Source organism: Sapajus apella, unplaced genomic scaffold (genome assembly GCF_009761245.1).
Source record: "Sapajus apella isolate SASKATOON/1434 unplaced genomic scaffold, GSC_monkey_1.0 scaffold1, whole genome shotgun sequence".
In the NCBI taxonomy this organism is placed as follows: Eukaryota; Metazoa; Chordata; class Mammalia; order Primates; family Cebidae; genus Sapajus; species Sapajus apella.
This window is the reverse complement of record NW_022436941.1, coordinates 13,077,620-13,137,591: the sequence shown is the minus strand read 5'-3', so window position 1 is coordinate 13,137,591 and position 59,972 is coordinate 13,077,620. Positions and strand designations below refer to the sequence as shown.

At 36.8% G+C, this 59,972-nt stretch overlaps 1 protein-coding gene and 1 non-coding gene across 3 annotated transcripts in view; both read left to right on the top strand.

Annotated features, from left to right (window-relative positions):
* Positions 1-17,202: 17,202 nt before the first annotated feature.
* Positions 17,203-17,306, top strand: LOC116554482. Its single transcript, XR_004270211.1, has one exon. It is a non-coding gene; the product is annotated as a small nucleolar RNA U13 (small nucleolar RNA).
* A 29,235-nt stretch (positions 17,307-46,541) lies between these two features.
* The window catches only part of PRRC1 (proline rich coiled-coil 1), a 32,462-nt gene continuing 19,031 nt past the window's right edge, over positions 46,542-59,972 (top strand). The window contains exons 1-5 of one of the 2 annotated variants that reach the window (XM_032263316.1): positions 46,542-46,675; positions 52,132-52,254; positions 53,210-53,593; positions 55,277-55,437; positions 58,614-58,716. In XM_032263316.1, the coding sequence (XP_032119207.1) occupies positions 52,152-52,254; positions 53,210-53,593; positions 55,277-55,437; positions 58,614-58,716 (751 nt within the window). In that variant the 5' untranslated portion in view covers positions 46,542-46,675; positions 52,132-52,151. Of the gene's footprint in view, positions 46,676-52,131; positions 52,255-53,206; positions 53,594-55,276; positions 55,438-58,613; positions 58,717-59,972 lie in introns of both variants that reach the window. The other variant, XM_032263253.1, reaches the window with a different exon arrangement.

Below are 59,972 nucleotides of genomic sequence, written 5' to 3'. Positions count from 1 at the left end.
TCAAATCTCTTATCCCAACTAGTTTAGACCAGACAGAGACAGTGCCAACAGGAAGAGGAGAAGAAACCTGCATGATGGACTGGCACAGGATAAGAATCTAGAGACACAGATGCTCCTGTTTATCAGGATTCATTGAATTGCTATCAAGGAACCAACAACAACAAAAAAATTTTCAAGCTGAAAGTTATTGGAAGCCATGCATGGCTCTTGGCTTATGGCATGTTGTACTTCCTTTTATGCTGATAACCTGTCCTTCGTATGCTGAAGATGAAGCAATAGAAAAATCCAAATATGCCATACAGTGGCCAATCTGCCAAGGTATATTTGATAATTGAAATATAATGGTGAGGTTTATGAAACAAGTAATCTTTAAATACCTAAGACCAGAACTTGAAGTCCATTGATTTCTTGTAACCTCTGCTGAATACTCCACAAAATGGAGAATATACTGCTAAATTAACATTTGAGGTTTTTCCATTTTCTAGGCTTCTAACTAGCTGTACAGACTAGCTATGCTTTAGCTGCATCTTGGATGTTAGGGAAAATTAAAGAATGAACAGAAACAGTCTTCTCTGGAGGTCCAATCATGATCAGCAGTTCGAGACGTTCCTTCCCAAGCGTTTGGAAGGGAAATGCAGATTCCATGCATACTGAAATTAAGGTGAAGAATTGAGAGACTGTATGGTAAGGCCAAAGTTTTATCACATGCACTTCTGGATGCTCAACACTGGTTTCAATGTTTGAATTCTATCCATCATGTCACAAAGGATTACTAATGACAGAGCTAGCATTTGTTATAATATTCCAATGTTTAGAGTCATGTTGTAGGATTGATTTTATAGTTAATGGAAAGGAGATCAACTTCCTTCTTACTTAGTTTGTATGGATGGTTGGTAAGCCTGGCTTGATGATAAGACTGAGTATAATAATTTAATTAGTATATCAACATATGAATGTAGAGGCAAGCCAAAATACTTATTTTTGCTTCAAATTAAATATCTAAATATTAGATAGTTATTTAATGTTCTGTGTAACAATAAAGAAGAGAGTTTTAGTTTTTCTGGTCCCAACATTTTCTATATTAACAAATTTTCCAAAACTGAATAGAATTTAACAATTCCAGAAATAATGCTTAAGTTTTACACATCTAAAGGTATAAGAACTGTTTTATTTTTTATACTTATATACTTTGAGGGGAAAATATTAAAAAAAAAACTATTGTTTTTAAAGAAAAAAGTAAAACTTGAAAATTCCCATGGTCTTGCTTACACATGTGTAAGGTTCTAGTTATTACCATTTAAAATTTTTTTTTGTCATTGCCAAAAATATTAGGGGGATTCTTTTTAACAAATGCTTTTGGAACTAAGAAACTTGTACAGGCTATCCTGTTTCAATGTGTGTATCTATAATATCTACTAGCTTTTGAGCAGGCAGTAAATAGAGAACGGGGTCAATATAAAGTGGAGGCTGTGTTAGGTGGCATGCAGCTTTTCTTAGCAAAGGAAACCAGAATAGTGAGAGCCAAATTATAGTCTTCAACAGGAAAGAGGAATGCTCTAATGTTGCCTGCTGCTCAGTCATCACTTCTGGAGGAAAGCCTTTCTTGATCACCTGTGTGGTACAGGACTATCATTCTGTATCCTATTACCCTGCTTGAACGACTTCATGAGGCTTAGTATCTGAAGATGTATTATTATTTTGTGTATTCATTTATTGTTTGCCTTTCTAACTAGAAGGTAAGCTCCATGAGGGTAAGATCTTTTCTGTATGGTTTACTGCTGTTTGGCACAAGGCAGAGGCTTAATAAATATAGATTGATTGAATAAATGAGTAATGACTTTTTGCTTTTTCAATGCCAAATTTGGCTTTGTTCTTCCTCTGCATTCATCTTACGTGACTGGGAAATGTTGCTCCTTCTTCCATATCCAACAATTACAATAATTCAGGATGAGAGCTGCAAGTTGAGGAAGCTGGTAACCTCAAGGGATATAGGATAAAAAGAGCTGTCTGTTTAGCAAAATATTTTCTTTTATTTCAAAGCTCAAGTCAGGTCTTTGATACTTATCCATAAAGCTGAGAGCCCCAGCTTTAGAGGTTTTGAGGGTCAAGAGCATTTTCATTATAGGTTTCAATAGGCGACACTAAGCAATGCATTTTAATGAGAAATGTTACATTCAATATTTCCCTTCTTTACCTCTATGAGTCCTCCATTACAGCCAAGTTGGACCGTTTGCTTGTCTTCATTCTCCCTCCAGCCCCCACCATCTTCCCTGCACTTCTCTCATCTCTTCCTTTGCCCTGTTGCTGCCTACACCACATTTGCACTGAGACTACACTTTGAACAGGCTGCTCTCAGGCAATGATCGAGCACAGGGGTAAATTAAGGAAGCCCTATTTTTGTGGGGTGCAGGACTCCTTTGATGGGTGACGTTAGCTAAAAGACTCTACATTGGCCTGACCTAAACTGCCTTAGAACTGTTTTTTTTTGAATCTAAGATTCTGCTTATTCAACTCTCCTTCCTTCCTCCTTATAGGACCAAACTTGCATCAGGCTAAAGAATATATGAGCCCGCATACCCAGGCAAAAATATTTCATGTGGAATTCGCCCCATAGAGACACCTGTGTAGTCTGCTTTATGGTGGGACTATGATTCCCTTATTTAAATCCACTGCTCCCTCTCCTTGGTCTCAGCCTCGTGACCTCAGTGGTATGCTAGTAAATGTTTAACAACCAGCTCTTTAAAAAAATTAAAAGAAGCCAGATGCAGTGGCTCATGCCTATAATCCGAGCACTCCAGGAGGCCAAGGCGGGTGGATCACTTGAAGTCAGGAGTTCAAGACGAGTCAGGCCAACATGGTGAAACCCCATCTCTACTACAAAAGAAAAAATTAACTGGGTGTGGTGGCACATGCCTGTAATCCCAGCTATGCGGGAGGCTGATGCAGGAGGATCACTTGAATCTGGGAGGTGGAGGCTGCAGTGAGCTGAGACGGCACCACTGCACTCCAGCCTGGGCGACAGAGCAGGCTGTCTTATTTTGAAGACTCCGTCTCAAAAATAAAATGAAATAAAATTATAAGGCACTGATATGTAGCACCTGATTGTTGCTATGATGTAAATCTTCCCACCGTGGGCAATTTCAAGCTTCCAACATGACATGACTAAATGCAGAGTAAGGAAGAGATGCTCAGTAGCTCACCATTATACAGCATTTTCACACTACAAATATAACAGACACAACTAACCTCAAGGACACAGCTAATAGTAAAAGGTAGCAAATAATTAAAATGGAAGAATTTTGAATATTTATTTTCTTTTGAGATAATATATTGTTATATACTTTAATTTTTTTTCTTTTCTTTTTTTTTTTTTTTTGAGACAGGTTCTCACTTTGTCACAAGGCTGGAGTGCAGTGGTGTCATCACAGCTCACTGTGAGCTGAACATCCTGGGCTCCAGCAATCCTCTGTATAGCTGGGATTATAGGTGTGCATCACCAAGCCTGGCTAATTTTTCTATTTTTTGTAGAGACAAAATTTCACCGTGTTGCCCAAGCTGGTCTTGAACTCCTGGGCTCAAGTTACTCACCAGCCTCAGCCTCCCAAAGTGCTAGGATTATAGGTGTAAGCCACCATGCCTAGCTATAATAATTTTAATAATGGCTGTGTTTAACAACTGGCTCATGAAATTCTGGAAAAGTTAACAGTCAGCACTCAGAAATCTGTGTGAGCTGCCTCAGCACATTACTAGGTTACCACCATCCTGATTTCTGATTGTCCAAGCAGGGGGAGCATGGTCTCTACCCAAGCCACTGATATTGACTTATAAAATGAAAGAGCTGGAAGGGAGCTAAGAGCACATTTTCTCCTACTTGTTTATTTTATGTCCAAGAAAATTGATGTCCACAAAATTTATCCATTCAAGTAAGGAAATTAGCATGAACTGGATCTCAAATGTATATATTTCTGATATACCAGGAACAGCTGATAGAAATTGGATTCCCTCTTTTGCGAATAGATTCTCCAACAAATTTTTTGGCCCTGGAGGATTTCTGCTCTCTAATGGATTTCCTGTGAAACACTGAGTTGGAGGATGACTTTACTAAAAGGTCCCAGACTCCCTTTAATATATAAATTCTTTATATGAGGAATTATTTATAAATTGCCATTCAGGAAAATAAATGCATGCATGCACAAAGCTATTTAATCACATCGTTGTTTATAAGTATACACAGACAGTGTTCCTTAACTTTATTAGAGCCCACTGGAGACTTTTCCCAGGATGCATGCCTAATTAATAAAGGACATTAAAAATAGATGACTATGTTATAAGAGCTCAGTTAACTGTTGTTTTCTTCATATTAGACCAGTTTTTAAAACATTTACTTTCATCTTTTTACTCATGAATTAGCTGGGCATTGATAAACAGCAATGTTTGGCCTTTATCCTTGTATAAAGAATTGTAGCTGCAAATTAAGTAACAATAAAGTATACTGAATATTTTATTTGTACTGCAGTAGATTTTATTTCTAGCAGAAAACAAACCAGAGTTACATCATTCAAAAACGATTATCTTGGGAGTACTGGCAAGATGGCCAAATAGGAACAGCTCTGGTGCACAGCTCCCAGTGAGATCAACACAGGTGAGTGATCTCTGTGTTTCCAACTGAGGTACCTGATTCGTCTCATTGGGACTGGTTGGATAGTGGGTGTAGCCCAAGAAGGGTAAGCTGAAGAAGTGTGGAGCATCATCTTACCTGGGAAGTGTGAGTGGCCAGGGAACTCCCTCTTCTAGCCAAGGGAAGCCATTAGGGACTGTCCCCTGCTCTCTGGCCCAAATACTGCACTTTTCCCATGATCTTCACAACCCACAGACCTGGAGATTCCCTCTGGTGCCTGCAAAACCAGGGCCCTCGGTTTCCAGCACAAAACTGGGTGGCCATTTGGGAAGACACTGAACTAGCTGTGGCAGTTTTATATATATATATATATACACCAGTGGTGCCTAGAGCGCCAGTGAGACAGAATGGTTCAGTCTCCTGGAAAGAGGGAAAGAGGGTTGAAACCAGGGAGCCAAGTGAGCTGACTCAGCAGGTCACACCCCCACAGAGACCAGCAAGCTAAGACCCACTGGCTTGAAATTCTCACAGCCAGCACAGTAGTCTGAGCTTGACCTGGACGGTCAAGCTTGGTGAAGGGAGGGGTGTCCACCATTACTGAGGCTTGAGTAGGTGATTTTAACATTACAATGTAAGCAAAAAAAATTGCCAGGAAGTTTAAACTGAGTGGAGCCCACGGCAGCTCAGCAAGGCCTCTGCAGGCAGACTGTGTCCCTAGGCTCCCTCTTCTCTGGGCAGAGCACCTCTGAAAAAAGTCAGCAGCCTGTCAGGGACTTATAAACAAAGACCCAACATTCTGGGGCAGAGCACCTGGGAAAAGGGGTGGTTGTAGGGACAGCCTCAGCTGATTTAAACATCCCTGCTGGCAGCTCTGAAGAGAGCAGCGGATCTCCCAGCACAGCATTTGAGCTCTGATAAGGAACAGACTGCCTCCTCAAGTGGCTCCCTGACACCCGTGTATCCTGACTGGGAGACACCTCCCATTAGGGGCTGACAGACACCTCATAAGGGAGAGCTCTGGCTGGCATCTGACAGCCACCCTTCTGGGGCAAATCTACTAAAGAAAGGAACAGGCAGCGATCTTTGCCATTCTGCAGCCTTTGCTGATGATTTTCAGGCATGCAGGGTCTGGGGTAGACCTCCAGCAAACTCCAGCAGACCTGCAGCAAAGGGGCCTGACTGTTAGAAGGAAAACTAATAGAAAGAAATAGTTTCAACATCAACAGAAAGGACGTCCACTCAGAGATCCCATCCAAAGGTCACCGACTTCAGAAACCAAATGTAGATAAGCCCATGAAGATGGGAAGAAACCAGTGCAAAAAGGCTGAAAATTCCAAAAACCAGAATGCCTCTTCTCCTCCAAGGGATTACAACTTCTCGCCAGCAAGGGAACAAAACTGGATAGGGAATGAGTTCGACAAATTGACAGAAGCAGGCTTCAGAAGGTGGGTAATAACAAACTTCTCTGAGCTAAAGGAACGTGTTCTAACCCACTGCAGGAAGCTAAGAACCTTGAAAAAATGTTAGACAAAATGCTAATTAGAATAACCAGTTTCAAGGAAGACAAATGACCTGATGAAGTTGTGAAACACAGCACAATAACTTCATGAAGCATACACAAGTTCCATAGCCAAATCTATCAAGCAGGAGAAAGGATATCAGAGATTGAAGAACAATCCAATGAAATGAAGCAAGAAGACAAGATTAGAGAAAAAAGAGTAAAAAGAAATGAATAAAGCCTCCAAGAAATATGGGGCTACATGAAAAGACCAAATCTACGTTTGATTGGTGTACCTGAAAGTGACAGGGAAAATGAAGCCAAGTTGGAAAACACTCTTCAAGATATTATCCAGGAGAACTTATCCAACCTAGCAAGGCAGGCCAACATTCAAATTCAGGAAATACAGGGAACACTACAAAGATACTCCTTGAGATAGCAACCCCAAGACACATAATCATCGAAGTCACCAGGGTTGAAATGAATGAAAAAATGCTAAGGGCAGCTAGAAAGAAAGGTCAGGTTACCCACAAAGGGAAGCCTATCAGACTAACAGCAGGTCTCTCAGCAGAAACAATATAAGCCAGAAGAGAGTAGGGGCCAATATTCAACATTTTTAAAGAATCTCACAGGAATACCTACTACTATCAGAGAATATTATAAACATCTCTGTGCAAATAAACCAGAAAATCTAGAAGAAATGAATAAATTTCTGGACACTTACGCCTTCCCAAGACTCAACCAGGAAGAAGTTGAATTTGTGAAGGACAAATAACAAGGTCTGAAATTGAGGCAGCAATTAATAGTATACATATCAGATAGGTTCCCACTGAATGTTTTTGATGGAGTGAACAAATATGAAAGCATTATGTACTTAATTAAATGCAAAAATCAGTATTAAATATCATAAATTTTAAGAAGCCACATTGCCATTAAATGAAAGTTTAAAAACTAAGCACAATCTATTAAAACACAGTCATGCAACTTTACATACAGGCATAAATCTCTATATATTGCAGTTTCCAGACCACTGCAATAAAGATACTATCACAATAAAGTGAGTCACACACATGTTTTGGTTTTCCAGTGTATATTAAAGTTATGTTTACACAATACTATAGTCTATTAAGCATGCATTGTGTGCATTATAGCATTATATCTAAAAATAAACATATCTTAATTAAAAATACTTTATTGCTAAAAAATGCTGAGCCTTTGACAAGTCATAATCTTTTTGCTAGTGGAAGATCTTGCCTTAATATTGATGGTAGCAGACAGATCAGGGTGGTCATTGCCAAAAATTGAAGTGGCTGTGGAGATTTCTAAATATAAGACAACAATGAAGTTTGTTGCATTGATTGACTCTTCCTTTCATGAAAGATTTTTCTGTAGCATGTGATACTGCTTGATAGCATTTTACCCATAGTAGAACTTCTTTCAAAAATTGAAGTCAATCCTCTCAAACTCTGCCATTGCTTTATGAGTAAGTTTATATAATATTCTAAACCCTTTATTGTCATTTCAACAATGTTCACAGCATCTTTATGAGTAGATTTCATCTCAAGAAATCACTTCTTTGCTCATTCATGAAAAGTAACTCCTATATTATTAGATTGCAGAAATTCAGTCACATCTCCAGTTCTAATTCTCGTTCTCTTGGTATATCTATCACATCTGTAGTTACTTCCTTCACTGAAGTCTTAAACCTCTCAGAGTCATCCCTGAGGATTGAAATCAACTTCATCTAAACTCCTATTAATGTTAGTATTTTGACCTCATCCTGTGAATCACGAATGTTCTTAATGGCATCTAGAATGATGAATCTGTTCCAGGCAGCTATAGCCCTACAATAGGCATTTTTTAAATAAAAAGATTTGAAGTTGAACTTGATCACTGATCCATCGACTACAGAATGGATATCGTGCTAGCAGACATAAAAACAACATTAATTTCCTTGTACATCTCTGTCAGAACTCTTGGGTGATTAGGTACATTGTCAGTGAGCAGCAATATTTTGAAAGGAATATTTTTTTCTGAGCATGAGGTCTCAATGGTGAGCTTCAAATATTCAGTAAACCATACTGTAAACAGATGTACCATCATTCAGGTTTTGCTGTTACATTTGTAGAGCACAGGCAGACTAGATTTAGCATAGTTCTTAAGGGTACTAGGATTTGCAGAATAGTAGATGAGCATTGGCTTTAATTTAAAGTCACCAACTGCATTAGCCACTAACCAGAGAGTCAGCCAGTCCTTTGAAGACTTAAAGACAGACATTGACTTTCCCTCTTTAGTTATAAAAGTCCTAGATGCATCTTCTTTCAATACAAGTCTGTTTCACCAACACTGAAAATCTGTTGTTTAGTGTAGTCACCTTCATTAATGATCTTAGCTAGATCTTCTGGATAAGATGCAGCTTCTACATCAACACTTCTTGTTTCACCTTGCCCTTATATGTGACGGAGATGGCTTCTTTCCTCTAAATCTCATGAACAGACCTCTGTTAGCTTCAGACTTTTTTCTGCAGCTTTCTCACCTCTCTCAGCCTTCATAGAACTAAGGAGAGTTAGGGACTTGCTCTAGATTAGGCTTTGGATCAAAGGAATGTTGTAGCTGGTTTGATCTAACCAGACCACTCAAACTTTCTCTCTGCTAACGACAAGACTCTCACTTTTTAAATCACTTATGTGTTCACTGGAGTAGCACTTTTAATTTCCTTTAAGAACTTTCCTTTGCATCCCCAACCTGGCTAACTGTTTGGCACAAGAGTCCTAGCTTTCAGCCTATCTCGGCTTTCAACACATCCTCCTCACTAAGCTTAATCATTTCTAGCTTTTAATTTAAAGTGAGAAACATGCGACTCCTCCTTTCATCTGTATACTTAGAAGCATTGTGGAGCTGGGCACTGTGGTTCACGCCTGTAATCCCAGCACTTTGGGAGGCTGAGGTGGGCGGATCACCTGAGGTCAGGAGTTTGAGACTGGCCTGACCAACATGGAGAAACCCCGTCTCTACTAAAAATACAAAAATTAGCTGGGTGTGGTGGTGCATGCCTATAATCCCAGCTACTTGGGAGGCTGAGGCAGGACAATCGCTTGAACCCAGGAAGCAGAGGTTGCGGTGAGCCAGGATCGCACCATTGCACTCCAGCCTGGGCAACAAGAGTGAAACTCTGTCTCAAAAGAAAAAAAAAAAAAGAAGCATTGTGGAATTATTAAACGGCCTAATTTAAATAGTGTTGTGTCTCAGGGAGTAGGGAGGCTCAGAGAGTGGGAGAAAGTCAAGGGAACTGCCATTTGGTAGAGCAGTTTGAACACATACAACATTCAGTAATTAAGTTCATCATCTATCAGCACAGTTTGTGGTGCCCCAAAAACAATTACAATGGTAATCTCAAAGATCACTGATCACAGATCACCATAACAGATATAATTATAATTTAAAAAGTTTAAAGCATTGCAAGAATTTCCAAAATGTGTCATAGTTATAAAGTGATCACATGCTTTTGGAAAGTGGCACCGATAGGCTTGCCCAGTGCAAAATTGCCACAGATCTTCAACTGGATAAAACAACAACAACAATGCAGTATCTGAGAAGCTCAATAAAGCAATGTGCATGAGATATTACTACATTACATAATGCAGTATAAATTTCCTTTGTGACTGTTACTGGTTCGAAAGGCAGACTGATTTAAGCCAAGACAGCATCTCTTAGAATAATGGTGTTACTACACAAGGTGATACCTTCCAGGAAAACATTTGCTTGGGTGTTCACATTCTAAATTATTTATTTTTAAAAACTATACTCACCACTTCTGTAGTCAGAGCTCTACGTGGTTAGAAATCATTTTGAAGGCTAAGGGAAAGCAAGTTATTCAAGGCCAACCTAGGAGGAATCGGACACAATCAGTAACTAACTCCTCAGAGGTGCAGTGAATGTGGTGACCCCTTACCAATGACAGACCTGGCCGGGGAACTCAGCGTTTTTAGTGTGATCAGTCGGTATCCAAATCCTCTGGCTCTGGTGGATTTCTTCTTAACATTTTTACTCACAGCTGTCCTCAGCATCTTGCCATTTGAAGCATGCAAAAGTGGAGAAGGATGTTTATACATCGCCACTTCTTTGTTGATTAGAATAGGTAGGCTACTGTATTCTTAAGAACTTAAAGATGTTGATTTGGCTTACCCCTGTTAGGACATAGAGGATCATTCCGTCCTTTCTTGAACTCCTCTCCCTTTCCTCTCATCCCACCATGCACAAACCATGCTAGCTCTTCCAAGTAGCATTGCTTTATAATGCAGAGAAGATTTTGCTGTTATACTTAGGAAATCTCATCTCAACTTAACAGTTAGTCACAGTCATTATTTAAGTCTCCATATTTATTTATCTTAGCTTCTCTCTGTACCTTACTATCTTTATTGTCTATTTTTGCATTGCTGTGGAAGTGGCTTTTATTGTGGCTACCTCAAATTCTAAGATTGAAAGGAATATACTCTAAATTGGTAAATTATTTTGAGAATTATATAGAAACAAGAGGCAATGTGAAATTGGCAGGACTGTTGACAGATTTCCAGTTTTGATACCTTGTATGATCTTGATCAAGGTAATTCATCTCATTGAATCTAGTTAATTCACCTGAAAAGCAAAGATATTGACTTGGTTTTTTCTCATAGAACTGTCATAGCATGTACAGTGTACAATATTTTAAAACTTCAAGTAAATGTGCTATCTGCTGGAAAATAACATAAAATAGCTTTAATAGTAACTGAGATCATATGTTAAGCTAGAATTTACCAAAATTATCATTCTTTAAAGATCAAGAAAGAAGAGACATGTGATTTCCTAGAAATAACAAAATGTCATCAAATACACTGCTGTGCTGACATGTCATGCAACAGATTCTTACATGATCAAGTCATGGTTGTAAACATGGAAAGGCTAAGATTGGTAGTCCCAAATCCTGATCTAATCTATGCAGGTCTAAGATGAACTTTCTGGTGGCACTGTTTAAGTGACTTTGTTTCCCTCTTATGAGTGTCAGCTGTTATGTCTAGTAGCTAACCACATTAAAGAAATAAGAATGCAAAAGTTTAATGTCCAGCAGATAATTTCAGGAAAGTTTCCAACCTTTTTGGGATAATGAGGCTATAAAAACAACAAATATTATTTTTAATACAGAAATAATCTCAGTACGCAAAATATCTTATTTAAATACAACAATAAATTTCATTTTTAGAGAGGTTTTAGGATCACAGCAAAATTGAATGGAAATTACAGGGAGTTCCCATTTACCTTCTCTCCCTAAACATGCACAAATTTCCCCACTATCCATATTTCCTGCCACAATGGTACATGTGCTACAATCAATAAACCTACATTGACACACCTTCATTACCCAGAGTCCATAATTTATATTAAGGTTCACTCTTGGTGTTGTGCATTCTGTAGGTTTGGACAAATGTATAAATAAAATGTGTCCACAACTGTAGTATCACACAGAATAGTTTGACTGCCTAAAAATCCCATCTCTTCATCCCTTCCTCCTCCCACACATCTGGCAAACACTGATCCTTTTTCTGGTTCCGTAGTTCTGCATTTTCCAGAATGTCTTACAGTTACAATCATACAGTATATACCCATTTTAGATTGACTTCTTTCACTTACTAATGTGTAAGTTTTTTCCAAGTTTTTTTATGGCTGAATAGCTCATTGCTTTTTTGTACTGAACAACACTCTGTTGTCTACATGTACCACAGTTTATTTATCCATTTACCTGCAAAGGACATCTTGATGACTTCCAAGTTTTGGCAATGATAAATAAAGCTGCTGTGAACATCCATGTGTAGGTTTTTGTACAGACATGAGTTTTTATCTCATTTGGGTAAATACTAAGGAGGATGATTGTTGGATCGTATGGTAAGAGTGTGTTTACTTTTGTGAGAAACTGTCAAACTGTCTTCCTAAGTGTCTGTACCATTTTGCATTCTTAACAGCAACAAATGCTTACATCATCCATTTGTTATTGCATGTTGCCTACTTTTTCCATTAAAAGCTTTAGCATGTTAATGACGCCTTTCTAAAGTTTCTGGTCTGATAATTCGAACATTCCTTACATATTTGACTCTGGCTCTGATCCCTGTTCGCTCTTTTCAAACTGTATTTTTCCTTTTAGAATGTCTTGTAATTTTTTACTGAAAGGTGTGCATGATGTACTGGGTAAAAGAAAATGTAATAAACAAACCTTTGGTAAAGTAGTAGTAAGCTGTTGGGGGAGGGGAAGCGTTCTATAGTCCTAGTATTTATTAGCTGCAGTCTTTTGGTAAGCCTGTACCCTTGAGCTATGAACTTCACAGGCGCTACTTAGTACACCTACCCCTCTTAGGTGAGACAGGATGGCTACAGGGGGCTGGAGTTGGATATGTTCCTTTCCCCAGATCAGCTTAGCTGTTGATAAAACCCCAGCAACTCAGGCTCTGGTAAAATAGTTTGTCCTGTAGGCAGGACAGAAAAGCATTCTGTTCTGTAAAGTGGAACAGAATGCTTTGGAAGATTTCAAAATGGCCTTTTTTTCCTCCTTTCCCTCCTGGAACAAGAGTGGATTTTTTTCCTGTAATATTCACTGTAAAGACCAGGTCCAGCTCCTGAAGGTAAAACTCTCAGAAGCACTGAGGGATCCCCATGACTGTGTCCCCCTGGGGTGTCCAGCTCTCAAACTTGTCCACACCGAGCTGCTAATTTGTCAATTGCAATTTAGGCTTTCCTACCTTGACACCATTTCCTGTGGAGGTTTCTATTCCTGGTTTTTCTGCTTCAGTAAATCACGATTCTCTGTATCCCCCTGTCTGTCTCTCCAGTTTCGGGAGTAGTGGTTTTCCCTGTGGCCTCACTTCTCGGATAGATCCGAGAAGAGTCGCTGTTTTTCAGTTTGTTTAGCTTTTTATCCTTTTAAGGATGGAATGGTGATTTATAAGCTCCTTATGTGCCAGACCAGAAACTGGAAGCCTAAAATAGAACTTCTATGTCTAATGACTTTTATGGCTTCCTAAAATTATAGATGTGAAATTGCCTTGCAGAATAAATGTTGGATTCACACTTTCTTCTTGATTATGCAAAAAGTCCTTGCTCCTTAGTTCAACACCAGAATTAAAAGGACTCACTTTGTATCACTGGGAATTTGTAATGATTAACATTTCAGCCATTCCTTTTCTTTTAATAATAGAAGAAATTTGCATATTGAAAAGTTTAATTTTTATTATTTCATGTAATGATTTATATATATATGTGGTGCAATATGAAATATTGTATGTAAAAAAATTATCTTTATGCTTTGGGAGCTTCCAGTCTAAAGTGAATTATCTTCCTTTTATACAGCAACCATTTTTCCTAAGGTATGATGGCAAAGCCAAGAGAAAAATGTTAATGCTTTCCATCTGTCTTCAGTACCTGCTGGTCTCAGAATACAATAAAAGTTCTAAAATAGTAAAATGCAAATTATGTAGCCTAAGAATAAGGTTCACAATATTTATGAAAATTATCATTAAAATAAATGTAGGTAAATGTTCTTATGCTGCTTAAATCACACTGCTGCTTTATTTTCTTGAAAGAGTCTAAAATGCCTATAAACTGCACAATTTCTTTTCTTGTTTTTCTTATCCAAACACATATGGAATAATGGCTGAATCCTTTTATGTCGAAACACTGCTGGGCAATAAATCACTTCTATTTTAAGCAATAAGTGATTTCATTTATCTCTGATCAAGGCATCAAAATAGTTGCTTAAATTAGTAAGACAAACCCACGATAAACAAGGGTTGGATACCTCTGTTAACTTTTTATTTCTCTGCAATTATTTTCAGATACCTTGTTCAATGGTCTCATCACTTTTCAATACATACTATCATCTTTGCTTCTGCTATCAAAGAATGTTTTGCACAGATTCAGAATCATATGTAATCGATACTGAGTTTTTGAAAAAATGTATTTCCATGGCTTAAATTAAAACAGGGTATGGTCATTTATCACTTTTGAAAGCTGAAGATTCTTTCACCACCCTTCCACACATCAATGAGATGGGGCTAAGCTTTGTTCCAGTTAATCCACAGCTAAAAGCTTCCATTAGAATGTAATTTATTATCATGTCCACACAGACATAATGCCCCAAGGATTTGCTATTTGTTTTTCCTTAGCATCCTAAAGTTTTTGTGAAACAGCAAATATGAAATGCAGAAAGTCCAATCTCATGATAACTTGGCGCTCCATTGCAGGGCTTTGAATTCTCCTACATCAAAGCTTCACTCAGGAACCAAAAGGGTTATGCAAAAAAGTGGAATTTCACCTCAGTACAAACTCAGGAAGAAGTAGACATCCTTCAAGGCTAGTATGAAGAACTTAAGCTCCTGTCATAGACTTATGTCCAATCAGAGGAGAAACAGTACAGATTAATAACAATTTTCAAAGGAATCCCTTGGACATCTGGTGGGCGATTTCTGACCCAGCAGAGATTCATCTGTGGGGATGTCCAGGTTAGAGAATACTCAGAGAGGCAAAGAGCAGTTTGGCTTGAGCCTTAGCCCTCATACCAAGAGCACAGTTTGATTTTGGCTTAGTTATAAGGATGTATGTCTAAAGTGGAATGCATTGCATAGAAATGCTTGAATTTGAAGTTTCTTAGATGTTTGCCATTGTGATACTTGAAAATTTTTAATGAATGGCAATCAACTACAAAAGTTCCAATACTTACTTTTTTAGTAGCAAGGGTCAAAATTCAGATGTGCAACAGTGGTCTTATTGACATCATTGGGAATATAAAAGCTAACATTTATCTTTAAACCTACTAAACTATTCTCATCATCAGGGAAATAACAAAGTAGGCTTCAATGGAAGTTCTCTAAAAGTGTCTCAGGGATGTTCATTTTATGGACTTGACAAAGATTTTAATTAAACTCTCAAGAAGGTAATTACAGGGTCAAGAATGGACATGGAACCTTAGGTCATTGAGAGAGAGGTAACAGCTTCCAAAAGCTTATATAAAAGTGATTCTGTATCCCCATAACATTATGATTGATGACACTTCATAGGACTCATGATTTAGAGCACATATAGATGCTTCCCAAATTCTGATGGAGTTATAGCCTGATAAACCAATAGTAAGCTAAAAATAGCACAAAAAGTTAAAAATGCATTTAGTACATCTAACCTACCAAACATCATAGCATAGCCTTGCCTGCCTTAAATGTGGTCAGGACACTTACATTAGCCTAGAGTTGGGCAAAGTCATCTAACACAAAGTTGATTTTACAATAAAATATTGATTATCTCATGTAATTTATTGAATATTATACTGAAAGTGAAAAACAGAATGGTTGTATTAGAACTCAAGGTACAGTCACTACTGAATGTGTATTGCTTTCGCACCATCGTAAAAGCTGAAAAATCTTAAGTTAAACCATCAGAAATCTTAAGTTTAAATCTTTAAGTTAAAACCATCAGGGGATAGTCTGTACTGTCAAAGCAATTGTAAAACTGGCAAACATTTGTCGTGGGTGATAAACTAGTTAAAACATCAAGAAAATTATTTACCTGTGCTTAGAATATGTTATAAACCCAACTGCATTCATCTTATTTGTTATTTTTTTCAATGACTATTTATAATTATTTTTATTTACCAATTCAGTACATGCGCATTGTGAATTATTTTAATCCAGATAAAGGAAAATAAAATTGCCTTGCAGACACAACACAAATAACATTTTGTTCTCTTTTAACAAACAACACAGTTTTTTTGTGTTGAACACACAAATTTTGTGTTCTGTCTTGAAATCTTTTTCATTGAACATTTTTCTTTATCATTAAATATTCTTCTATATTTGTAATAGCTTTGATTAATCTCTTCTATATATTCACCATATAATTTATTTAGTAACTTCTCTTTGGATATTTATGTTGTTTCTAATTTTTCAGTATTAATAAGATATTACTATAATACACATTTGTTTAACTTTATCTCCTTAGGAAAAATATTTAAAAGTGGCATTTATGGCTCAAAGGACACACAAAAGTCTAAAGCATCTGATGCTTGTAGCTAAATTATCATCTGAAAGATTTAGTGCCAATCTATCTGTAAATGTTTTCACATTAAAAGAAAAAATCAGGCCGGGCACAGTGTCTCATGCCTGTAATCCCAGTACTTTGGGAGGCCAAGGTAGGGGGATTAGTTCAAAACCAGCCGGCCAACATGGTGAAACCCTGTCTCTATTAAAAATGTAATAATTAGCCAGGCATAGTGGTGGGCACCTGTAATCCCAGCTACTCGGGAGGATGAGGCAGGAGAATCGCTGGAACCTGGGGGGCAGAGATTGCAGTGAGCAGAGATTCTGCCATTGCACTCCAGCCTGGGTTACAAGAGTGAAACTCCATCTCAAAAAAGAAAAAGAAATGAAAAGCAAAGGAAAGAGGAGAGGAGAGAGAGGAGAGGAGAAGAGAGGGGAGGGGAGGGGAGAGGGAAGGGAAGGAAAGAGAGGGGAAAACGGGAAGAAAAGAAAAGAGCAAGTTGAAAAAAGAATAGAAAAAAGGAGAGGAGAAGAGAGGAAGAAAGGAAAAGAAGGGCAAGTTGTTAGTAGATTTCCATTCCACATATTGAACAAAGATCTACTTTTCTTATTTGAAATTTCAGAGGTTGATATAAGATTAAGCAGGAAATATTTAATGTCTGGTAATCTACATCAACATGTACACAATGCATTTATTAAAAAGGTTTTTAAATTTCTTTTTCATATGTTTCTTTCTCTTTCTTATGTTCTTTTTATTCTCTCTCCCCACTCCATCCTCTGTCTCCAGAATAAGGAGAGATTCTCTTATTAGAGAGTCAAATATACCTAAGGCAAAATCTCCTACAAAGCCTTTTGCTGGTGCCTATGAGCATAAGAAATTAATGGGGGCATAAGGTGGGAGAGTGCTACTCTGAAGGCTGCGATGGGAGAATCGCTTGAGCCCCGGAATGTTGAGGCTACAGTGAACTATGATTGCGGCACTGTACTTCAGTCTGAGCAACAGAGGGAGACCTTGTCTCAAAATCAACAACAACAAAACCTTTTTGTAGTCTGTAAGTTTGATGATTAGGTGTTCACACTCATGTGTGAGATGACCCACCCTCAAACCTTGTTATGACTTCAGCACATTACCCGTCTGACATGAAAAAAGTAAACAACAACAGTAATAAAACAGATTGATGGAATGAGAAGGAAAAGGTGAGATATAACAATCTTAAACATACTGGTTGATATATCTTTCATGCGGTGTTATAAAATATTGTCTCGAGGGGGTAGCTCATGAAAGAGAAGATGACATAGTTGAAGATACAGTTGAGAATAACTACAAATAATAATATAACCACCAAAATTCCAATGGTACAGCTCGGTGAATTCCTCATCTCAGTGGGAAATGTGAGATAGTTTATTAATTCTTCATTTTTATAGTAGGAATCTATATTTTTATAGATGCTACCTAAAGTTGATAAAGGAATAAAGACTTAGGTAAATTACATCAAGTTATAAATCCACTGAGAAAAAAACAAATTTCTAAATTGATAGAAAAAGCATGGACACACAAAAGTAAACAAAACACATCTATAGAGCAAAATATTAAAATCTGAAAAGTATTGAAGACAGAAGACATAAAACAAAATGGCAGAAAAATGATCAAATACATATGTCACATACAAATAAATATAAATAGTATAAACATTAGAATGTCAGTATACATAATATACAGATAATGTAAACAACATACAGATAAAAAATAAAACCACTACGTTGGATATACAAAGTACATATAAACAAGAAAGTGTTTGAAATGTTACAAGTGAAGGTATGAGTAAAATATACCAGGAAAATATTACGAAAATCAGGAACTTTGATGTTAATATCATACCGCTAAACTCAGGTAGATAACATTAAATAAGACAAGAAAGACAACTTATATCAATGAGTGGTTCAATAAGCTATTTATCAAAATAAATATAACATCAGAATTTATAATTCAAAATAATAAGAAGTACAAGAAAAAAGGATAAGCACAATAATAGTAAGAGGCTTTAACTCATAAAGCCAGTTCATGACAGACCAAGTAGACGTTCAGATCAAAACAGAAGAGGATAGAAAGGACTTGAAGAACTTAATAAGAAGATGCATTGAACTTTATACTCTGAAAGAAAAGAATACACCTCGCATTCTACACTTGTAATATTTTCTAAAACGAACAATTACTCTGCAAAATACCTTATAAAATACAAATAGTGTAAACACATGTTTTTAAATGCTCAAATTCATTCATCATTTTAAAAAAACATACAAATTTAGATAGGATGTCATGTTTCACTTACATGATTGGAAAAGGTCATCATGTTTGGTGATACACAGCATTGTCAGTCATGGGGGAAAGAGACTATTACACACTGTTGATGGAAGGAAAATTTAATGAGATTCAGAAATATCTTTAAAAATATAAGTTATATCCTTTTTTAACCTAGAAATTCTATTTTAGAAATTTAATATCCAGTAATTAGTTTTTTTTTTGGGGGCTTTCTTTAAAAAAAAAAAAAAAAGCAACTGGAAACCATCCAAATGTTTGTTCATAAGAAATATGTTAAATATGTCATATCCATAGATCATAGGCTTAAGTGAAAAGCTAGGCAAAGAATACCGTTAAAGGAAAATAAACAATGTTCAGGAAAGGTTATGTAACATACCACCATGTTCTAAACATTTGTATATGCACAGAACATTTCTTGAAGAACATGCACACAGAAACCAATGGTAGTTGCTCCTGGCGAAAGGACAGTCATTCTGGAGTGGAAAGAAAAGTTGTTTTGTATTGTATATACTTTTGTACTAATTTTTGTTAACCATATCCAAATATTAGATTTGCAAAAAAAATTTTAAGTAAACAAGGAATGAGAGAGACATTGTATGTGTCCATAAGACACTTATAGAACGACGGAGAATGCAAACACTTCCATGATAGTGACAATACAACGTCAGAAATAAAGTCGATTTTGTACAGATTGAGTGTAGAGAAAATGCCTAATTGTAACAGTGATTTTCTTATAAAAGTGAAGGAAATTATTGTATGATACCTCCCTCCTTTTTTTTCTTACTATTAGCATACAATTTTTTAAGTAAACAGGCCTCATTTACCAAGTTGAAACATGGGATTCAGTGGTGCTAAAACTGCTAGATGCTCATGAACAAAGGAAGCAAATGCAAGCAAAATCCAAGAGAAATTGTTACTAAATAAAATATGCCTTCTCTTTGTGGGGAAGAATCGTTCTTTAAAACAGTCTTGATTATTTTTTCCCATTCTCTCCTTTCATTTCGAATCATCTTTCAGGCTGGGTTGAAAATTCTGTTCATTCTTTGCTGCTATGAATAATTAATGTAAATATTTCCCATGAGTGTGGTCATGGACTCTGTATTTTAAGGAATTCTTGCATCCTAGGTGATGGTCTGTCCTGACGGCTCTGTGTCCTCTGTGGCACTGGCTTTGCCGCTTATGTGACACATGGTGGCGGTGCCATGGCAGTCAAGCTGAAGGCCATTTGCACAGTGTGACATGCCTCCTTGCTTTGTGCACTTCCAGTGGCTTTGATGATGTGACCATCAAATAGTCCATTGTTAGAAACAAGAGACCACTTCATCTTGACATGGACAAAAGGGGTGAATTACTGAAAAGCTTGAAGGAGTTAAGTTTCTCACAATAAATAAACAGTCTGGGAAGCATTGGCAGTAATATAATCCTTTAGAAACACATTGATCTTTGGGTTTCTGTGCATTGTCTGCTGGAGTTCAGAATTCCACGCTTCTGGCAGAAAAAAAAAAATGGAATGTTTAAATGTATGAAACACAATAGCTTATTCTAAGGGTGAAAGTATTGTGTTAGCAGGCGCGCATTTGACAGGATTTCCCTCAAAAGTTTCAGAAATCTTATGTTGAATTTTGATGCCTTTAGTGATAAAATGTATTTCAACTCCCACATCATTGCATTCCTGCACTATCACAAACAGATGCGTGATTGGATTGGGCATCACTGCATGTCTCATTACTCTTTTTTCCCTGCAGTCTATCATTTAGTATCACCAAGAAATATTTTTAAATGGATTTATTATCTATATTTAGAGTTTACTGTTACTAAAGATAGTTCTATGAATTAATTTAGTCAAAATGAATAGGAAAAAATCCATTAGAAAAATCTATTAGGCAGGTTCTCCATGGCCCCTTCAAATTTTCATTTGGTAAAAGTGGAAAACATTTACAACAGGAAATTCATATAATGTTTCACTATTATTTAACAGCCAGTTTTCAACAAAAGCCTAAGAAAAAAGAAAGAAAATAGCTGGGATAAATAAAGACTCACAAATCTTCTAAGTGGAAATCACAATTATATCAACATTGTATTTTATATATCCAAAAATATTTTTCACCTAAAATGAAGGTTACAAAAATGACAAATCATAACTTACAATTTTTTAATTCTATAGTTGTGTGATTGATCTTTCATCCTAATACTAGAAAGCTTCTATTTCAATATGAAACAGTACCTTTTTCTGTATTTCGTAGCAGACAGAGTTTAGATGGTGTTTAAAAACAAACTGTTGCAATATTATTTTATCTTCATTTCAACTACCTCCTAAGAGCATAGATTATAACAGTGCAAAGATTAGAATCTAACCTGTGTGAAACAAAGATAAATTTTAAGGTCATTCACATTAAGAATTTAGTTTAATAAAATGGTATAGTAAATTCTTAGATTTTAACCCCTCTTTCTCAGTTGAAATGATTTTATACTCATATTGAATTACTGTTTCACTTGAGAGATTTTACTAATGGTTGTTTTTCTCTGTATTTATATAACTTGTGAATTCTCTGCAACTGATTAATGATCCAAATTGGCTTTCTTTTGGCAAGATGTGTGCTGTTTCCTTCTACCATAGACTGTTGTCTTCATAAAATGAAAAATTATTTTAATATTGACTTCAGTAAGACGTACTAAGACAAATGGCCCCTGAATAATAATGTCAGGCTTTTCAAAGCCAAATGGAAATTAATTTCAGATCATCTTCTGTTTGTGATTATTGGCACCACTGCTCTTCCCATTAATACAGGTAATAGCCAAATCCACCTTCCTTAAATGAATCAAAGGTAGTGGTTTATATCAAGGTTTTTGCCAAATTTATTTGGTTTCAATTCCCACTCAAATATTAATCTATATTTTCTGAAAAATGTTTAGCTCAAGATCAATTTTCTATCTTCTTTCTATAAGAACCCTCTTCAGCTTGGTATTCCCAATACCTAACCAAGTGCCTTGTCAGTAGTTTATGCATAGCTGGGTAAGTACCAGCATACTTGCCAGCCAGTGTTCTAAGCTCTACATTATTAAATCATTTAATATTCACAACAAGGAGAATTAATGGTAAGAACTATTATTAACTTCATTTTACAGGTGACACAACAGAGGTTAAAGAACTTGTCCAAAGTCATAAAACTGGTAAGTGGAAGAGGCAGCTTTTAAACTCAGGCAATCTGACTCCAGATCCTGAGTTGCTAACCTCTAGCATAAGCATACTCAAAAATATTAATTTTATACAACTGAGTGATTTCATTGAGTACTTTCACAGATAGGATGACCCAAATGCTGAAGGGGAGAAGAGAAAACTTGCTTAGCCAATGATATCTGATAAGTTAACACAGCAGTCCCCGACACTTTTGGCACCAGGGACTGGCTTCAGGGAAGACAATTTTTCCATGGATGGGGGTGGGGACTGGTTCTGAGATGAAACTGTTCTACCTCAGATCATCAGGCATTAGATTCTCTTAAGGAGTGCACAACCTAGGTCCCTTCCATGCACAGTTCACAATAGGGTTCCGAATCTAATGCCTGCTGATGTGACAAGAGGCAGAGCTCAGGTGGTAATGCTTGCCCGCCCACTGCTTACGTCCTGCTGTGCAGCCTGGTTCCTAACGCCACAGACCAGTACAGATCCACAACCTGGGGACTGGGGACCCCTGACCTAACAGATTAAGTCTGTTTTCGCATTCATCTGCCAATTTGTTTTGTATTTTTTTGTATTGCTATAAAGGAATACACGAGACAGAGTAATTCATAAAGAAAAGAAAAGAAAAAAAAGAAAACTCAGGAAAAGAAAGTACCAAAAACACAATACAAAACATCTGAGGGCCTAAGGATATGAGACTCTAGACTAGAGATGCCCCACTGAGTGTACGGCATAATCAAAGAAGGAAAAGAAAGCCTCTTACCAAAGCACGTCACTGTGAAACATCAGAACAAGAGCAATTAAAAGATAAACTTGCATGTTTCCCAGAGAAATCATAAAGTCAGAAAGAGAATGCCATTGCACTTGTCAGCAGAATGTTGGAAGGGATAAAGCAATGGAAAAATGCTTTTAAGCTTCTAGGGAATAATGATTGTTAATTTAAAATTTCACATCTTCATACCTCACCAATAATCCGGTGTAAGAGTAGGATAAATATATTTTCAGATACGTAAGTTCTGAGAATTCTCCTCACAGGCATCCACTTTTAGTAGTCTACAGAGGTTCTGCGAGGAGAATGATGTAATTACTTATTATAAAATAAGCTGGTGAACTAGGAAGCAAGAAGCCATGAAGTCCAGGAAGCAGGGGAGCCAACATGGAACTATCAGGAGAATAGTAAAGAAAGTTCCAGGACAGTAGCCATAAGAGCAAGTCAACAGTGTCTAAAATAAAAAATTCAGAAAGCAGCAGAACAAATGTTAGTTAGAGATAATAAAGATAATTATTAGAAGAAAGAGGCAAAGTGTTTAATTGCTTCTGGGGAGTGGGAGGGCTTGCTCCTTTTCCTCATTAGCCTACATATGAAAGCTCTGATTTTAAGCTTCCTGCATGACTTTATGAAAAGTGACTTATTCAACAAAGTATATCTATAAAATATAGAAATAAAATCAGTGTGGAGTGGAATTAGTGAAGGTGCAAAAAGAAAATAAAGAAAGTTTGATATAATCCAATTCAGGATGAGAAGGAAAAAAGCAGTATAGAAAACTGGTAGGAATGAAAGCAGAAAATAAGATTATAGAAATAAACCTAAAATAAAAATAATAATAAAATGAATTAAATTTGCCAGATAAAAGACAAAGAGCTTTATATTGTATAAAATAATAAAACCCAGCTCTGTGTTATTTAAAAGACTCACTTAAAAGGGTCAGGCACAATGGCTCATGCCTGTAATCCCAGAAGTTCGAGACCAGCCTGGCCAACATGGAGAAACCCCATCTCTACTAAAAATACAAAATTTAGCCAGGTATGGCTGGTGCATGCCTGTAATCCAAGCTACTTGGGAGGCTGAGGCAGGAGAATCACTTAAACCTGGGAGGCAGAGGTTGCAGTGAGCCAAGATAGTGCCACTGCACTCCAGCCCGAGTGACAAAGTAAGACTCCATCTCAAAAAAAAAAAAAAAAAAAAAAGACTTACTTAAAGCATAATGATGCAGAAAAATCGAAATTTCAAGGATGAAAAAGCAAACACTAGCCAAAAGAAGGTTGCTGTTATTACACTAATTTCAAACAAAATAGACTGTAAGGCAAAAGATTTATTAGGAACACCCAAATTCTAACATGTGGCTAAACAACAATTTACCTGTAAGTCATAATTCTGAATCCATGTGAACAAGATAGCTTCAAACTATGTAAAGAAAATTTGAATAATTCCAAGAAAAAGTAGAAAATATCAAATGTTGGGAAAAGTATAACACATTTTAAAAATGTAATTAACCATCTTGGGCTAACCCGTGTGTGTGTGTGTGTGTGTGTGTGTGTGTGTAACATAGATATAGAAATAGATATGGATATGAATATGGATATATTTATTTGTATCCTTATACATGGTATATTGAACTATCAAGCTTGTTGCAAAGTGCAAGGAGAAACTAATCCTTCAATTTCTAAAGATTTTGCTCCTGAACAAAATATTGACGGGTTTTATAGCTCTTCTAATCATTTTCAGGTAATGAAATACAGCCTAGCCCAATATAAACTCTACATTCTGACCCAATTTTAGACATTCTCCATCCACAGCTCAGTTTACATGGGTTCCAAAAACTTACAATGAGAAAGAAGGATGTGGTCAGCTTCTTTCCTGTTCCTTGGTACACCCTCTTCTCACTTCCTGGATGTGGTTTTGGTCAATGGGGAGAGAAGGAAGTTATAAAAGGGGCATACACATCAGTGTATACGTATCAGGAGGTAATGTTGCTATTTATCCGTGATTAAAATTATTTGTCAAGTCTACTTTGTGTGAAAGTAATAACCATTGATTCTACTTATATTTTTATACTTAAAGAAGGCTTTGCAATAGCATATTGATGTATACTGTTTTTGTTTAATCCACAGTCTCTGATATATATATATATATATATATGTATATATAGCCCATTCTACTTAATCCATTAAGTGAAATAGTTGAAATCTACCACTTTATTATTTGTTTTGCTTGTTCCCTCTAATTTAGAGCCTCTCTCTCACTTTTCTTACCTTCTGTTGGATTATTTTACTATTGTTTGGTATTTTATTTTTATTTATGCTTTAGATTTTTAGGTATACATATTTGTACTATTTTTTACTAATTCCTTTAGATATTATATCATACATACTTCCATTTTACAATATAAATGGAGTCAACACTGCACTGCTTTAAATAAAATGCAAAAGCTTAAAAAAAAGGGGGGGCATAAAGGAGAAAACAATTTTTCAAGGCTCACAGGGTCACAATCTGGTATGAAGCTTTGCTTTGTATTCAACACCCAAACTGTGGCTCTTTCTTATAAAGGCACTTCTGTGAAAAATTGTCAAAGATCCCATAGTATTGTTTATGCATACAGCTTACAAATCCTCAGCCAAGCTACTAGCTTCTAGCAGGTTACCCTTCTGTTGTGGCTGCCTATTCTCCTGATTAATACTCTTAGGTGGTGCGCTCCTCCCCAGTAGCCATAAAATCTTGAGAGAAATATGCATTCACTTTTGCCCTAACAGACTATGAAAGTGCAGTCCATTTCTAGGCAGATCACTTTGTCTCTTACTTTTAGAATATGTTTATTCATGAACCCAGTACCAATTACTGTGCCCCCAAATCCTAGGGAGCATCTGTCTTGCGCTTTGATTGTTTCTGTCAATATGCGTCCCTGGCTGTGATTAAAATGAGAGTAGCATGAGCACCACATCTAGACGGAAACGAGAAACATCATGACTTTCCAACTTTCTCTTTAAAAAAATACTGTACTTCTTGTCTGCATCTTTATCATCCCATAACCAATCCTCTAGCCTGATCACATACAGCACTGAAGTGAAGGATGATTTAAGTTTTGTAAATCCAGTCTCACATTATCTTAGAATGCTCTGCAAAGATGCACATTGACAAGCTGAGACTTCAGCTGAAACATTGAGATAGCAAAAAAAGTCACAGCTAAAATCTTATCTCTTTCTCTCACACATGCACACACGCACACACACACACTTACCTGTACCCAAAATTATAACCTTTAAAAAAAAACCCAACATAATATAGACCCATTCTTTTATCCAAGTGTATGCAACAAAATTAGAAATCAATAAACAAAAAAATAAAATTCTCAAACAACTGGAAAGTTTAAAACACAATTTTAAATAAGTCATACGTCAAAGAAGTTAGTGGAAATTAGAAAATAATTAGAAAAGAATTATTTAAAAAAAACCCTATGTATCAAAAGTTGTATGCCTAAAATTTAGTTTAAAGGGAAATACAAACATATATGCTAGAAAAAAAAATTACCTATATAGAGTAAGGATTTAGCCTTTACTAAACAGCAGTAAGATGTTGCTTATAGATTTTGTTGTATTAGATCATGTATATTCTTTGGATCTTTTAGAAAGCCATTCATTTCTTTCTAAAAATTTTAATTTATGAGGATCTCTAATTTCTTATTCTTCACATGGTTAAGATGAAAACAGACTATTCTCTAAACACTGCAATACTGCTATGACATGTTCATATTATTAAAGTAAGTAATTCATTACAAGCAATTTATTCTCTTTTTATTATCAGGTAGGCACATTAGGGTAAATCTCCTGCATTTCAATTGATATTTAAAAAAAAAAACCTAGGAAAATTCAGGGTCTTAAGAATAAAGTACTAGCAATGACAATCAAGTGCTGAAAACAGAGAAAAAAAAATATTATTTTAAAAGCTTTGAGCTCCCTCTAATGGCCTCCGGTAAAATTCCCAGAAGGAATAAGACAACTTCAGTTAAGTAATAAATCTCCAGTAAAGATGTTTTAAGAACATCTTCGAAATGTTCAGATTGCTGCTTCACTTTAAGTAGAGCTTTCATTGTGGGGAAAAACTGATCATAGCCAAATGTTGCTGTAGGAATGTCCTATCCTGTCTACCTATTATATTGTTACTGATGAGAGACACATTTTCTCTCCCCCTAGTGGATGTTTACAAAAATGACACAAAGATACTGCCAAACTAGATTAAATTATTGCAATCAGAATTTAGATAGCACTAGTTGAGGTTCTTGATATGATTCAGTCTAACCTGTCATTTCATGCTAGAGAAAATACAACAAACTTATGACTGTGTTACAGTCCAGGGCACAGGCTCACTAAAAGACTAAAGCAAATCTTAGGACTATAGAACAATTTCCTTCACCCTACACCTTACTTTCTCATTAATAGAGTTCCTATACAACAACAGGGATTATAGCAGAAAGAACTGCAAACCTCAGGAATGATTTAAGAAGTCTCCAGGGAAATCCAAAGACAACAGAAGAGACAAAAACAAGGCCACGAGAGGAAACTTTAGCCTCTGACACTTACAGCTACAGCAAAGAGGAAACACAAACTCCTAGTCATACAACCATAAAACCTCACACTAAAGATATGTTTATCTCAGTTTTTTTTTTAACCCAGTAGTTCATCTTTAGCTTTCATCAAAAAATTACAAGGTATGAGAAAAGGTGAAAACCATAGTGTGAAGAGGCAGAGCAGGCATCACAACTAGATTCATATATGGCAGAAATTTTAGAATGATCAGAGTGGGAATTTGAAATAATTCTGAGTGATATACTAAGGGTTCTAATGGAAAAAGTGGACAACATGCAATAATTGATGGGTAATGTAAACACAAAGATAAAACTCTAAGAAAGACTCAAAAGAAAATGCTATTATACAAATACAAATCCTACAATAGAAGGGAGGAATGTCTTCAATTACTTATCGGTAGACTGGACATGGCTGAGAAAAGAATCAGCGAAATTAAAAATATATCAATAAAAACATCCCAAACTTAAAACCATCAGAGAAAAAAGAATGAATAAAAACAGAATAGAATACCCAAGAATTATGGGACAATTACCAAAGATATAAATACATGTAATGGGGATACCAGAAGGAGAAGAAAGAAAGAAAGAGAAGCAACATTTGAAGCAATAATGATGGAAGATTTCCTCCAAATTAATGAGAGATACCAGATCACAGATCCAGGAAGCACAGAGAACACAAAAGCAGGATAAATATCCACTCCAAATCTATGCTTTGGCAAGTCACATTTAAACCACGGAAAAGCAAAGACAAAAAGGAAGTCTTAAAAGAAGCCACAGGGAAAAGAAATCCACCTTACTTATGAGGAACAAAGATGATAATTATCATTATTTAGAAACCATGTGGGGCCCGGCATGGTGGCCCATACTTGTAATCCCAGCATTTTGGCAGACTGAGCTGGGAGGATCACTTGAGTTCAGGGGTTCAAGATCAGCCTGGCCAACATGGCAAAACACCATCTCTACAGAAAATACAAAAATTAGCTGGATGTGGTAGCACACACCTGCAATCCCAGCTACTTGGATGGCTGAAGCACAAGAATCTGTTGAACCTGGGAGGCAGAGGTTGCAGTGAGCTAAGATCATGCCACTGTGCTCCAGCCTGGGTGACAGAGGGAGGCCCTGTCAAAAAAAAAAAGGAAAGAAAGAAAGAAAGAGAGAGAGAGAGAGAGAGAGAGAGAGAGAAAGAAAAGAAAAAGAAAGAAAGAAAGAAAGAAAGAGAAAGAAAGAAAGGAAGGAAGGAAGGAAAGAAGGAAGGAAGGAAGGAAGGAAGGAAGGAAGGAAGGAAGGAGAGAAGGGAGGGAGGGAGGAAAAGGAAAGGAAAGGAAGGAAGGAAAAGAAAAAAGAGGAAAAGAAACATGCAAGTGAGAAGAGAGTGATGCATAATATTTAAAGTGTTGAAACAAAAAACCAACATAGAATTCTGTGCTCAGCAAAATTATCTTTCAAAAGTGAAATAGATATAAATAGTTTCTCACCAAATAAAAAATGGGAAATTTGTATCCAGTAGAACTGTTGAGAGTAAAATATTTTAAAAATCTTTGAGAAAGAAGGAAAATTACATACGTCAGTAACTCTGATTTACATAAAGAAAGGAAGAGCATTAGAGAAGAAATAAATGAAAGCAAAATAAAATATTTTATTTTTCTTAGTTGATTTAATGGATAACTTTGTTCTAGAGAAAAATAGCAACAATGTATTCCGTTTGGGGATAGGGAAAGGAATAACAGCAATGTTTTAAGGGATGGGAGGAAAACATTGGGAATTTGCACTACTTGTAAAGTGGTATAGTGTTATTTGAAATTGTACATGGGTTAGTCGTAATTGTAAATCATTAACTCTAGGGAAATCACTAAAAAATAAAAAATGAAAGCATAATTTATATGCAAAGATAGGAGAGAAATTGAATCATATAAAACGTTTATCTAAAATCACAGAAGACAGAAAGAGTGGAAGACAAAAAAGGAAATTAGAAAAAGGACAATAAATAGAAAACAGTAAAAATTACAGTAGATATTAATCCAACTATATCAATAGCCATAGGAAACATCGTTGTCTAAATATGCCACTTAAAAATAAGCTGGATAGAAAGACAAAAACCATTTGATCCCACTTGTATGAGGAATCTAAAATAATTCAACTCGTAGAAGCTGAGACTAGAATGATGGTTGCCAGGAGCTGGTTTGGGGTAGGGATAGGGGTATGGTGAAGTATTAGTTGAAGGATGCAAGTTTCAGTTATGCAAGATGAATAAGTCCTAAGATCTACTGTACAACATAGTGCCTATAGTTAACACTGTATTAAAATTTGCTAAGAAGTTAGATCATATGTTAAGTGTTCTTATTGTACACACACACAAATAATAACAAATAAATCGTGGGAGGAAAAATGAATGAATGTATAAGTAAATAACCATTTAATTTAAAGAGTATCACAGTAGATTAAAAAGAAGACCTAACTATATGTTGTCTACAAGAAACCTACTTAAAGAGACAGAGAGATTAAAAATAAAGAGATGGAGAAAGATATATGCTAATACTAATCATAAGAAAGCTGAAGTAGCTATATTAATGTCATTCGAAGCAGATTTAAGAGCAAGAAATGTTGTCATGGACAAAAAGGTATACTATACAATGATAAGGGGGTCATATGTCCAAGACATAACAATTCTTAATGTCTATGCACCTAATAATGCAACATCAAAATGTGTGAGCCAAAAACTGACAGAACTTCAAGGAGAAATAAATGAAACTACTATTGTAATTAGAGACTTCAACAACCCTTTATCAGTAATTGGCAGATCTAGCAAGCAGAAAATCATTAAGGACATAGTTGAACAGAACAGCACCATCAATCAACTGAATCTAAATTGACATTTATAGAATATTTCAGCAACAGCAGAATACAGATTCTTCTCAAGCTCACATGGAACGTTGTTGACCAAGAAAGACCACATTCTGGGCCATAAAATGCACCTTAACAAATTTAGAAGCATAAAAGTCATTAAAAGTATACTCTCAGACCACAATGGAATTAAATTAGAAATCAATAACAGAAAGATACCTGGAAAATCCCAGAATGCTTGAGATTAAGCAATATAGTTCTAAATAACACAAGGATCAGAGAAGTCCTAAGGGATATTGAAAATATTTTAAACTAAATAAAATAAAAATACAACTTACAAAAATTTGGAGAATGCAGTAAAGGAAGTGCTCAAAGGAAATTTGTAGCATTGAATGCAAACATCAGAAAAAAAAGAAAGATCTAAAATCAATAATCAAAACTTCCACCTTAAGAAAGTAGCAAAAGAAGAGCAAATTTAATCCAAATTTAGAAGAAGAAAAGAAATATTAAATATAACAGCAGAAATCAATGTAATTTAAAATGGGAAACCAATAAAGAAAAATGACAAAATTAAAAGCTTATTATTTGAAATTATCAATAGAATGATAAAGCTCTAACCAGGCTAATTAAGGAAAAATGAGAGAAGACACAAATCACTAATATCAGAAATGAAAGACAAGCCATCACTACTGATTTCATGAGTGTTATAAGAATAATAAAGGAATATTAGGAACAACTCTATGACCACAAATTTGATAACTTAGATGAAATGGACCAGTTCCTTAAAAGACACAATCTACCTCTTAAAAACGTAACTCTTAAGATTCAACAATAAGAAAATACACAACCTAATTAAAAAATGGGCAGAAGGTCTGAGCAGATACATCATCAAAGAAGATATACAGATGGCAAATAAGCATCTGAAAAGATGCTGAACATCATCTGCTATTAGGGAATTGCAAATTAAAACAATATTGAGATGTTATTATCACCTATAGAATGGCTAAAATCCATGATATTGACAACACCAAATGACCAAATGCCAGCAAGGATGTGGGGCAAACAGGAACCCTCATTCAAAGCTGGTGAGAATGCAAAATGGCACAAATGCTTTGGAAGACAGTTTGGTAGTTTCTCACAAAACTAAAAATGCTCTTACATTACAGTCCAACAGGCGTGCTGTTTGGTGTTTGCCCAAACCAGTTGAATACTTATGTATACACAAAAACTTGTAAATTAATGTTTATAGCAGCTTTATTCATAATTGTTAAAACTTGGAAGCAACCAAGATGTCCTTCAATAGGTTAATGCATAAGCAAACTCTTACAGAGTCATGCAATGAACTATTTTCCATCGATAAAAAAAAATGAGCCATCATGTCATGAAAAGACATAGAGGAACATGAAATGCATATTACCAAGTGAAGGAAACCAGCCTGAAAATGCTACATAGTATATAATGCCAAGTATATGACATTCTGGAAAAGGCAAAGCTATGGAGACAATAAAAAGACCAGTGGTTTCCAGGCATTCAGGGTGAAGGAAGGAGGAATGAATGGTTGGAACAAAGGGAAATCTGAGGGCAGTGAAACTATTTTGTATCATATTATAATGGTGGATATACGAATCATACCTTTGGAAAAACCCATAGAATTGTACAACACAATACACAAGAGTGAACAATACAAGGGTGAACCTTAATGTGAATTATGTATTTTAGTTAATAATAATGCATCGATATTAGTTCATTAATTGTAACAAGTTTACTACACTAATGCAAGATGTTAATAATATACTAAACTGTAATTGGGGTGATAAATAGAAACCCTCTGTGCCTTCTGCTCACTTTTTCTATAAACCTAAAATTGCTCTAAAAAAATTAAGTTGATTAAATAAGCAAGACAGAGACGGTTTTGGAGCCTAATAAAGATTCAAATCCTGGTTCTCTCATTTGTAATTCGTGTGGGCTTCTGCCCTTACATTTTAAAAGTGGATTTTTTTTTCTCATCAGAAAATAAAGATAAAAATATTTACCTCCTAGAATTATTTTGGGTTTGAGTGAGCTAATTAATACACGAGAAGCTCCAGAGCGAGCCTGATACACACTGGACATTCAGCATTTATTAACTCTTCTAGCTTTCCCTTTCTTTTTTTATATTTTATTTTTTGAGACAGAGTCTCCTCTGTCGCCCAGGCTGGAGTGCAATGGCATGATCTCAGCTCACTGCAACCTCCACCTCCCGGGGTCAAGCGATTCTCCTGTCTCAGCCTCCCAAGTAGCTGGGACTACAGGCGCAAGTCACCACGCCCGGCTAATTTTTGTATTTTTAGTAGAGATGGGGGTTTCACCGTATTAGCCAGGATGGTCTCGATCTCCTGACTCCTGACTTCGTGATCCACCGCCTCGGCCTCCCAGAGTGCTGGGATTACAGGCGTGAGCCTCCACGCCCTGCCGCTTTCCCTTTCTTTATGAACATTAGTACTTGATAATTACTGAATAATGTAGGAGAAGATAAGGAAGAAATAGCCAGGAGCAGTAGCAGAAGCAAAGTGTAGTTGAAGATGCCGGAGATGATCTAAGGAGGAGATCAACCTTTGGGGCTGCATAACATGAAAAGCATTCCTGTCGAGACTATTGTAAGGGAATATAGTAAGCAATGAGGCATTGAACTGGATTGACATTTATATACTACGTGGCATTTGAAAATGAGCAATAAGGTATATTGTGAACTGACACTTTGTGTTTGAATACTCCCCCCTCTGAGCATGCTTATGCAGTGCTGCCCAACAGAATGGTGTAAAATGGTGTTAATATTTTTGTCAGCTGTCCAATTTGGCAGGCATTCACCAAATGCAGCGAATTAGCACTTGAAATGTGACTAGTATGACTGTGGAACAAATTTATTTTATTTTATTAAGTTTTCATTTAAATTTAAGTAGTCATATGGGGCTGGTGGCTGTCAAATTGGACAGTTTAGACAGTCTTCAAAAAATGATAAGAACATAGCAAGGAAAATTAGAAAATAATTTGACATGAATGAAGATGACACAACATAATGAAACTCAGAGGATGTAGCTAAAGCAGTGCTTAGAAGGAAATGTATAGCTGTAAATACCTATATTTAGAAAGAAGAAAGACCTCAAATCAACAACTTAACATTTCACCCGAAACAGTAGAAAAAAAAGAAAGAAAACTAAATACAATGCAAACAATGAAGAAAACTGGGATTAGAGCAGAAATTAATGAAACAGGGCCTAGAAAAACAATGAAGAAAATCAACAAAACCAGAACTTTGTTCTTTGAAAGAATAGACAAAATTGACAAAACTCTAGCTAAACTGACCAAAGACAAAAAAGAGGAGACCTAACTCACTAGAATCAGAAATGAAACAGAGGACATTACCTTACATAAATAAAAAGGATTATGAAGGAATACTATGAACAGATAATAACATGTGTTAACAAGGATTTGGAGTAATTGGAACTCTCATATTGCTGGTGGAAACATAAAATGGTATAACCATTTATGAAAACAGACCAACAGTTACTCAAAAGGTTTAATATTGAATTACTCTATGATCCAGCAATTAGACTTCTAAGTGTATAAACAAGAGAAATAAAAACAGACCCACATAAAAACTTGTACATGAATGTTTGCAACACTCTTATTCATAATAATCAAAAAGTGGAAATAACCCAAATGCCCATCAATCAATGAATGGATGAATAAAATGTGTGCTATTCATACAACAGGACATTTTTTATCAATAAAAAGAAATAAAGTACTGATACATTAACAAACTTTAAAAATATATTAAGTGAAAGAAGCCAGTCAATTATCTGATTCCATTCATCTGAAATAGGTAAATTGGAAAGGCACATCTGTAGCAATGGAAAGCAAATTAATAGTTGCCTAGGACTTGGGGTGAGGTCTTCTAGGGGTATGGGCAGCTGATGACTAAGGGGAATAGGGATTCCTCTTGGGGTGATAAAAATGTTCTAAAATTGACTATGGTGATGGATGCACAACTCTGTGACCATACCAAAGCCATTGGATTGTATACTTTAAATGGATGAGTTGTACGTCAACTATACGTCTTATAGCTGTAATTAAAAAAAAAAAAAAAAACAAAGTAGAGGGAGCAATACTTCAGGGACTAATAATTTATAAGACTGTAGCTTCAGCAGTGGTTGTGCTTCATTTCTGGGGTTCCTAGAAAACCCAACACCATGTATTCATAACAAAGTTTCCAGGTTTCCTTGGGCCAGCCCAATCCCACCTTGTTAATTTCCTAGTAACCTTCAACCCAATCTCACTTTCGACAACACAAGTATACAGGAATTGAACCTACGTATGGAGTCTCATGAAACAACCAATAATTTTTTCATTTCAAAGAAAAAAAATTCTATTTTCTACTGCTGAAATTCAATTCATACTTCTTAATGTTTTGTCAAATTTGAATTTGATGATCATAATAACATGGTAGTACAGTTGAAGTTTTGATTTGATCATTATTCTTCCAAAGATAACATGGATGCAAAATTACATTTATAAAAATTGTTTTGACATTTAAAAATGCTTATTACAGTCAAGATATTATGTTAGAATTTTGTACAAGTAGAACTTTTCACAGATTTTTTTGTTTATTCTTTAGGGAGAAATAAAATCTCATGACAAAATCAGACTATTGAAGTGTTTGGCAGGAGTAGTTATAACAGTTGCCAAGATCTTTTCATATCTGAAAACCGGAACAAATACCCTTAATGTTGTTGTTTTATCTTCTATCTTTGGCTGCTTGATTTGTTTTTCTAGCCAAAACCAGTATTGGTAAGTAATATAAGAAATTTGTTTTTTCCTTCCCGCAAGCACTATTCCCCCTGCAGTGGAACGGTAATCAGTCCCAATACCTTATTCGTGTTTAATCTATATACCTTCCAGTGAGCACACCACTCTTGTCTACTGTTCTTTCTGATAGATGTTCCTAGTTATATAGGGTTTTACCTTGCCTATATTCAGGTAGAAGGGTTCTGATGTTCATAAATGAAGAAGGCTCATATTACCTCTTTATCCTCAGGTACTATATTTAGTTTAAGGACAAGAAGCACCTATCTTCATTAGATAGTGGCAGCAGACATCCCACATTAAGAACATGAACTCTGCTTCACTGACCCCTTCATAGATTCTAACTTCACAAACTCCATATGTATTTCCAAGATTATTCTCACAAATGAAATCCATTATTTTGCTTCTCCAAACTTAATTGAAAATTATTGCTTCCTATGATGATTGGAGTATTGCTCCTCTTTGCCCAAATTTCTGAAAATATAGATCCCAGATTTGCCCATAGCTGCTAATTTTTATATTGCCCTGCTTAGATTTTCTGCTGTAGTGACTTAGTTTTCAGCTTGTCCTGGACTCTGATTTTGACTCTTACATTAGATGTAAGAAGTTGAGATTGGAGATACAGACCAGAAGACTAGGAAAGGTCTTGGGAATCATAATAAGCCAGTAAGTCAAGTAACACAAGTGTCTCATTTTAAAATGTAAAGGTAAATACTACCACCAAGAGTGGTAGCTCACATCTGTAATCCCAGCAGTTTGGAAGGATGAGGTGGGTAGACGGATTGAGCCCAGGATTTTGAGACCAACATGGACAACATAGCAAAACTCCTGTCTCTAAAAAAAAAAAAAAAAAAAAAATACAAAGAAATTAGCCAGGTGTGATGGAGTGCACCTGTAGTCCCAGCTACTTGGGAGCCTGAGGTGGGAGGATCACCTGAACCCAGAGAGGTGGAGGCTGCAGTGAGCCATGATTGCCAACACCACACTTGAGCCTGGGTGACAGAGTGAGACTCTCTCTCAAAAAAGAAAAAAGGTAGATGCCACCAAAAATATATAATCAACTGAAATGAGATAGTAGCAGTCAAGAGAGCCATGGATGTATAGTGGTTTCATCTTTTCTTATAGTAGGGATGCTATACATAAAGTCAAATATACAACATAAAGTAATAGCTATAAATATAACTATTACTACAAAACACAAACTCTCCAAATTACCAGATAATACACACAAATACAAAATACAAAATATTATAGATGATATTACAAAAATTATAAAAAGGAATAAAATCAATATGAGTGAAAACACAACATGAAATATATTACAATATGAAATATATCATATAAAAAGTAAACATATATGCCATATCAATAAAGGTAAGCTGATTAACTCCTCATTTTAAAAAGTCTCAAATTGAATCATAAAGCAAAATGTAATTATATTTTCAAATTCAAGATATGTATCTAACATAAAATAACTTAGAAAAATTGAAGATGAAAGAATGAGTAAAGGCCTATCAGAGAAATGTAAAGAATATAATAAAGAATACAATCCACTTCAGTGATCTCATCATTATGTATATCTATGAATTCAATAAGCTTGTATCAGCACACTTAAAGCAAAAATTACAGGAAACACAAGAGGAAATAGAAACACATTAGGCAGAGGCGGTTTTAATGCCCATATCTCAGTTCATGACATAGCAAGTGAATAAAAAATAAGTTTGTAAATGGAACACATAAATAATATAAGCAATAAGTTAAGTTTGCTAACTAATTGCTTTGCACAGAATTAAATTCCATGGCTTCACATTCTTTTCACGTACCTACAAAGCCGTGGAGTAAATTGAGCATGTTTTAGACCACAAATAAAACCAGAGTCAATTTTTCAAAATTAGAAGATGAAAATATTAGTGAATAAGAAGTGTAAATATTGTAAAGGAAGAGTAAATAAAAGCAAATCAATTCATAAGCTATTGGAAACAAGCCAGTTCAGTAAGGTGACTGGTTACAAAATTAATATTAACCAAATAGCCTTCCTAAACACACACAATAATTAATTAGAAAATGTAATTAAAGAAAAGACTATCAACAATGGCAAGAAAAAAAGATTTAAACACATAAGAAAAGCTTATGAAAAATATTTGTCTATATTTTTGCCAGGCACAATGTCACATGCCAGTAGTTCCAGCTACTCGGGGGCTGAGGTGGGAGGATGACTTGAGCCCATAAATTCCAAGCCAGCCTAGTCAATGTAGTGAGACCTTATCCATAAGACAATATAAATTAAAATGAGTCTTTTTAAATCTATATTTTAAAATATAGGATCATCATAAAAATGTCATCTGAGTTTGATTTCAATATAAATGAGCTGATTTTAAAGATCGAATAAACTTCTATTTTATTTTTATAAAATAAAAAAACTTTTATTTTTATCTAAAAAATAAAATATATATATATGTATATATATATGTATATGTATATATATGGCAACATGCACACACACACACACACACACACAGAAAGACAGAATTTATATCACAGAAAAGGCAAAATATTTGCAACATGCATTGCAAATATAGGTCTAATTTTCTTAGGGTGTGAAGATCTCTCATAAACTAATTTTTAAAAATCAATAAGATAAGATGGAGATCACAGAAAAGGAAGCACAAACAACCTTAAATGCATAAAATAATTTCACTCTTAATAAGATAAATATACCTGTAAGTTAGCAAAGATTCAAATCTTTGATAACCAACTAGTTGGAGAAGAAGTAGGGAAGCAGGCACTCATACTTCACTGGTGAGAGTATTAACTAGTATGTCATCAATGCAGAGCGATTTGGCGATATCCATTAAAATTCCAAAGACACATATAATTTGATCAAAACAACTTTACTTTTGAGAACTTATTCTACAGATACACTTGCACATGTGTAAAATGAGTCAGACATATCTAAGTAGAATCAATATAGCATTGCCAGGATTTGCAAAAGATTGAAATGAACTAAACAATCAGAATTAATGCAAGTTAAACAACTGCCAATATACCCTATTCATCTAAGGTTTAGGTAAGGCGGTAGTAGATTTATAAGTTGTATGGGACGATGTTAGTACCATCTGAAATCTAAGCTAAAGGATTTGGATTTTATCATGTAGTGCAGTAAGGGAAATCAAAGTTTTCAGGCAAGGATCATGTGATCAGCCTGGTGGTGGTATGCAGAAATCTGAGCTGGGTTCCAGAGTTCAAGCACAGGCCTTAAATTTGCAGGAGAGCTGTAGGGATGGTAAGCCATTGATGCAAAGAGGCCATAGAAATCGTTACAGTTTTGGAATTTTGATGACTATAGTTGATGGAGTAGGGAGAGCTGTGGAGTATTATTTCTAATTACTGCATAATAATCACAGTATTAATAAAATTAAAAAGGTAAAATGAAAACAGTTTCATTGATAAGGTTATTAATTTATCTCGTAGCTGATCACATTTGAGAACATAGTGAGCTTTCTATGTAATTAGAAACTGGAACTGATGTTGCAGAGAAAGATTAGAGAGGGAGATGTAGAATCAAGTGTTTCTGTTAAAGCTCTTTGACAGTAGATTCTTTCTCTTGTGTATAAGCAGGGAATGTACAATTGGGATTGCCATCTTGAATGCCATCTTGAAAAGAGATATGCCAAGAGTCTGACCTTGATATGGTTTGGCTGTGTCCCCACCTAAATCTCATCTTGAATTGTAGCTCCCATAATTCCCTTATGTTGTGGGAGGGACCCAGTGGGAGATAATTGAACCGTGGAGGCAGTTTCCCCCATACTGTTCTCATGGTAGTGAAAAAGTCTCATGAGATCTAATGTTTTTATAAGAGGAAACTTTTTTTGTTTGCTTTTCATTCTCTTCTCTTGTCTGCCACCATGTGAGACGTGCCTTTTGCTTTCTGCCATGATTGTGAGGCCTCCTCAGCCACATGGAACTGTGAGTCCATTAAACCTCTTTCTTTTGTAAATTGCCCAGGCTCAGATATGTCTTTATTAGCAGTGTGAAAATGGACTAATATAGATCCTTTCTGTCTAATGTAGTGGTGGGGTGAAGATAGATGGGGGCAGTGAGGCAGTGGCCAGTGATAATCTCTTGCAAGCCAAATGCTAAAAGTTAGTTGACTATGTATTGGTTCCTGCCATTCTTAACTGAGTGGAGGAACGTGATTTAAGCCCTGGGGTCAGCTCCATAAGTGTGTCTCTGGGGACAGCAGAAATAAAATGTGACAAAACAAGCCCTTGTTAAATGATTCCAGTGTCTGATACCCACATGAAATAAGTATTTATCAAATAAGAAGGCAGGGGTCCTAAAAGAAAATATATTTAGGAAGATAGAAGCAGTAGTTAAAAGGAAGTTAGAGGACAGATTAATGCAGCATCATGAACCCAAGGGAAGAGAGAGTCTTGAAAAGGAATGGCCTTTTTACCCATAAAATAATACTTACAACCACGATTGGTTCCGACAGACCGGTCGTAACACGATTTGGTCATAAGTTGAGTAGGCTATATGCACGCAGAGATGGTAGTGCTGCCGGAAGCTGGTCCTCACTGTCGTACGCCCAGCTGGGCAACGTTTGCATTGCCAGACACGGAGCAGTCGTGGCTAGTGATTGTGGTCGTAAAGTCGAATGGTCGTAAGTTGCATAGGTCGTAAGTCGATCAATACCTATAGTGCATGAACAAATGTAGGGAATAACAAAACCACCACAGATCTGTTTCCTGACTGCCAGCTTCAATGACCCTTTTCCCAATTACCCTTCTCTTTTCACACAACACTGTGTAGTTATGGCATACAGTCTGTGTTCTCCCATCATTTTATGTGTACTTCTGTTATAGTATCTGGCATTTGTTATTCTTGCATTTTTGTGCTTTGATACATGTATTTCCTGCTGCCTGTAATGTCTTTTAGGGAAGAAATTCGTTTCTGTTATTTCTGGTCTATGGCTTCTAGCACAGTGCTTTACTCAGTAAACGTTGGTTGTGTGAATATTTTGAAATATTTCCAGGAATTGTAGCACCTAGAATTTAAGCTGTGGGCGATGCCACATGCCTATGCGTATAAATTATGGAAGGAATCTTAGCTCCCGTCTCAGTTCATATTCTGAGGCCAAGTTTAATTGACTCACACTAAGTAAAATGAATTTTATGTGTGTGAAGGAAACGAAGAACTAAATTATCTCTGGAATAATATTTTTGATATGATGGAAGCAAAATTATGAGTCTTTTGGAAAAGAATGATAAGAGCATTCTGCAGTGTCAGCAGCTGCAGTGCACTGATGAAACTTTATGATCCGTGGTACATTCATTTACTTATTCATTTAATGAAGATTGGCTGAGTGCCTACTAAGTACTTGGGACTAACACTGGGGCTACAGTGGTGAATGAAACAGACACACTTGCCCTTGAGTTCATAAGCTTATATTTATGGAAGATGGACAGTAAACAAATAGATTTATATTGTATTATCAGGAAGTGCTCAGTGTTATGAAGAAAAATGAAGCAGGATGTTCAGGGAAGGCCTCCCTGAGACAGAGGACATGTGGAAACAGGACTCTCTCTATTCAGCAAGGGGGAGCAGCTGCAAAGAGCCCAATTGTGTGAGGGGGATGGAAACAGCACTAGGCCAGGACGATGGAACAGAGCTCCGGAGTGAGGGAAAGGGTGGTGAGAAGTGAGGGCAGAGCGGGGCCAGGGGTTGGGTCACTGGGTCTTGCAGGCCACGGTAAAGCTTTGTGGAAAAGCACCATAGCCAGGCAGATGTGGAGCGAGTGGGCTATTACAATGCTAGTGAGATTTCCAAGTGACACTGGGTGAAGTCAGGGTTCAGGTGGGAGCAGAAGTGTGGAGTGGGTGTGGCCAGATACTGACTGTTTCCTTGGTGGGGCTGACAGGATTTTCTAAAGGACTAGATGTGGAGTGAGAGAGAAAGTGAGGAGTCAGGGAGGTCTCTAAGGGGTGTGTGTGTGTGTGTGTGTGTGTGAGTGTGTGTGTTTAAAATAAACTTATTTTAGAACAGTTTCAGATTCACAGAAAAATTGAAAAGATGGTACAGAGTTCCCATATACCCCATACCCAGTTTGCTTCTTATTGATAGCAACTTATATCAGTATGGCACATTTGTTACAAGTAATGAGCCAATATTACCATATTTTTATTAACCAAAGCCCATACTTGTATTGTTTCTTTAGATTTTTACCTAATGCCTTTTTCTGTTCCAGGATCTCATTCAGGATACCACAGTGAGACTGAATACCCAGTGGGTAATGACAGACCAAATATAATAACAGAACTCTGACCCACAACCTGCAGCAACCAGTCCAAGAAGCTAAACAACTAGCCATATAGCAATTGGCCCCACATGGCCAGAACATAATAACAGACAGCTTCCCCAATTTTTGCCCCGGCTTCCAACTTAGGACCAACTAAAGAAAGCCATTTAAGTCCCATGTACTTAGGAAGCACTTGAGTGATTGACCAATCTCTGTTAAATGAATGAATGCACTCCTAACCCTGGTCCTGTTTGGCCCACCTACAGCTTCCCCATGAGAAATGCCTCCCATCAGAAGCTTCTCTTTTTCCCCCTGTAAAGATTTTCCGCTCCTCTGAGTTTTTGCCTTTGAGTTTGCATCAAATGCAAGTGATGGTGGCTGCTCCCCTGCTATATCAAGCTCAAAATAAACAGTTTTTTCTTGCTCTAATTTGGGTATTCTTTGTTTCTTTCCATAGCACATTACAGTGAGCTGTCATTGTCTCTTTAGACTCCTCTTAGCTATGATACTTTCTCAGGCTTCTCTTGTTTTTGATGACCGTGACAATTTTGAGGGATACTAGTCAGATATACTGCAGAATATCTCGCTATTCTCATGATTACACTGGGATTATGGTTTTGAAGGAGGAAGACCGCTGAGAAAAAGTGTCATTTTCATTACTTAATATCAAAAGTATATTCTCTCAACATGACTTATTAATGGTGATGTTGACTTTGATCCAAGGTGTTATTTATCAGAGCAATTAAAAAAGCACAGTTGCCGTTTATCAAATAGGAAGAGTACAAGAGGGGCAGGATATTTGGAGGAAACACTAAGAGTTTTAATTAGTCTCCTGCTTGGACACCGAAGTGAAGCTATTATTTGTAGAGTTTAGGAGATAAGTTATAGCTGGACATATAGAGATGGAAGTCATTAGCATACACATGTTGTTTAAGGCTGTGTACTGGTGAAGACCGCTGGGAGCTTGAAAAGAAGTACAAGTACTACCTACTGGATCATTTCAACAGGAATTTTTACTACGAATAAGTATAGTTGTGTTTTTCCCATGTTAAAATTTTTTTTTAAATCTCTTTTCACTTGTTACTTTAAATGAAGGGCTTCTATTTCACTACTTGTTTTGGCTATGTTATTTTGTAGATGTCCTTTATCAGATTAATGATTGCCTTTATTCCTAGTTTAACAAGAGTTACCATGAATAAGAGTTCAATTTTATCAAAGGCTTTTACCTGCATCTACTGATATTATCAGATTCCTTTTCTTTTTAAATTTGTTAAATCATCAATAAATATTTCTGAGGGCTGGGCATGGTGGCTCACACCTGGAATTCCAGCACTTTGGAAGGCCGAGGTGGGTAGATCACGAGGTCAGCAGATCGAGAACATCCTAGCTAACACGGTGAAACTCCATCTCTATTAAAAATACAAAAAATTAGCCAGGTGTGGTGGCATGTGCCTATAGTCCCAGCTACTTGGGAGGCCGAGGCAAGAGAATCACATGAACCTGGGAGGCGGAAGTTGCAGTGAGCCAAGATCGCACCATTGCACTTCAACCTGGCGACAGAGTGAGACTCTGTCTCAAAAAAAAAAAAAAAAAAAACCAAAAAATTCTGAAGTAGGACTACCCTTCTATTCCTGGGAGGAAAACAATGCTACTTAGTCACAATGTATATCATCAACCATCATCACCAACACCATTATCATCTATTCCTCAATTCAATTTTCTAACATTTCATCTAGAATTTTTCTTTTCTTTCATTTTTTTTTTTTTTTAATTTTCTTTTGTCTGGTTAGGAAGCTAACCATAATGAATGCTCACTACTTAACTGTCCCTCACTTGTCAGAGGAGGAAATTAAAACTCAGAGAAGGTAACCCTCAGACAGGAGTTACTTTGTTAATCAGTGGCAGAAGCTGGGCTACATTTCTAATCTAGAATATTTTCCACCTAACCTTGCTGACCCGCTTAGAAACGGTTCTATAAGATAGGAAGCAGAAGGACACCAAATGGCTGTTCCCATGCAGTTGGGTTGATTGGTGAGTTACATAAACTGGACGCATTCACCTCACAAGCTCTCTTGTCAAAATTTCACTTCTAAGCATCAAAGAAATGCTGAATTGCCAAAAGAAAAAGCACATGGACCTCAGCTTTAAATATTGCTCGAAAATGAAGGTGCCTGTAGGAACAATTATGTTACGTTACCTTTTCTAAACTTATAAAATTAAAAGAGAAAAGTGTAATGTTCTGTGAATTAAAAGTCTTGAGTAACACTACTACAGATATAAATATTTAGGAGTTATGCATTAAGAGTTATTGCTTGAAGTTATGCAAACTTTTAACTTTGTAAAAACACAAAATTCTTGAAAATGATTAGAATACTTTGTAATATGTTATTGCATATTAACAGTAATTCCTTGGCCAGAGAACTAATTTTAGTTGCATGGTTTCTTTTTTGAGATGGAGTCTCACTCTGTCACCCAGGTTTGAGTATGATCACGCGATCTCGGCTCACTGCAATCCTCCCCTCCTAGGTTCAAGCAGTTCTCCTGCCTCAGCCTCCCTAGTAGCTGGGACTACAGGCCTACACCAGCATGGTTTCTTATTCAAAGAAAAATTTCAAAATTTCCAAAAGAAACATTTGTTCCGTCTCCTACAAGAATATTTTTAGTGAACTCATATTTGAAGGAGAAAAAAAGATGACTATGAGGACATTTTGAAATGTGTGTACTATACATGAAACTTAATAGAAAATTCAACTCAATTCAAAACATATTCATAGTACTCACTAAATAGTTCTTTCTGCCACAATTTTCCATTGACTGCCTTCATTGTCTGCCACTAAGAAAAAATCTTCTTGCCTTACCACCCATAAAGCAGACAAGCAGTTGAGGTACAGCCTAAGGATTCTAGGTTCCAACTCCAGCTCTACACACCATTTTCAGAGCCTTAGTTTCCACATTTCTAATACTGGAATAATAATACCTGCCACACAAAGTTCCTTTAAAGTTTAAATGAAAAGCAGTAAGTAAAACATGAATACAGTAAATGTTAAATCAAGGTTAACTTCAAACCTCATCTTATCTCATTGTCCATGTAGTGCGTTGAATAGTGACCCCCCATAAAAAGACATGCCCACCTGGAACTTGTGGCTGTGACCTTATTTGGAAATAGGATCTTTGCAAGACCTACAAACATCTTGAGATGACATCATTCTAGATTTAGGGTTGGCCCTAAGTGCAATGAGTATGCACTCATAAGCAAGTATGCTTATAAGAGAAAGGCACAAAGAGATTTGGGACACAGAGACATGAGGGAGAAGGCCGTGTGGAGACAGAGGCAGAGACTGGAGGTGTGCCGGCACAGAGGCAGAGACTGGAGGTGTGCTGGCACAGAGGCAGAGATTGGAGGCGTGCTGGCACAGGCCAAAGAACACCTGGAGCCACCAGAAGCTGGAAGGGGCGAGGAAAGATTCTCCACTTGAGCCTTTGGAGAAGCCCTGCTGATACCTCAATTTTGGACTTCTAGCCCCCAGAACTGTGAAGGAATCAATTTCAGTTGTTTTTAGCCAACTAAAACATGAGCTGTGGTAATTTGTTATGATAATATTAGGAAACTAATAACAGCTCACTCCCAACCCATCAGCAAATCATGACAGCTCCATCTTCAGAATACATTCAGACTGTGTGCCACCTCCACTTCCATTAGGGACACTAAGCCACCATCATCTCATTACCGGTCATCCTGCATTCATCCTTGCATGCCCTGTAGTCACACAGCAATCAGAATGTGATCAGAAATTGATGTCAAATCTTGTCAGTTCTCTGCTCAAAATCCTCCACGTGCTTCTCATTTCTCACAAAATGTAACCAAAGGCTTTCTCATGACCCACAAGGCTAGACGTGATCTGCCTCCACTCTCTGTCCTCTCTTCTTTACCTCTCTCATAGTCCTGCTTCCTTGCTGTTCTGGACACATGCTATGCACACTCCCTCCTTGAGTCTTTGCATGCTCTTCTTTCTGTCCAGATAAGCACAGTCCTGCTGCATTACAGGTCTCTGCTCACATCTCACCTCTTCAGAGAAGGCTTGCCCATTCATCCTATCTGAAGTGGTCTTACTCCAATTACTGTCAATATTACGTCACTCTGTTGACTCCTCAAAGTGCACATCACAAACAGTGCTTACTTTACTTTCCTGTTCCTACCCTCTCTCCTATTAGAAAGTTAGAAAGAATGCTCCCTAGGTATCAAGACCTTGCCTCTCTTGTTCATTACTGCATTTCCAGTACCAATGCTCAGCACATTGCAGCCACTAATAAATATTTTCTGAAAGGATGGAGAAACAAATATACCTCATAGCTACTAAGGGTGTTGACGAGAGAGGATGAAGATGGTATCTGTCTTCAGCACCACCCCAAACAGCACTTTCTGGAGACTGACCTGTACTGCTGCCTACACACATTCTTAGAGGATAGGAGTCACCACCAAAGAAAACCACCCATGGTAGTTGCACAGTGAGATCTGAAGTCATAATATTGCCACATAGTATTAACTTTTCAGTGAGGTATTTTAGAATGATTACAACTGTCAAGCTCAAGAGATAGATTAATGTTAAATCTATAAAAGAGTTCCTGAAAAAAAATTGAGAACAACAAAAACGAATTTTCATATGCTAATGCTAAGCAGTTTAAAAAATGTTTTTGTATAACTGATTTTATTTGACTGATTTTATTTGACCTGTCTGAGTTAGGGATCGTGGATAGTATTATTCTCACTTTGCAGATAGAAATATGGAGACTTATGGAGATTAAGTGACCTGTACAAGGGCAGGCAATTGTGCAACTGGCATTAGTCTCAGACCCAAATCAAGACTTCTGATTTCAAGTTTCTTATTTTCTTCTATAGCACTCCATTAATTAATTTATTTAATGTATATTATTGAACACCAACTATCTCAGGTACTGTGTTAGGTACAGCATGTAATGATAAGAAAGTTGATAATCTGTCTCCTATTTTACAATTTAAAAAATGTGCAATACATGTACTTGGAGAAAAATTCAGTACAGTAACTGCTACTCTTCTCCCCTCACCCTCTTCCTCAATCCTTGTCTTCTGATGTGATCACTGTTACCTGGAAATCATTGACTATACAGGTTAAGTCCCCTGTATCTGCCGCAAGGTCCTTCCTGGAGGTGCTGACTGGACTAGCTGACCTTGGCTAACTCATCATCATCCCTTGGGCGGCTGTGGCACAGGATGAGTGAGCTATACACGTGGCAATCTCGTGTAAGGGGGTTGCGGAGTAGAAAGGAGGCCAGTCCCTTTGGAGAATGCTTCTAGAGGGCGTGGGCAGAGCCAAGTCTCGGTGGTTGAGAAAATCTTGGTACCGAAGTTTAACTTGCAGCGTCGGGGCCGAGTTCACCGCCTGTGGGACAGACGGGGCGGGGCGATGAGGGAACGGGGCGGGGCCGGGCAATGCAGGGGCGGGGCGGCGCGGCGCGCGGCCGACGTGGCAGCCGCAGGAGCATGCGCCGCCAGTGGCCATCTTGTAGGCGGGGACGCGTGGAGGTGCGCTCTAAGCGTGTTATCTTCGTTGTCTTCTCCAAGCGGTAGTTCTACGTCGCGACCACCCTATCCTCCACTCTTCAGCGATCACGCAGGCACTCTCCCGGTCCGCAGGTGAGCGCCAGGTGGCTGCAACGCGCGTGTATGAGGGTGGTGGCATGGCATGGCTTGCAGGAGCCAGAACTAGACCCCGAGGGACGCAGTCCCTGGAAGGTAGGCTGGCCGGCCGGCACCACTGGACGCCGGGGTCGTTTCTGAGCCCATAGTCGCGCGGCCTGGGCGCTGCTGTGGCGGCGTGCGGGATGCAGCAGGCAGGAGTGCGCCTCGCAAGGCGAACAGTTTCCGCTGGGGATGGCATGATGGGTGCGGTTTGAGGGTCTCGCTGCGCGACACTTTGCTTCTGTCCAAGGACCAAGGCAGGTGCGCCCTGGCCCTCTGGCCCTACCTTCCAGTGCGCTGACCTCAGGAGAGACTGGCGGAGAACGCCCGCGGACCTTAGCCCGGCCCTCCCTGGCCTGGAGACGTGGCAGAGCCTTGGAGGGAGGCCGCGGTCTCTAGAAACAGGATTTCGTCCGCTCCGGCCCTGGAGAGGCCCAGGAGGCTAGCGAGTCATCACACCTGGACGGGCAGTGAAAGGAAGCTATTTTCCCTGAGGTTCCCCCGTCGGTGCTTAGAGCTGCTTTGGAGGGTTTTTGTATTCTCTTGTTTCTTTGTTTTGTCTTGGGGCCTGCTTCAGGCAAATTTATAGGTTAGCAAATTTCCTAGATTGGTAGAATTTATAGCCAATAGTTTTTTTGTCATTCGAAGTAGTTATTTTGAGAGACACGTACATTTCTGCAATCGTGACACATCTTGGCATTCAATCTTTCTCCTGTGTAGCCACTGTTTAATTCAGTGAAAATTTATAAAATTTTACTTTGGAATCACATTAGGCTCTATAGCTAGCGCTCACTGTAGTAGAGGCAATCTTGTGGCACGAGTACGTCAGCAGTAATTGCTCTTAATGTGTTAAAAGTTATCAAGCTTCACTGTTCAATGTCTTGTATTCTTGTAAATAGCCATCCATTTTTTTTTTTTTAACAGAAAAACCAAGGCACAAGCAAATTGGAACAACAGGGTGTAGCCAGACTGAGAACTCAGTTTTCCAAGCCATTTTCTTCACTTTTTCTTTAATGTTGGTACATGAATATTACTTTTCGTGACAAAACTTGAGCCCTAAAACCGTCACCAACCCTTGACACTTATGTGTTTGTTTTTGTTGTTGTTTGAGACGGAGTCTTGTTCTGTCGCCAGGCTGGAGTGCAGTGGCACAATATCGGCTCACTGCAACCTCCGCCTCCTGGGTTCAAGCGATTCTTCCACCTCAGCCTTCCGAGTAGCTGGGACCACAGACGAGTGCCACCACGCCTGGCTAATTTTTGTATTTTTAGTAGACACGGGGTTTCACCATGTTGGCCAGGATGGCCTGGGTCTCTTGACCTCGTGATCCGCCCGCCTCGGCCTCCCAAAGTGCAGGGATTACAGGCCTGAGCCACCGCGCCTGGCCCGTGTTGTTTTATCGTAATAGGTTTTTTAGTAGAAGGCACTATGTTTATATATGTAAAATTTACCTCAGTATTGCCATTACGCCAGTTTTCATATAATAAGCCGTTAAAAACAAAGAAATTGATATATTTATTCCACGTTATGGCATTGTTTTCATCGTACAGTTTCTTTCGCCGACACGTTTGTTAATGTTAGGGATTCTCTTTTAATAGGGCTTCTACTAGTCATTGTAAGGATTAGGGAGCATCTGCAGTATAAGGGTGAATGACCAATAAAAAATTAAATGAAGAAAAGAGGTAGCCTTGGTTGCGGAGTGATAAAATCTCCAAAGGGGAATTTCTGTCTCAAGTTATCTACCTTCGATGTATAGGTACTGAGTGATATAAAATTATAAAATTTTGTTTTGGAATCAGATTTGGCTCTAGCCTAATTCAGCCTCCCTGGATCCCTGTCTTCTACTTAGTGCCATAGAGCTTTCCTACGTTCACAGCCAAACTTTTTGAAAGTGTCATGCATATTAGTCTTGCCTGCCACTCCTCGATTCAGTTCACACTGGTTTCTTTCCCCACTCTTTCCATGAAAACCGCTCTCCCTAAATTCATCTCCAGTTTGGCAAATCCATTGAACTTCTCAGATAGTGTCCTGTTTGGCTTCTCTGCAGCATTTAATACTGTTGCCCATTCATACTGCGAAACACTGGCTTTTGAACAGTACAGTCTCCTGGTTTTCTTCCTTTTTGCTCATCTCTTATAGTCTGCAGGCTTGTCTTCCATCTTACTCAACCAGTAATTGGTTTTAAGTCATATTCTCTTATCTTGGTATTCTCTTATATAATCTCATCTCAAAACATGACTTAGACTATTAGTACACTGATGACGCCCCCATTTGTGTAGTGACTAAGCTCCACACCAAGTCAGTGTCTCTACTTAGATATTTGTTTTAAGGAGCTTAAACTTAGCATGTCAAAGACCAAACATTTTATGATTTTCACCAACAACCTCCCCCAGAAAGAACATCAAACACATTGACCTTTTGCCATGTTTCCTTTCTTTGTGCCTTGTACCACCATCTATTCAGTTGTGCAAGTAATGCTTTCCTTCTCTGCCTCCATATCCAGTCAGTCACTGAATTTTGCTACCTAATCTTGTCTTGAACTATTTACTTTTCTCCATCTCCGCTGTCATCACTTGAGTCTAGGTCAGAGTTGTTCAACCTTGGCGCTATTAACACTTGGGGCCACTTAATTCTTGTGTGTAGGCTGTGTATTGAAGGATTTTTAGTAGTATCCCTAGTCTCTGTCTGCTCTATGCCAGTAATAGCCCTGTAGCTGTGACAATCAAAAATGTCTTGGACATCGCCAAGTGACCCATTGGGGGCATAATCATCCCCTCCCATTATGAAAATCATTAGTCTAGGTTGTTATTTACTTCTGTTTGAACTACTTCTATATCTTCCTTAATGGCATCTCTGCATTTGTTCTGTCTACCCAGTGGCCCAGTCTACGTACTTTGTTCAGATCTTTTAATAAAACAATTATGAGTCACTAATAACTGGAGTCAGCCTAAATGTCCTTCAACAGGCAAATGGATAAACTCTGATACATTTATACAATGGAATATTATTCAGCAATATAAAAGAACCAACTTGATAAATGCACCTAGGATGAATCTCAGGAACATTATGCTGAGTGTAAAAAAGCCGATTTCAAAAGGGTACATGCTGTATGATTCATGTAACATTCATGGAATGAGAAAGTGATAGAGAACAGAGCAGTGTTTGCCAGGGCTTATGGTTGATGGGAAGGTAGATAAAGGAACAGCATGAGGAAGTTTATTTGCATTGATGGAATAGTTGTATATCCTGGTCAAGGTGGTGGTTATACAAGATGGTGCATATGATGAAACTTCATAAAACTATGCACATACACATGTAGTAAATGTAAAAACAGGTGAAATTCAAATAAGGTCTATAGTTTCGTTAATAGTATTATACCAATGTCAGTTTCATGGTTTTGGTCATTGTAGTATAGTTACGTAAGATGGTGTTACTGATGGAAGCTGGGTTTGGGGTACTCAAGAACTTTACTGTTTTTGCATCTTTTTTGTGAACCTAAACTTGCTTCAAAAAAGTTAAAAGACAGTTATGCCACCCTCAGTTGAATGCCTTACAGTGACAATCTGTCCTTTAAATACCCAAGTTTTTAACCTGGTTTGTAAGACTGAACACCTTCTGGGCTTCTCTCTGTCTCTCCAGTCCTGATTCTTCCTTTCTGTTTCTTCACATGGATTTTCTTGAATGTATCATGTTCTCCCCAGCTCAGTTGGTATGTGTACCTGCTGTATATTCACTTTTTCTGGACTCTGCCTTTCCCTTGCCTAATTAAGTTCTTATCCTTCAGATCTTGGTTTATCTGAATTCTTTAGGGAATCCTTTCCTTACCTCTGAGTCAAAATCATGTTCCTGTCAAACAAAACTGTGTTCTTACCCTCAGAGCACATAATTCAGGGTACCATTCATTGTAAGTTGGTTTTATTATTTGATTGTTTCCTTACTAGACTGTAAGTATCCTATTTGTTTATGCTAATTATTGTTTTTTTCCAGAGGCACCACTATGCATGTAAAATTTACCTCAGTATTGCCATTATGTCAGTTGACCCTCACTAAATACTTATTAAATGAATAAACATATTACAAAACAAATATAGCGTATTTAGAAGTTGGTTTTGTACTTGCGATAGACATGAGAATTTGTAATTTTAAAGTAAGTTTTCTCATATTTTGTAATCCATTGTCATCTATTAGGACCCTGCTATCTAATGGCATTTTTGCTGTAGTTAACTTTTCTAAAACCTCAGATATATAATTTATCTGTGGCTGGATATGCTTTAAAATGTGAACTAGGAAAATTGTGAATTAATGCTTTAATTCAGTCAAGCACATTTTATTTTATTTTATTTTATTTTATTTTATAGAGACAAGGTCTTGCTTTGTTGCCCAGGTTGGAGCGCAGTGGCATTCTCACTGCTCACTGCAGCCTCAGCCTCCTGGGATCAGGTGATCCTCCCACCTCACTCCTGAGTCCCTGGGACCATAGGCACATGTCACCCTGCCTAATTTTTTAATTTTTTTGTGGAGATGGGGTCTTCCAGTGTTGCCCAGGCTAGTCTCAAAAAGCTCTTGGTTTCAAAGGGCTCCTCCCGCCTCCACAAAGTATAGGGTTATATAGTTGTCAGCTGCTGTACTCAGCTTTTTTTTTTTTTAATTAACAAGGATATCCAGTATACAGTGCTTTATGAGAGAAGAGGAAGGGCTTTAAAAATACATTAAATATTTTATTTTATTTATTTTTAGAGATGAGGTCTTGCTCTGTCACCCAGGCTGGAGTGCAGTGGTATAGTCATAGCTCACTGCAGCCTTGAACTTCTGAGTTCAAGCCGTCCTCCCACCTCAGCCTCCCAAAGTGCTGGGATTATAGGCGTGAGCCATGTGCCCGGTCTCATTTTTATTTTGAGTTTAGTAATGACTGAAATTTATATTTACTTATTTGTTTTTATTTTTTAGAAATGAGATCTTGCTATGTTGCCCAGGCTTGTCTCCAACTTCGAGCCTCAAGTGATCCTCCCACTGTGGCCTCCCAAAATGCTGGGATTGTAGGCATGAGCTACCACATCTGGCTCAGACATAACTAACTCTAACATGCATTCATGTGGCAGAAATCAAATTAGTAATTTACTATTTGAAATGTAGTGGATAATTATTTATACTGTTATTATAACATGAAATTATTTCCTACTTATAAAATATCTACATGGGAATGTTATAGATTGATATTAAATATTCTCATAGACGCTTTCTTAGAAATTTTGACAAGCTCACCTGGAAATAAGTTACATTCTAAATAGTTAAAGGTAGACATCTCTCTCTTGTTTTTTTTTTTTTTTTTTTTTAGTTGTTTGCTATTAAAACCTTAAAAAATATACTTTTGGTTACTGTATAATATTTATTATATTTTTGTATTTTTACAGTATATCATAATTGAAGAAAAATGATGGAAGAGAGTGGAATAGAGACAACACCACCTGGGACTCCTCCACCGAATCCTGCAGGACTGGCTGCTACTGCTATGTCTTCCACCCCTGTTCCATTAGGTACATGTAGCTGTCTAATGTGTGTTTTGAAAAGAGTGAAGATACTATCATCTTTTCTCAGAGACAATTAAGAAAAGAATGTATATATTAAAACTTACCTATTTTTTTCAGGATGAATGGAAACAGCCTTTTTAATTTAAAGAATAGAAAGTCAGTCTGTATTTAAAGTAAGAAAGCATTAGTGTTTTGCTTGAGGTAGACTTTTGTTCTTTATGTTCATAATTATGGTAAACCATCGCTTATATTATGACAGAAATATCCTGAAAAGCATGTGTTAGCTTTGTCTACCGTTCTTTTTTTTTTTTTTTTCCGGAGACGGACTTTCACTCTTGTCGCCCAGGCTGAAGTGCAGTGGCGCGATCTTGTCGCACTGCAACTTCTGCCTCCTGGGTTCAAGTGATTTTCTTGCTTCAGCCTCCCAAGTAGCTACAATTACAGGAACTTACCACCATGTCTGGCTAATTTTTGTATTTTTAGTAAAAACAGAGTTTCACCATTTTGGCCAGGCTGGTCTTGAGCTACTGACCTCAGGTGATCCCTTTGCCTTGGCTTCCCAAAGTGCTGGGATTGAGGCGTGAACCACTGTGCCCAGCCTACTGTTCTATGACTTTCTGGTGATTAACCTTTCTGAGCCTTCAGGGCATAGGTTTTTATGCTCAGACTAGAGATGAAAAATAGCTTGATTTTACTAAAAACACACCAAAACAAACCAAAAAGCAAAAATGAACGATGCCATAAGTTCATATAGCTGCTTCTTTTACTTATGGGAGTTGAAAGCCATTTATACTCAATTATATTTGTTGTATATTTTAAATTATACATTTCAAAATAATTCTCAGGATATGCTCTGATAAATTTAAAAATTTTGCCAAAAGAAAGTAGTGAGACAGTTTGAAAACTAAATAAAAAGCATTTCTAATTCTGTGTTTTTATCCTCTTCACTTTTTTCTAGCAGCAACCAGTTCTTTTTCTTCTCCAAACATATCCTCCATGGAGTCCTTGCCGCCACTCGCATACTCTACTCCTCAGCCGCCCCTTCCTCCCGTGCGTCCTTCAGCGCCCTTACCTTTTGTGCCTCCTCCTGCAGTTCCTTCTGTCCCACCACTTGTTACCTCTATGCCACCTCCTGTTCCTCTATCAACTGCTGCTGCCTTCAGTAATCCTGTGTCTCACTTCCCACCTTCAACTTCTGCCCCAAACACTCTTTTACCTGCACCTCCTTCGGGTCCTCCTATATCAGGATTTTCTGTTGGTTCAACTTATGACATCACAAGGGGACATGCAGGGAGAGCTCCCCAGACACCCCTGATGCCATCATTTTCTGCACCTTCAGGAACAGGTAATTCTCTCTTATGAATACTTTGAAATGCATGGCTATTAATATTTTATTCTTTCTTAAAGTACTAGCTTTGTTGAGATATAATTCATGTACTCCACAATTCACCCAATTTAAAGCATACAATTCCATAGTTAGTTTACTTATAGAATTGTGCATCCATTGTCACAATTTCATAACCTTTTCATCACTTTAAAAAAGAAACTCTGTACCTTTTAGTCCCTACTTCCCTCCAAATCCTCATAACTCTAGGAAACTACTAATCTATTTTCTATGTTTGTGGATTTGCCTATCCTGGTCATTTCATATAGATGGAATCATATAATATGTGGTCTTTCATGACTGGCACCTTTCACTTAGAATAATATTTTCAAGGTTCATCCATGTTGTAGCATTTGTCAGTACTTCATTCCTTTTCATGGCTGAATGATATTGTAAAGTATGACTATGTATACCACATTTCATTTCAGTTAATCAGTTGATGTTGAGTTGTTTCCACTTTTTGGCTATTGAGACAATGCTGCTGTAAATATTTGTTTATAGGTTTTTGTATGGACATGTTTTCAATTTTCTTGGGTATATATCTAGGCATAGAGTTGCTGACTTATATGGTAATTCTACACCAAACTATTTTCCAAAGTAGGTGTACCATTTTAACTTCTTTTCAGCAGTGGGTGAGCATCCTAGTTTCTCTGCATTAATGTTCTTCTCTTTATTAATTTCTTTGGCTTCCAGGATTACCTATCTCATGTTTTTGCCATTTAAATTATTAAAATGAAGCTTGTATAATTTGGTATATGATTTTTATGTGATATGCAACTTAGTAGATGATTAGTATATGGGATGTCAGAAAATTCCAGAATTTTGTCCTAATATTTGTGCATTTATAGAGAAATTTCAAGGTGAAGTCTGAGTTTTTCTCAGTTTTACTGAAAAGTTATCAGGACTGACTGCTCCAGGGAGTAGTGTTTTTTAGTCAGGTAAAAATTCAAAAACAAATAAAACCTCATGTATGCCAAAAGTTTGTAATATTGGGTCATTTTCTTTCCTAGGTTAGTTACATCTACTTCTTTTGCTTCTCTGGAATAATTGTTGCAAATCGGTTATTAAAACTTCATTTTTGTCATCCTCTGCCTGTTGTTTCCCATTTTAGGGAAAAGAAGCAACTTCTCTGTGGTTTTTATTATCTATCTTTCCCTGTCTATCTTTACAAATGAAACTTATTGCAGAGTCCAAGTATTATATCCATGTCTATGTATATGTGAATTTTCTTTTTGAGTTAACATGAAGTATATAGAGTATGTGTACTAATTGTTTGCATGCTTTTATGTGATGGGCTTCAAGTGCTTAATTAATTTTATGGATTAAAAAGACCTGAACTATAGCTGTTCATGGAAGTTCTGAATAAAACAAACCTGAAGAACTTTTGGATGTATGCTTTTTGTCCATTTGCAGGAAACTTGGTGTAAGCCTATGTAAAGGGAAGTAAATTTCTCTTTTGAAATTCTGTTTAATTTGCATTTTATAAAGGTTTGTGTTAATCTTTGAGTTTATAACTCAATCTTGAAATGCCTGAGTATTAATATTAAAGTTGTTTGAGCTACTCATTTTATATCTGGTGTCATCTTTTTATAGGAAAAAGTTTATGAAATAAATTATACATATTAAAATTTTGCCATTGACTAGGTCTTTTGCCAACTCCTATTACTCAGCAAGCCAGTTTGACATCTCTGGCCCAGGGAACTGGAACCACATCAGCCATTACTTTCCCAGAGGAACAAGAAGACCCTAGAATTAACAGAGGTCAGGATGAAGCATCTGCTGGTGGAATCTGGGGTTTTATTAAGGTAAGAGGTATTTTTAAATCATGTTTAATTTTCTAATTATAAAACTAATATATATTAATTAGAGCAAATTTTGAAAATACAGAATGGCACAAGGAAAAATAAAAATCTTTTTTATTAGCAGTTTTCTGTAGCTGCTCTTAGTCTCTTGCGTATGCGTATCTGTGGAAATGTACCTTTGAATGAAAATCAAACTGAGGTAGTGACAGGTCATATGGATACTATTTCGTGTTTTCTGGTCTTTACTGAGCATGTATTATGAACATCTTCCTGGCCATAAAATATGTTTTCAGAAATGTATTTTGGGTTTTCTGATGGCTGCTCTACCATACACGCTGTTGCATTTATTTCCCGTGTTTTATTTTGCTAATCTGCCTATTGACATTTTCTAATTGTAATTATTTTTTTAAATTAGCAAATTTATTTTAATTGACAAGAATTGTATGTATTATGTACAACATGATGTATACATGAAGCATGTATACATTCTGGAATGGCTAAATTGAGCTGATTAACATGTGCAGTACCTCACATGTTTACTATTTTTTGTGGTAAGAACACTTAAAATCTTGAAATATAAAATCTTATATTTCAAGAATATAATCTATTGTTCTTAACTATAGTCACCATGTTGTACAAGAGATCTTTTCTAATTGTAATTCTTACCAATAAACCATCATAATGATTAGGTCTGGCTTGGTGATTCTTGCCTGTAATCTTAATACTTTGGGAAGCCCAGGCAGGGGAATTGGTTGAGCCCAGGAATTCTGTACGAGACCAGCCTGAGCAAGATAATGAGACTCAGTCTCTACCAAAAACTTAAACAAATAAGCCAGGCATTGCAGTGTGTGTCTGAGGTCCCATTTACTCAGAGGCTGAGGTGGTAGGATTGTTAGAGCCCAGGAGGTCCAGGCTGCGTGAGCTGTTATCATGATACTGCATTGCAGTCTGAGTGACAGTGAGACCCTGTCTCTAAATAAATAAATAAATAAATAAACCAAAAACTGTGATGAGCACTCTTATATGTAAATATGGACATCTTTCTTTCCTCTGAATTAATTCCTGGTGAACATCTGAGTGAACATTTGAAAATATTGATACATATTCTGTTCTAGGAGGTTCATACAAAAATACACTGGTATAGCATTTTTCATTTGCCATCAGTGGTTATTAATTTGGACTAGGATATTTTCTGATTTGAGAGGCAAAAAGTAATACCACATTTTAATTTGCTTTTCTTTGCTGCTGAATTTAAACGTTTTTTCATGTGATTTTTAGCCATTTGTATTTTTCTTTTGTGAATTACCAGTTATGTTCTTTGCCTAGTTTTAAATTAGGATGATTTTTTTTTCTTAATGAATTTGTAAGAGCTCCTAATACAGTAAGAATACTTTTCTACCTCCTCTCATATGTTGCAGTTTTCTCAATTTTTAGTTTACATTTTAATTTTATTAAGCTTTTTGACAGAAAAGTTCTTCAATTTCAAGAGTCATTTCGATGAATTTCTTTTTCTTTACATTTTTTTTAATGCTAAAAGATCTTTTCCCACTACGGTATTAGGATAAATGTTTTTCTATGATTTTTCTAGTTCCTTTGATGTTTAATTTTTTAGACACTTAGCAGTTTAATATAGTTGAGTTTTCTTTACTGTATAATATATAAGGTAGAGCTCAAACTTAATTTTCTTCCAGCTGCTCAATAGAGTCTTTCAATATCATATCCCCATTGATTTGGTATGATCCCTTTATCTTCTTTAGGAAATTGTGTGTTAAAATCAGTTTCTAGCCTCTATTCTAGTGCACTGCTGTTTGCCTGTTCTTGTATAGAGCACACTGTTTTAATTACTTTAATTTTGTGTTTAGGAACATTCAGCGATAAGTAAGATAGAAAGGACAGTTCAAGCCTGCATTTATAAAGGTGTATCAGTATTTAGTTCTATAAATTGTGTAAGCTGGTTGATTTCTTTTTTCTTCTAAATTTTTCTTTACTCATCTTTCCCAATTTTTTTTCCAATGAATTTTGAAATTATTCTGCCAAGTTCCAATTTTCTGCTAAGGGTTTGTTTGCAGTTTTATTTTAATTATAATTTATTATATTAAACATTTAAAAATCAATAGACGATTAATTGATTTATAATATTTGAGCTTCATATTTCAGGAATGTGGCATTTTTCTAAGCTTGTTTTTTTTTAATACCGATCTGTACTTTAAAAAAGTTTTCTTTGCATACAGACTACAACATTTTGTCCCTTGTTAAGAGCATGTGTCAGTGTGTCTGTCATGAGTCATAATTCCCAGTTCAATCAACTCTACAAGTCATGTAAATAGTAGTAACACATGATATTGCAGCATATTTCAGCATACGGTTGGTTTGCAGTCTTAAATTTCAATTTTATGAACTCATCTTTTCCTGAGTCACCTTAGTTTATTAAATGGAAGTTTGGAGGAGGAGGAATCATGGCAGGTTTGTCAGATGCCATCTCAGGAGGCATTACTCCCTGGAGTGTCGTTTACCCTCTGAGAAGTATTGTACAAGAAGGAATACTCAAGACTTGCTTCCTACTGTCTAGTAGTACGACTCTAAAAATCCAGAGGAATAGATCTGACTATAAATGGAGAATTTGGGAATGTACAGAATGAGAAACAGGAAATAGGAAAAAGAAGAAACTAGTAGAACATAGCAAAATGTTATATGTTAAGGTAATAAGTAACTGTTCTTCTCCCAGATGAGAGGTGTTTTTACTTTTTATTTTTTTAATCAGGGAACATGTATGGATTTAATGCAGACACCTGATTGGGACCTTTATTTGAGACCCTATGGGACAAGTTTTGCCTAATCTTTTATATAAGTAAATAAAAATAAAATTATATGAAATAAATATATGTATATGTATACACAAATATATATAGTATATATAGAATAGTGTCATTTACGTACCCATGCCACTCTAAGTGTGGTCTGTAGATTGCTGCTGGTCTGCACACTGCTGTGAGTCAGGAAGAAAAATTGAGAGTATCATTTAGAAACTTAATAGCAATTTGATATTGTCTTGATCTTATATATCTTACAGAAGTATTGGTTTGGGATGTGTTGGAAACTTTTAAAAAAATTTCCTTCACAATCATGAAGATATGGTGTTTCTCAGAGTGAATACTTATATATTAATTTGTTTTATGCAGGGTGTGGCTGGGAATCCTATGGTGAAGTCGGTGCTTGATAAGACAAAACATTCAGTAGAAAGCATGATTACAACGCTGGACCCTGGCATGGCTCCCTATATCAGTATGTACATAAGTTAGACCAGTCTCTGCCATATTTTTTTAAAGTATGTATCCATTTCAGCCACTAATTGTAATTCTCTGTTCGTTTTCACTGATTGTGTAATCATTGGAAATTCCTATTATATCCTTGAATTAATTTGATTATCAGTCTTAGTTTTTGGTGTTACTAATTCATCTTTTTAAAAAGTCATTAAATTTTGAAAATTCTACAGAAGTTAGAAGGAGTTAAAACCATAAATTACTAACATGCTTGCTGATTTTAATTTTAAATATCGGTTAGCATTGCTTTATATGAATTTTACTTTATTCACTGCTGATAGTTGAAGTGGTGCTTGTTTCATACTTGTTTTTTTTTTAATATTTCTCTAGTTACCTATTTAAATATGTTTATGCTTAACTGAGGAATATTTTTGAAGGGAGCAAATCTAATTAATAATATCTGATGATTGGGTGCATTGGAAAGCTGTTTTTAACCACCTGTGAACACTCATCATCCAAAATCATCTGAACGGTTGATAGATACTGTCTGCTATTTAATTTTTATGTACATATCCAGTATGTGAAAAAATACCACTTACGAAGCTCCGTGACCAATTATTAGTAATTCTGTAAAAAATAATTTTTAAGTCAAAATTGTGCAGCAGGTACCTGAACAGAAATTTCAGTGTCAGTAAACAGCCAATAGCTTTCACAATCTTGACTCTGTTAGTTGTTTACTGTCTAGTAAATGTCAAAGGAGAAGGCCTAGCAATGGTTAAGTGTCTTTATTGAATGCTTTTGCCAGGCCTTTTCTCATAAGAGCACTGCAAGGCAGATATTTTCCTCAAGGATGAGGAACCTAGTTTCAAAGAGATGTAAGTTATCACTCTAGATCACACAGCTTGGTGGAACTCTATTGACCTCATGTTTAATTTTTTTACACTTAGCCACTTTCTTCCCTTGTAGTAGAAAATCGAATCAAGTGTTAAATCAACCGAGCTGTTGTTTGTGTTTGTAACTGTCCAAAGGATTCAAAATTGGACTCTGCCTTATATGTTTTTTTCTTTGCTAGTACATATTTTGAATGAAGGAAGAAAGGAATTAATATTTTTGGAGCTTTTGCTGTTTTAATGGCTGTACTATGTTAGACTGTGAAAGCAATTACCTTACTTAATCCTTAGAGCAAACCTTATGGAATGGTAGGCTCCCCTCCCCTCCCTTCTCTTCCCTGTGCTACCCTCCCTCCCTTCCCCTCCCCCTCCCCTCCCCCTCCCCTCC